The following is a 72,089-nucleotide window of genomic DNA, read 5'->3' on the forward strand; positions in this document are numbered from 1 at the left end:
TTGAGCGAGTATTTAAATCCCCTTTAAAAAGGAAGATCTTAAATATAAAAATGAGTTTTGGGATCCGCTCTGACTTTTAAAAATCATTTTGAAGACTCGAAAACACTTTAAAGAGTGTTTGGAGTAAGGCTGATTTAATGAAGTAAATCAGTCCCCAGAATATTAGAAAATATCTGAATATTATTAATTAAATAATATTCCCATAAAGAATAATCTTTATAAAAATAATTGAAGTAGAAGTATTAAAACTTATACTTGAAACGAGTATTAAATAACCAAAGATACACTTATATGAAAGTATTATCTTTATTTGAATAATCGAAAATAAGTTTGATTATTAACACCTTATTCTTTAATAAAATAAAGAATATATTTCAGCAAATAATCGGAGTCATAGATCCTCAAATGAATATTCAAATAATATTCATTAAATAAAATAAAGGAGTCATACATCCTCAAATGAATATCCAAGTAATATTCAATAATAAAATATAGGTATCGAATAAACCTTATTCGATCCATAGTTTTAAAAAAACTATAACCATATATATATATATATATAAATATATATATATATAATATACTCGGGAACATCGACTCCCGGTTTAGAAATATGTTCTCCTTTGGGTCCCTATACTAAGGGTATATGCAAGTTACCGCTATCCTCTAGCATAGGTATTATCAACTGAACCAACAGATATATATTAAAAGAATATAAAACAGGCATGCATATATATACCATAGCAGCATGCTTCAATATATTGCAACATTTGCTAATATAAACATCATGCATCTATCGCAAGATAATGCATATACATATATACATCACAACAACAGTGTATCGGATAGAATACTTGCCTGAGCGACTTGGGGGTGAGAAAGGCTCGGGACGAGTCTGATAACCTATAAACAACAAGTAAGTTGGAATTAAACCAAAATCACTTGTAAACCTATACTTTAACTAACTTAGACTCTAACGCTTGTTTTGCGCTCACCGATTCGCTTAAGTCACTCGGGTACCCTCGGCTCCACCATTTTTAATAATTTAACCTTTACGAGTTTTAAAGCGATTCCTTCGCGAATGTCTTATCAACTGCCTAACACACTTACCATAAATGTTTCATACATTAATTAACCCTTTTTGGTCTTTAACCTATGTTTCAAAGTAAGGCGAGGGAAAAAGTTTCGTTCACGAAACGCCGTTACTTGAAACGGTCGTTTCTCCTAAACCGTGCATCGGAATCGAACGAACTACATATCAAAACGAAGCTCGTAACATGAGCTATCTAAAAATGGCAGTGGTCATAATCTAGCAGGGGGTTCTCGGGTCCTAATGTTATGCACAAAAACAGTCCAAAGAAAATCGGACGTTACGACGGCTATGTTTACGCGATTACCAATGTTTAAACCATTCAAACCCATTCCAAATCAACCTCAAATCCAACCTCAAATCCATCATACAACAAACATCCATCCTTATCTCATCATAACAACCCCAACAAATCCACATTAACCATTTATACTTATTCCTCACATGAACTAAAAGCTTTACTTAGGTTCTTTAACTAATTACCAAGATTTACAACTCCAACAATGCAACAAAACCAACTAATCTCTACAAACTCAACCAAACTTCAACCATTCAAGCATCATGCTTCACATATGCTATATCAAACACATTCAATCCTAATTACTCAAAACTAAAGCTAGGGTTTGTAGTTTATACCTTCCTTGAAGTGGTGGGTGGAGCTAGGAAGCCTTAAGAAGCTTGGAGAAGTCTTAAGAATGCTTGGATCTTCAAGAAAAACAAGAAAAAGTTCAAGTTAAAAACTTGAAAACACTATTCATTGTCTTCTTCTTTGATTAAATGAAGAAGATTGAGAAGGAATTAATGGCTTAAACTCATGATATAGTCCTAACTAAGCATGAAGATGATTAGGGAATTATCTTACCAATTTAGGAAGCTTGGATCTTGGATTTTGAATTTCTCTTGCCTTTTGAATAGTGAAAAGCCGTGAGCAATGAAGAACAAGGCCTTGGTTGCTTTTGATTTTTGATGAAAATGATTTTACTTGGCTTGGTTGATTGGTTTTTGTGCTTGCTTTAGTCAATTACTTTCTTGCCCTTGAAATTGTGTGGTTACAAAGCTACCACACCTCCTTCCTTCCCATGTCATGCTTATGTCATCCTCATGATGTCATCCTCCCTTCCTTGTCCTCTTTCTATTGGTTGGATGACATCCTTCCCGCTAATCCCTTTGATTAACTTCCTAATCGTTTGCCTAATGACCGCTGATCTGTTATACGGTTCGCTTAACTTTCGTTCTCGTTTATCGTTTGAAGGATCACACCCGGGATCTTATTACTTAGGTTCCCTTAACCTTTCTCAATACATTATATTCCTTTTTTATGATCCTCTATTATAATCCTTTTTATCCTGTTACCTTATACTCAATTCTCTCCGTATCTTGTGGATTTCCGGGAAAAACCAAAGTGTTCGGAATTGGATTCTGACGATCTTTACATACACTTATATACTTCATAGAGTACTAATAATATCCCAGAATATCCATAACAGAACCCCTACATAGTGTGGCATGAAAAGTTTTCTCATTCAGCAAAAACACTATTCATAAGGGTTTCAAAATTTTCCAAAAATTGGGGTTATTACATACGGTAACTATTCACTGACAGGTTCTTGATATTCTAAGCAGTGAATTCATATTATCCGGATAGTCGCGATATGTTGAGAAGCATCACTCACGATGTAGAATAAATGTGATTAATTAATTAATCATATTTAATAAATTAGAGAATTTATATAAATAATGATAAAATAGTTTTATTATTATTTATTTCTACTACCGGCTTAATATTGAACCTACAGGGTCACACCATAAAAAGAGAATGATTTTATGGTGGAGGAATTAATTAATAATGGCTAATAATTATTTATTTGTGAAATAAATAATTAATTGGCAAATTTAATAATTGATTAAATGAGATTTAATTGATTATAAATTAATTAAGAAAAGTTCTTAATATTATTAATTAAGGATTTAATTTTTGGAAATTAAATCAAGAGAGAGAATTATTTCTAAAGTGTTTAGAAAAAGGATTAATAATTAAAAGGTGTTTTAATTATTAATGAGAATAATAAATGGGATAATAATAATATTATTTATGGGAAAATTTCAGCTGAAAATTTTGCCTATAAATACACTATTATAGACCCTATTTTATTCGAACCCACATCAAACCCCAGAAACCCAAAAGTTTTAGAAACCAAATTCTCTCCACCTCCTCCTCCTCCTAAAAGTTGTTTTCTTGGTGGATACCGGTGGAGTGCTTCACACTTGAGGAGCAACTGCTAAGGATCTCTGATCGTTGTCTCCGAATTAATTTTAAAAGGTTAGATTCGATCCCTCGAATTTTTATTCACGATTTATATGCTTTTATTTGGATTTTGTATGTGTAAAAGTGTTTTGCCATGCCCCCGCTGCGTTAAAAATCCAACATGTCTACAGCAACAAAGTTGGATGAAGATAAAAAGGGCAAGAGTGTAGATATTTTAAGCTATAGAGGAATGATTGGATTATTGCTTTACTTAACTGCAAGTAGACCAGACATCATGTTTGTAACATGTCTGTGTGCAAGATTTCAAGTCAATCCAAAAGAATCACATTTGATGGCTGTGAAGAGGTTCAGATACTTGAAGGGGATTCCAAACTTGGGATTATGGTATCCTAAGGGAACTGGTTTTGAAGCTGTTGGATACACAGATGCAGATTTTGCTGGATACAGGATTGACAGAAAGAGTACTAGTGGAAGCCGTCAGTTTCTTGGACAAAGACTTGTATCCGGGTATAGCAAGAAACAATAATCTGTGTTAACTTCCACAACTGAAGCTGAATACATAGTTGCTGGAAGTTGTTGTGCTCAAGTGCTTTGGATTAGAAAGTAGCTAATGGATTATGGCCTAGTGTTACACAAAATTCTAATTATGTGTGACAATACTAATGCTATATCTATTATGTCTAATCCAGTTAATCACTCTAGGACAAAGCACATTGATGTAAGGTACCATTTTATTAGAGGACATGATATAAATGGTACCATTGTCCTCATTTTTATTCCAACAGAAAACAATTAGCTGACATTTTTACTAAACCTTTGGATGAAGAAACTTTCACTAGACTTGTAGGTGAAATTGGAATGCTTAATTCTTCATCCTAAGGCAAAAACTCAGCTAATGTGTTGCAGCAGATTAATTTCTAGTAAATCAAAATTAATTTGATTTAATTGGAAATTAACTGAAATATAAATTATAAATATTTCAAAAATCTCTACATATTTATTTTTCAAAAATAAAATTCAGCTTGGAATTTTTCAAATTCTAAGTAAACTGTCTGGATGCTGATTTACATTTTCTATATGTCAAATTTGCAAGGTAGAATCAAAGTAATCAAAAGTATATAGAGAACTGAGTTCTGGATAAGGCTAATTGACTTATCGACAAGTCATTTTAAGACTTCTCGAGTGAGTTCTCGATAAGTCAATTTCCTGACTTCTCGAGTGACTTCTCGATAAGCTTTATTATGACTTATCGATAAGTCATTGTAGAGTTCTCTATAAGTGTTAATTCACTGAGTTCTCTACAAGTTTAATTTTAGACTTATAAATAACTCAGAACTAAAATAATTTAATCCAATAAATTATTTTGGTAAAATACTTTCGACAAAATCATTCTGATTTTATTTTGATTTATTCAAATAAAAATTAGAATCAACTCAGTCCACTTTGGATAAGCTGGGTATTTATTTGACATCTCGATAAGCTTATGTTTTAGTTCTCTACAAGAATAAAACAAAATGACTTATCGATATGCATTTCACTTCTTAAAATGATTTCTCGATAGACAAACTCCAAACGTCTATTTTTGAGTTCTCGACAAGTCATTTACTTTTACTATAAATACCCAGACATCTTGATACACATATACTTACGCCTTCGAGAACTCTAAGTGACCTAGCTTTTTCAATTCAAAACTGATTTCTCTTTCAATTCAAATCTTTTCTCACTAATTCTTCTTACCCATTCACTTTTACTCAACAACAATGGCACTCAATATTGTTAGAGCTAAAATCCCAAAACAAGGAACCAACTATCTTGCTTTCACTGATGTTAAACCAGTCCTATACTTGCTCAATTGGAGGCCAACAAATAGAGTTCAATAAGCAAGATGTGAATGCAGCTTTAGATCTTCCAACTGGAAATCTAGTGGATGTGCACAGGATGAACTAGCTGAGTTCATGGATTTCATCAACTATGGTGGAAGAATCAACCTGGAAAGTTTGAACAGAACAAACCTAAGGAAGGAGTGGTCCTTTGTGTTTGATTCTATAGTAAGGGCCTTCACATGCAGGAAGATAGGATATGACAACATCTCAAGTGTGGTACAGAAGTTGGTGTTCTCAATAGCCCACAACAGACAGATGAATATTGGTCTATTGATCCTGGAAGAACTTGCAGTCAGGCACACTATACCTCAATCTGCTAGAGGTAAGCAAATTTTCTTTCCTAGATTTATTATGTCTACTTTACATCATAAAGTATCAGATATACACTTGATGAATGGTATAGACAACACTAAAATAGGCAATTGTAAGCCATTGTCCAAAATCATATTTGGCTCACTTACTACAAAGAACAAGGTAACTGTAAGTCTGAAAATCACTTCATTCATGATGGAGAGGTTTAAGACTTACCCTTACCCTATGTCTGACATGAGATCAAATGCTCAATCTAGTACAGCTATGGTCCCTGAACCTGTAGAAGTACAAATACAGGAAAACCAACATGAGCCTTCCCAAGCTGAGACCAATTCTTCAAAACCAATAGCAGCTAGGAAACCAACCACTTCATCCTCTCAAAAGGATGAAGTGAGTAAAAAGAAGAGAAAGAAGATAACCCTTACTGTAATGAATAAGAGTAGTGAGGAACAAATACCAACTGAGTCACTCTTGGTCAGAAAGTTAAAGAATGTTAAACAAACTAAGTTGACCACTATAGACACCTCTGCATCCTCTCAAAAGAATGCAGTTCTACAAATGGGGCCAAAATAGATTCTATAGACTTTCTCTCAACAGGGTGTTTCTATTGAAAAGATCATTCTCCTCAATACATCTTGTAATGAGTCTTCACCTGCACTAGATCAAATTCTAGTGTATGAAAGAAGAAATAAGGATGGCACACACAGTGAGAGCACATTTATTGAAGCTCCCTCATTCACTCAGGGGGAGCTGCCAACACTCACTCATGATCAAACTTTACTTATCTCTCAAATTTATTCTTGTCACACTGTACTTGAATCTAATACTCAAGTACAACCCCATTCAAGTGACTTGGTTCAAGAAACCTTGCTCACCACCCAGACACCTCATTTAGATGGTGAAAGGCTACTAGCTGGGGCAGACCTTGATGAAATCATCAAAACCATGGGGGATTCATCAGTTTTTACTGAAGACCCCATGGAGGTCACAAATGCACCTTCATATGCAAATCAGTCTTCACAGACTCCAAGGTTTGAGGGTAATATTCCTGAGGGGGAGCTATCCAAATCCTCTCCAATTCAATTGGAGGTTCGTGTTCCAGGAACAACTCCCCTCAAAACTCTAGCAAAAATTGCATTAGCAATTGATGCTAGGATTACAATTGCCAATGATCCTATCATGGAGGAGGCAAGTATAGCACCTTTAAGTGACAGTGTGGTGCAAGTCACACAAGGGTTTGAGGCTGTTGCAAATGACAGTAGCACAGTCAAATCCCCTCCAATTCAAATAGAAGTTCCCACAACTGGTGAGGAACAACATACTGTCATAACCACAGAGCAATCTGTGAGTCAAACTATGACTCCTTTCACAGGTGGTTCTGACCCTACACTTCAACCCTCAACCTCTCAATCTCAACAACCACACCTCATCTCCTAATGGTTGCATACAACTGAAGCTCAACCAACAACTGTGGATGATCTTCTAGTGGATCAGTTGTCTGGACTTGCTCAAATCTCCCAACAGCTGCTAACCTCAGATATGTCTAACCAGGATTACCAAGACATAATGCTCTTATATCAAACAGATGTCCAAAAACAACAAGATAAAATTGTTAATAAAGCTGAACATGATGGAAATTATGATGCTTGGCTAAACAAGGACTACAGTCTGGAGATGGAGGATGTTTTGGCTAAATTCAGGGAAGATTATCTAACTATTTTGGGAAGCAATGCTAAAGCTTTAACTCCTAGAGAGGTTTATGATGCAATCAATGATGTCTCCAAAGCACAACTCAAAGCTTTCCATCTCTTTGGAAAAGCTCTAGAAATCAAGTTGACTGGTTATGAAGACAAGATAAGAAAGCTGGTGAAGGAGAAGATGGATAAAATCATACCTTCCCAAGTCAAGATCACCTCAAAGTTTCAACATTTTGCTGACCAAATGGAAAGGCTTGATCTGACTTCTGTGGACAAAGATGTCAAAAATCTCAGACAATCTTTCATTTCTCTTCATGAAGTGGTTCAACAGCAAATCACCAATTCAAATGACACAAAGATCAAGTTGGACCAGCTTACCAAAGCAGATATGAGCCTTCTGCACTGCTCATGGATGGTATCAAACAAGTTGTGGAAGCAACTTTTGGCTCTTCAGTATCTACAAGCTCTCAACCACCTACTTCTACATCTACAATCTCAAAATTCAGGACCTTCAAAATCAAGTTTCCACCTTGCAAACGTCAAATGAAAACCTCACAGCTCAAGTGCATGATCTCACTATATTAATGCAGAGTCAACAGGCAGACATTCAGACCTTAGTGGAATCCCACAAGCACTTACAAATGTAAATGCTATAGCTTTGGGAGATATCATCGGAAAGCTTAACATACCTCTTCATGCACTTCCAGAAGCTGTGAGGCCTGAAATTCGTACTCCTCTTATCATGCCTGCCAACAAGACTAAGGGGGAGATAGAGGCTAGGCTATTAAGATCATCTACTCAAATTGTCCAAGCTGCTGACAAGAGCAAATCTCAAAATGTTGATATTGGAATGGAGAGACTTATCAGAGCAGCTAAGGTACCTAGTCTGAGAAGGGAATTTGATGAATTGCTCAAGGCTCTCAGGGCTTCTCTAAATAACAATTTCTTCACTTACAAGACGGCCTTGGACAGGAAAATAAACTCTATAAGGGTGATCTTAGTGACAAAGGACAATTTTCAGGAAAGAAGGATTGTGGTCAATATAAATGACTCAGGGGGAGACAGGTGTATACAGGTGTCCCTTAACTATCTTATCTCTAGAAGGGCATTTGAGCTGGACATTCTGATAAACAAAGTCAAAAGAGTGACTCATGAAGACACTCTCTTGCTAACTAAATTAAAGAATGCTCAAGTGGTTGCTTTTCCAGAAGCATATCTATAGCCAAGTAAGGAAGTGACATACATTTGTGCTACCACCAAACATTGCAAACACTTTCAGATCCCTAAGCAATGTGTCATGGCAACAAAAAGCTCATCATGATTCTGGAGTCTGATTTGAAAGTCAAAAAAAATAAGACTGTTGAAGATGAAGAAATGGTTAAGCTGTTGGGGAGATATCTGAGGAACCCTGAAGCCAACTTGCCTAAAATTCCAATCAATAAGGATGACTTGGATGATGATGAGCAGAAGAAAGATGATCAAAAACCTTCTGGCTCAAATCCAAGTCAATCCTCTAAGGCAGCTGGAAGTAAAGATAAGAAGAAGGAGGAGAAAAAGAGAGGTGATTAGAGAAGAAAGAAGAAGAATGAAGACAGTTCAGGACCACACCAACAATCCCTAAAAATCCAAATTAACCAAGCTCAACCCTCAATGCCAACAAACTCAAATACCAAACCACCTCAAACCTCAAATCCTAAATACTTGCACAAGTAAACTGCTAATACCTTTCTGAAAAATACCAATCACCTCAAGCCAAACATTTCTCAAGAAAATCACAAACCTACCTTCTGTCAAGCCATCACTCAAAGTTCACTACAAGTCTGTTGGGAGGAAAACTAAGAAAGCTAAGCATACTGAAAAAGTGCAAGTTACTGAGAGGGCCATCTGGAATTGTTACAAGCAAAGTGATTTTCTACCTCTAAACTGATGCAATTCAGTAAAGACTACTTTCAACAACTAGCTGAGGAAATAGTCAGAGTTTGGGTTGTAATACTAAGGGGAAGTAAGAATCTACTATGAAGATGGGTCCTTCACATTTCTTGGAAGCAACTTAATAGACACCTTTTCACCCACAGAAATTAAGAGAGTGATAAGCTTACTAAAGGACAAGGACACTGCAACCAGGGCATGGAGATCTGTTTTAGCTGAATGGTTGATAGTAAGGGAGGAAAGAAGAGCAAGAAACAAGGCTGAATATGAGAAGAGGAAGAGGAAGTATGATGAAGAAATAGAAATGTACATTAAAAGATCAGAAGAAATCAAGGCAAAAGGTATGAGCAGAATTTCCAAGGATGGAAGATTTCTAAATGTCAAAGCTAGCACATTCTCAAAATTTAGGATTAATTTACTGAGTGGCCTATACAATAAAAAGACTAAGTCAAATTGACAACCCTAAGTAAGTTATATGGTAATCTATGTTTGCATTATGTATTGTACCACTTAAGTCTGTAAAATGTAAATAGACTAGACTGGATTATTTTTCTATGAACACTCTCAAGCCTAAGAATAAGCTCTGGAAGAAGATCATGAAGATCATGCCTCAGAGAAAGTATGAAGAAGCTTGTAGTTGAATAAATCTGTTTTGTGAAAAACATTCTAAGTTAAGAAGTATACAAGTCACAGATTTTGTGTTATAGAGAAGTCTTTCGAGAACTCCAAAATGACTTATCGAGAAGTCAAGAAAAGCTACTAGAGAACCTAGAGATATCGACAAGCCAAATGGAAGACATGAAGAATGGAGATATCGACAAGTCATTTCTTCACTAGAGAACTCTGAGTTATCGATAAGTTAAAATGTCACTAGAGATCTCTGAGATATCGATAAGCCAATCTGTCACTAGAGAACTCAGAGATATCGATAAGTCAAAGTGTAGACATGGAGATGAGAGATCTCGACAAGCCAAATTATTATATAGATAACTCATAGACTTCGATAAGTCAAAATAACTATAGAGTGATGAGATATCTCAATAAGCCAATATACTTATCGAGATGTCAAGTTCTCTATATATCAAACTGGAGATCTCGAGGTAAAACTCAAAGTACAAAGTGCAGACCAGTTAAACATCCAAGATTATCAATCAACAAACAATCCAATCAGTTGGGTTGACAAGTCTACAAAAAGCAGCTTGAAGAGTACAAGATCAAAGGCCAAGATTACCTGGCAGAGTAAAGTCACAGGCGTGCAAGATTAGCAAAGATTCACTAAGCCAGAAATAGAAAGATTTGATTATCCAAAAATAGGGTTTAATACATGCTATTTCATGTTGTGTAAAAACCAGTGTTTACTGTTCTATAAAGTAAACACTGGATGCTTTGTTTAGAAGTAACAAATTAGATCAGAAATCGTGTATTCTCTCAAGGAAGAAGCTAAGCTCTTTATCAACAAAGAGCCTAGAAATTTTATAGCAAGATATTCTTAATTTTAATATAAAATTAAGTGAGTTTTGAAAGATGTGTGTTCACTATTTTTATCTGTTTAAATTTAGTACTAACACATTTCACTACAAGATTTCAATTTACTTTGTTCATCACCATAAACACTTCAAGAAAAGCTGAAAAACACAAAAACACATTGACCCCCTCTGTGTGATTTATTACCTAACATGTTCTTATATCCTTATATCAAATTATTTAGATAATTATATTCAGCCGCCCTAAACAATTATCTTGTTATTGGGTAACAGGTGGTCTAAATGTTTTTCCATCTTCACCTTTTTCCAGTATTCATTTGATAGTGTACCACACAGCTTAAATATTCTATGTAGTTGCTCAACCTAAACACAAGAATTTCATAAAATTGAATATAGCAATACATTAAATCAAACTTATATATATATTACCTCATTCCTACCAGGCATTACTAGCCTTCCCAAAAATATATTTTCCATAAGACATCTTGAAATCCAAATATCGATTTCAGGTCCGTAGTCTATTGTACCTAATAGTAATTCTGGTGTACGGTATTAAATTGTCAAAACTCAGCTTGGTAGTCGCTTCTTTTTATCAAGGTTGTATAAATTTGCTAGCCCGGAATCTGTAATTTTTAGCATCCCGTATCTATCAATTAATAAACTTTCTCCCATGATGTCGCAGTTTAATATTCCTCTCTCATGACGGAATTGCAGTCCATCCAGCAGTTGGTCCATTTAGCATTTAACGTGATATATTGCAGTGGGAAAAATTCTACATTAGAAATATAGTAATTCTTGCATTTAATTTAATATATGGAAGTTCTCGGAGTCAACTGGACAATATCTAACCTGTAGCCCATTTAATCTTTCATTGCGATAAATAATTTTTGATAAATAATCACTATAAAATCAGAAACTAAATATCTACTATACTGCATCTTAGATGTCGCAATCCTTTAAGCTTCACAGTGTCATGATGATCAAGCATCATTAAAATTCTGGTCTCTTGTGCCATAAATTTTACACTCCCGATTGATGAATCAAAGTGAACCTTATTAAGAGCAACAATCTTACTAGTGTCCCTATCTTGAGCTTTATACACATGAATATTGTTAGTCCCCTTCGCTATCTGTGAAAAAGTAAAACACTATAATTAAAATTTGGCCCCAAAGAAATCAAAACAGTTTATGTGCATTCATATTAGATATATAGTCAAATTAGTTAATAATAAGAATCTTAAGTAGCATATAGACACCAGACTCAGAAAACTACAACATGGCATGCTTTCAGGAAACACTAATCACTTTATGAGTATAAGCACGGTCAGGCCAAAATCTAATTCTCTGGGAACACATTGTGTACTGTAATGTGTCAGTCACCAACCAAATATAGAGGTTTAGACCATGATGTTGTCAATCCATCACCATCACCTGGCACACATATATACATTATAATTCATAAATGGTAAGCATGATCATTTACTGAGTATATATTCAAACTATTTTCTGGTATATACTACATTTATCTCGTGAGCCAAGTACCCATCACACATATTCTGTGGTAAACCAGACATCAATTAAGCATTGATTGAACAATATTTTGTTGATTCGTGTAAGAGTTAATAAGATCACATATTAAAACAAAATTTGTGCTCACAAATAGGTTAGGACAAAAACACAACAGATAAACCTAAAAACTGGAATTATACAAAACAGAGTATTAAAGAAATTATTACTAAATAGTGTGACTTACCATAATTTTGCATAAATCAACTTAATTTTTCTTCAGGAAATCAGACCCGGATAGTGAAGAACCAATTATAAAGCCTAAATTAGAGAACCCCAAAATCTTACACTTACAAATTGAATTGAAGTATATTCAATTAGAAGGAAAATCTTCATATAGGTTAGGCCGCTCGACACACCCTCCAGATTGCTGCCAATAAACAAAATACAGAGAATAAATATTAGGAATTTGAAATCGCAAAGAACAAATCATACCCTGAAATCGCGTGAAATTTTCATGAATTTTTTAAACCGAGACATTGACTGTGAACCTACAGATACATAGAAATTTGTTCTCGGTGGACATACAAATACAATATATTGAAGTGATTACATTTCTTACACCGACACAATGTTGCTTAACTAATTTAAATTAAAATGATTTTAGGATACTTTTACTAACATAATGCTTGAAAAAGTTCTTAATTACTACTAAAATAAATAGATAAATAATTAAAAATTGACTTAAAATATGTTTTTTTGCATAAAATATGTATAAACACTATGTAACAAGTCTCTTGGATAACGCTCACGTATAAACCGCTATGGTAGCATTTTATTTTTAATTTTTATGTATTTTAGTTTCTTTTTTATCACCTTGCTTATCGTTTATTTATAAAATGCTATATAAGTAGCATACTTACATAGCACATATGAAATAAAATCTCCCAAGTTTAAATTTTTTGTAGTGATATTAAAATAAAATCTAGCCTCATTTGTCAAGCATCACGGGAAAGAATGCAGAAGCAATTTTGGACTTGAAGACTGTGTTATGTATTGTCTAGCAAACATTATAACTTGGTGGTATATAAACCAAGTTGAAGCAGATGTATCACTTAAGAAATAGATTTACAATCTCAAGAGCGAAAGAGAAATACCCCTTCTTGAATGAAACACTATAAATTGCATCTATGAGATTACTTTGTAATCATACGAATAATTTCTTCAATATAAACATCAGGTGGCTAGTCAAAAATTAACCACCTGAAAATTTTAAAAATATTTGTTTAGTTTCTAATTCCCATATTCAAATTTTTGTGAAGATTTTACTTTTAATCAACCCCTCCCCCCGCGATCTTTCTATAAATCAACCTAAATTGATTGTTGATGAATAACACATATTTTACATGTCAACAATATACATATATTTTTTAATTAAAATAATTACGAGTGTACAAATATTTTTTTCTCACACTTTGATTACTCGGGTTTCGTTTAATTTATATCGGCTATATCATGAGTTCTATAAATCATATTTTGACAAATTTACAGACCACACGAACCTAACAAAATAATATTTAATTAAGACATGGTTTAAAAAATATTATCCAATTAAAATTTTTCAGAAACCAAAGTGAAAAGACAATTATAAATTTTGCATTACTTATTCGATTACATTTAGAATACCTTTTTTTTTGTTTAAATCATGAAAGTATAAATATTACTTTCTTTTAAATCAAACAGTTATCATCGATTTATTTCAAAATCAAACGGTACTTTAAAATAGTTAAATAAAAGAAGAATTGAATTTGAGTTGAAACAAATAAAAAGGATAAATTTTCAAGCATAATATTTTTAACATATTTAATTTTATTTTATTTAATTATTAACGTGAGTTATAGAAATCAGATTTTAGCGATTTTACATCCACACAAAACTCATGAAATAATCTTTAATATAGCGATAGTTTAAAAAGAACTATCGAATTAAAATTATCCAAAATTTAATAAAAGAGACAGTTACGAATTTCACATTTAAGATTTTATTCTATATTGGATACCTACCTTTGGTTTGGTTGAAATGATGAAAACGTAAAATATCCATTTTTTATTCAATGATTATCATCTATTTATTCGAAGATCTAGCAAGTATAATTTGCGTATCTAACTTAAAAAATAATAAAAATAACATTATCAGAATTATATAAAGGAGAAAATTGATAATTTTGAGAGGGGTTTGTTTTCTTCAAAAAACACATTTCTTGAACATCTTCTTTTTTTTTGAAAAATGGTACTCTTGAAAGTTAATGAAAAAAAATACATTTAAGTTTATTTTGAAAAATACGTTCTGCAACTTTACAACTCAAAATGTAACTTTTTTTTAATTTTCTGAATGTTGATTTGGGGTTTATTCGATTGCATTTATTGCATTCTTTTTTGAGTTGGTTTTGGTTGCATATGTTACAAACGAAATCAATTTTCAATCCGGTATCTAAGAAATCTGAATCAATAAAAATAAACTATAATTTTTCATGATGAAATTATGTCAAATTGTTGATATCTAGAGAAATAGATGAATTAACTTAACCAAAAAGCATGTTCATGATTCTTCAATTAACCAAAAAGTAAAATGAGTAGCAAACTAAACTCATTATAATTAATTGATTGTAACTTTAAAAGTAATCAATACAAATTATTGTAACATTTTGTTAACTTTTATAATTTCTTTAATAAATATATACTTCTTCATAAATAATATAGTAAAATCAAATTGTATATGATGAAGAATGATAGAGAGGCGATGGATGATGAAGAATGAGAGAACAGGCGGGGTACCTATTGTTGAAAAAAAAAAAGAGAATGTGTAAATTTTTCATAAATTTTCTAATATTAACAATATTTGTTTCTATTGTGAGTTTAGAGACGCAGATATGTAATTCAAGAAGAGTTTTCTAAGGTAGTCATTGATTTGTTTGTTTATTTTATTAAATATTTAGATATTGAATTTCTTAATTTAAAAATAAAATAAGAAGATATTAAATAAATGTAAAGATTAAGTTTTTTATACGCTTTGCTCATATTTCCATGAAAAATATTTTGAGACTAACATCTAAATATTTATCCTCTTTTAGTATTATTTTATTGAAAATACAATTAATAATTGTAGGTCGATTGTGGTTCGGTTCGTAGTACGGGTAAAAACACTAGTTATAACAGTAACTTAAATTTTTTTAGAAATATATATATATATATATATATATATATATATATACCAATTATCCAAAAAACTTACGCTAGGAACATGTTATAAAGGACCAAAGCCCTCGAGTTTTTTATTTAATATTTATTATTTGGACCTAAAATACGATATAAACACGTATTTAGATTTTCATTATTTTAATATTTCTAAAGAGTCTTATTGTTTAAAACTTAAAATAAAAAACTAAACTAAAGATAATTTTTTTATTATTGATTCGGGCTAAAATAAAATTAAAGTCTACCTAATTGGTTGTCAAATATAATGTAGGCTTAAAAATGAGTGAGATAACGAGATCTGCCCCTAATAGGCAAAATATAATTATACGCATTTTTCAATTTTTAAAATATCCATACCATTTTAGTAAAACGAAATGAAAGATTATTCGTTAGTCATGATAATAACGTCAGACTAAAATAAATCAATATATCGGGGTAACAAAATTTATACAACTGGCAGAGGATAAAGAAAAACTAAAATAATAAAAAAAATATCAACTAAAACTTCCTCAAAAAAAAGATCAACTAAAACTTAAAATTATGTACTTTTAACCGAGCTAACATAAAAAATTTTACCATTGATCCGGGCTTGAAAAAATCAAACTAAAATAAATGTAAATATAATTAGTTGGATTAGGTCGGTATAATGAGTCTTAGACTAATAAAAAGTAAGGTATACAATTTATTATCCGGACTAACACAAGACTAGAATCAAACTAAAATAATCTGTATAGTATTGATCTTCGCTAAAATTTACTTTTTAATTGAAATATAATTATTTTTAGTAAACACCACTCTAAATATCAATAAAATATTATAGACATTATTATTATTTTTAAATACCATTTCAATAATATCACTAACTTGACAAAAAATAGAGATGTTTTCAAATATATCGTATTTTTAAAAAAAATATTTTGAAAATACTGTCAGTTTAAAGCTTATTTTTGAAAATACACTTTTTCAAGTTTCATTTTAAAAAATACTACTTGTAAACTCCACCACCTATTACGCGACTTTTTTTTATTTTTCAAAGTTGATTTTAAGATTGCATAGGTTATGTTGTTCCTAAAATCAACTGTGGGCCGGATTTATGACCCATAGAGGGAAATGGGCTTTGTGGATGGCAAAGCAGGGGTATTGGACCCGAGTGTATTACTGTTGTGGGGGTATACGCAAGATGGGGATTGTCTTACTGAAGGGGTATTAGCAAAGGAGGGCTAGAAGCATACTTTGAGGATGCCTAATACCCTAGGGTTTCTGGGGTATGCCTAATACCCTAGGGTTTCTGGGGTATGCCAAGACACTAGGGTCTTCAGCGTATGCTATTTAGCTGGGACTATGCAGATGATGGTAGGAGGCCTGCAGTTGCAGTGTTGTAGTCAAAAACAGATTCTAGAATGGGACAGTAAGAAGGAAACGATTCCTAGCAACTTACAACTACCTATAAACGGATTAACTTAATACATGTATGGAATATACATATATATGGTTGATAAATACAATAATTACATGGGTAAGTAAAGGTTAGTGGTGTATTAGAAGTAGGACTCTCTTATCTTAGCTTAAACCTAGCTGGATAAGGATCAAGAACAGCCCTAGGCTTAGGCAAAAACGTGGTTGGCAGATCTGATAAGGAGTTCTACAGCAACTAGAACTATATGTGAACTTGATTCCTATAAATATAGGATATGTAGGCCATTTGTGGGGTTACACACATACACGTTTCTCTACTAATAATTGAGTAGAAGCATACAGTGATATCTCTCGAGTATGTCTATGATTGAGTAGGAATTATTCAGTCACCACATCTCGGGAACCTTGCAAATTCAGTCCAAACGCAGCCTTGCTTGCCACCAGATTCCGGCTAGTTAGGCGTATATAGCTGTCATGAATAGGCCGTCGATCAGGCCTAAATCGAGGCGTGCTTCCCGTTATTTCAGCGATTTCCTCCAAAAAGTGTTGTACCAAATTCCTCTCACAACATTTCTGGCGCTAGAATGAGGGCGTGATATCGTGCTTGAATTAATCGCGAGTCTGAGGGCTCCCCCACGCGTAGCATCAGCGTGTTTGATAGGATGGGGAAGAAGTTGAGTAACAAGGACATGCGTTATAAGCTGATGGAGACGCGAGATAGAGCTGAATGGCGAAAAAAAACAGAGAAATCAGCCTCGAAGGGGTTTCAAAGAGAAAAAACAGTCTCCCGGGCTTCTCAGAGGGAGAAATCAGGTTCTCGGTCTCATACCCAGGACCGAAGATCCCGTTCAGTAAAGACCCCGGTTGTGGAAGAGGAGGAGCACAGTGCTAGCTCTCATCATAATTCTGTGATACCCTCCAGTGGGGATTCCACTGATAACTCAGATGCTGAGGTAGTCTCTTCTCGGATGGAGAAGACAAGCAATATAAGGTGAAGGACTTGAGGGTAGCCCTGAGAAGGTTAAAGGCCGAAAAGCATGCACGCTCTAATTTGACTGTCACGTCCCCCTTCACCAGAAGAGTGAGAGACTCTCATCTTCCGCGTTCTTACAGGGGGTAGGGGACTTAAAGTTCAGTGGAATCACGGACCCCGCGGAATATTTGAGCCACTTTAACACGGAAATTGAGGTATACCAAATTAATGACTTGACTAAGTGCCCTTTACTGGCTGCTACACTAAGGGATAACGCTCACCAGTGGTTTAAGAGGCTTCCAGCTAATTCAATTAGGTCCTGGAGGCAAATGAGCGAAATGTTCCTGTCCCAATTCCGGGCATCGGTAGCATACGCCCCACCTGCCAATACGCTGGCAAATATCAAGCAAAAGGATAATGAGACTTTGAACGAGTACCTGAAGCGTTTTAACGACGAAGTATCCAAAGTAAGGAAAGCCTCGGAAGAGACTTATAAGAATTTTCTGATAGTCGGGGTTAAGCCAGGAACGGATTTCTGGAAAGAACTGCAGCAACGAGAGCCAAAGACTCTGGCAGCCTTCTATGCCAAGGCAGAGCCCCACAAGGTGGTGGAGGAAACTCTGGCTAAACTCAAAATGGACAATAACCCAGGAGGCTCGTGAAATTGGGGTAAAAATAAGAGGAACAGGTCCTATAGCCCCAAAGAAAGGGGGTATGCTCGTAGGACCTCATACGGGACGACCCCGTATAGTGGAAACCAGGCGGAGAAGTCAGAAAAGGATGATAAGAAAGCCCCAATTACGGTGAATATCGCGGGCTCTCAAAGGAGAGCGAGTTATAAATATCCCGCCAAAAGAGAGGCTGCTAGGTATACGGAGTATACCCCCTTAACTGCCCCAATAGGGCATATCCTTGAAGTTGGGAACAAAAGTGGCATTTTCTGTAAACCAGCCTGAAATGGGCCACCTGGAAGGAAGGATATGGCTCGATATTGTGCTTTCCATGATGCTAATGGACTATGAGACGGCGGAATGTCGTCACTTAAAAGACCACATAGAGGATCTGATCAGAAAAGGGTTTCTGACGAAATTTGTAGCTGAAGAAGCTAAAAGGTATAAAGATGATAAGGCGGGAAGAGAAGGGGAAAAAGGAAATCCCGAGAGAACCGTAAGGGCCAAAAGCATCCATACTATCATTGGAGGTCCTTACATTGGTGGCTCAAGCCGAAATTCCATGAAAAAATATGCTCGCGAGGCAAGGGGGACAATTCTCACTAATGTCTGCAACCTGTCAGAAAGGCCTCCCAAGTACGTTAAGGGGGAATCAGCTGACGTAACCTTCAGGGAGGCAGACGCCCGACGCGTGCATCACCCCCACAACGACGCCTTAGTCGTGAATGCTTTAATTGGAGGGATTAATGTATACAGAATGCTGGTGGATAATGGGAGTTCCGTCAACATCCTAGCCTATAGCACTTACCAGAAAATGGGGCTAGTAGACAATGAATTATTACCCTACTATAATGATGTGTACGGATTTACTGGCCCCCCGTCTTGGTGGTGGGGCGAATTAAATTGCCTGTTACCTTGGGGGAAGAGCCTCAGACAGCCACGTGAATCACCGAGTTCGTGGTGGTAAATGAAGATATCTCCTATAATGGGATTATTGGCAGACCTCTGCTAAGGGAAATGAGAATTATTACGTCTATTCATCACTTCTCTATAAAATTTCCTACCCCTAATGGAATTGGATGGGTAAAGGGCTGCCATGCAGACTCTAGGGAATGTTATAACAGAGCTCTGCATATGGCTATGTGAGCAAGTAGGCATCTGTTTAATGGGGGTTCAAGTGAAGAGTGTTACCGATACTTAGAGCCGTCTAATGAGAAAAATGGAAATACCCCTCAAGAGTGGAAAGTAAAGTCAAAAAGAGAATCTTGCAATGCAATTATGATTGTGCAACACCCCGGTGAGGAGCCATACACGGATGTTGCCTCTTTTCAGGGGGTAGGTACCCGTAAAGAAGTACTCTTGTTGGAGGCCCCGCAAATTGGGAAAATCACCGAAGTTATAGAACCCCTGGTGGAGGGGGTAGTTGAAGAGGTCAATGACAGTGATCTTGAAAACCTTGATGCCAGTGATGTTTTACCCGAGAAAGAGGAAACTAAAGAGGCTCAACCTGGGGTGGAAATAGACCTTGATCCTCGAATGCCGGAATCGAGTGAAAAGGCAGGTGTAGCTGGAGACACCGTCTCGGTTATGGTAGATGATTTTAATCCGACAAAGGAACTCAAAATTGGAAAACAGCTAAGTGCTGAATTGTAAATAGCCCTGACATCGTTCTTGAAGAAGAACCTGGATGTCTTTGCATGGAGTAATTCTGACATGATAGGGGTGGATCCTAAAGTCATGTGTCACCATCTGAATATTGACTCCGATAAGAGGGCTGTAAGTCAGAAAAGAAGGGCTATGAGTGGAGAAAGGGCTTCAGCTCTGAAAGAAGAAGTCGACCGACTATTGAAAGCCGTCCTAGTAAGGGAATCATTCTACCCCATGTGGCTGGCGAATCCTGTCTTGGTTAAGAAGCCTAATGGAAAATGGCGTACATGTGTGGACTTCACTGATTTGAATAAGACCTACCCAAAATATAGTTTTCCATTACCTCGTATTGATCAGCTAGTGGATTCAACGGTAGGTCACGCCCTTCTGAGCTTCATGGATGCGTATTCGGGGTATAATTAAATCCCTATGTATGAGCTGGATCAAGAACAAACATCGTTCATTACTGACAGAGGGCTATATTGCTATATTGGAATGCCCTTCGGCCTGGTTAATGTTGGGGCTACATATCAAAGGCTAGTCAATATGATGTTCAAGAACCAAATTGGAAAACCATGGAGGTATACGTGGACGATATGTTAGTAAAGTCAAAGGTGGCAAGAGATCATGTAATACACCTTTTAGAAATGTTTGACATATTAAGATAATTCAGGATGAAGCTAAACCCCCAAAAGTGTGTATTTGGGGTAGAGTCGGGGAAATTTTTGGGATTCATAGTGAACCACAGGGGTATTGAGGCAAACCCCGCTAAAATCAAAGTGCTATTAGAAATGAGATCCCCTCGGAATGTTCGAGAGGTGCAGAGCCTTACGGGGAGGATAGCGGCCTTAAACTGATTTGTCTCTAAGTCATCGGACAAATGCAAGGAGTTCTTCTCAGCTATCAAAAAGGGAAAGAACTTTGAGTGGACAACCGAATGTGAAGAGGCCTTCACCAAAATCAAGGAACAGCTAGGGAATCCCCCATTGTTGTCTAAGCCCTTGGAGGGAGAAACCCTACTGCTGTACTTAGCTGTCTCAAACTATTCAATCAGTGCAGTATTGGTCCGGGAAGATGAGCAGGTGCAATAACCTGTCTATTATGTGAGCAAGAGACTATTGGACGCTGAGACCCGGTACACGAATATGGAAAAATTGGCCTATGCCCTAATTTTAGCCTCAAGGAAGTTGAGACCATATTTTCAAGCACATCGGGTGGAAGTCAGAACTTCATTTCCCCTAAGGCAGGTTATGCACAAACCTAAAGCTTCGGGAAGGATGATGAAATGGGCTGTCGAGCTGGGGAAATTTTATGTGGAGTATAAGCCCAGGACTGCTATTAAGGGGCAAGATTTGGCCGATTTCTTCCTGGAATTACCCTCTTCTTGTGAAGTAAGTGGGGATAAATGTGTCACTGAATCAACACCTATGGAAATCCCCATGGAAAACTGCTCACCTTGGTGGACTTTGTATGTTGATGGGGCTGTAAATGGGAATGGAGCAGGCTCGGGTATAGTGCCGGTTAGCCCTGAAGGGCATAAACTCCAAAGTTGTATTCATTTTGGCTTCAAGGTAACCAATAATGACGCTGAATACGAGGCACTAATAACAGGATTGAAGCTGGCCCTCGAGATGAAAGTTGAGAACCTATATGTGTTTAGTGATTCGATGCTAGTGGTTGGACATATTAAAGGAGGCTTTCAGGCTAGAGGCCCCCGTACCGACCTATACATGAGGCATGCAGAAGAGCTGATGGGTAAATTTAAGGAAGTTAACCTGGAACAAATTCCCCGCACACAAAATGCGGATGCAGATGCCTTGGCTAAACTAGGATCTCAAAGAAAGGCTACACTGTTGGGGGTAATACCCCTGGAGATCCAAAAGCAGCCTAGTATCTTTCAGGATGAGGTCATGGGGGAAGAAGCCCAAAGGGAAGAGTCATGGGTCACTCCCATTTTGGACTATATCACAAAAGGAACACTCCCTATTGACAAAGATGAGGCTAGGAGGATTAAGTACAAGGCAGCGAGGTATGTTATCTACAATGAAAATCTGTACAAAAGGGGTTTTAACAGGCCTCTTTTAAGGTGTATAGCCGGAGACGAATCTGACTACATTATGCGGGAGGTACATGAGGGTATTTGCGGGAACCATGTCGGAGGAACTTCTCTTGCCCATAAGATATTGAGACAGGGATATTACTGGCCAACTCTACAGAAAGACGCCCATGAGTTTGCCCGCGCGTGTGATCGATGCCAAAGGTTTGCTAACCTAAATAGTAACCTTGTTGTACCTTTGAAGCCCCTAACTAGCCCGTGGCCCTTTGCTGTCTGGGGGATAGACCTGATTGGGGAATTACCTAAAGGAAAAGGTGGGGTAAAGTACGTTGTAGTAGTCATTGATTATTTTACCAAGTGGGCAGAGGCTGAGCCATTGGCTACCATTACTGCAGCCAAGTTGAAGGAATTCGTTTTTCGGGCCATTGTGTGCAGATTCGGGGTCCCTTATAAGTTGATCTCGGACAATGGGAAGTAATTCGACAGTAAGGAAATATGAAAGCTTTGTGATGACTTAAAGATCCAGAAGGGTTTCTCTGCAGTCTGTCACCCTCAAAGCAATGGGCAAACTGAAGCGGTGAATAAGATAATCAAGCCTGAAGAACTGCCCATGGTGTTATGGTCTTATAATACTACGCCCAGGACGACCACTGGATAATCCCCATTCACTTTGGCTTATGGATTTGAGGCTATGGTCCCAGTAGAGATAGGCTCTGGGTCATTCAGGCGTGATAATTATAACCCCATGAATAATGAGATTAATCATCGGCTATATTTGGACCTTGTGGAAGAGGTACGGGCAACCTCCCAGCTGAAGCTAGCTGCCTACCAGCAAAGGACCCGTAAGTACTTTGACAAGAAGGTTAGAGCCTGACCGTTGCAGGTTGGGGACCTCGTTCTAAGGAAGGTATTGCCCAATATGAGGGTTCCAGGACATGGAGCCTTTGGGGCAAATTGGGAAGGCCCGTATAAGATAAAAACTGTCTTGTGGGAAGGCACATATCATCTGGAAAATTTGGACTGGAAGTTGCTTCCGCGGGCGTGGAACGCTGAACTCTTGAAGAAGTACTATCTGTAAACCAATCAAGGTAATTCTCTCATAGGCCTCTTTCAGGCTATACGATAAATAAAGATAGCCTATTAGTTAGGGCTATTATGTTTTAGGAATTATTCGTTTAGCTTATTAACCTGTTACGATGGACAGCCAGGAGGTAGTGCTTGTACACCTTCGGGGGAAACACGTTCTGGCAATTTGCCTTAATAAATCATGACTTGTTTTTACTTTATCTACTTCTGGCATATCGACTATTGTTTTTGTTTTTGCATAATTATCGCAGTTAAGCCCATATGTTTAAAACAAATATAGCATGATTACTTAGAATATGATTGCTCTAAGGAATATGAATGTTTCTTGATATGATAATTCCTGCTTTAGTTCTTCACCATAAAAATTATTGATGCTAAATAACTCGGGGGTAGTAGCATACATATAAATGGGCACATACGTTTATCTTTTCTAGCCTTGAAATGGGATAATTTTAAGCAAAATTAATAACTTAAAATAAAAGTGTATAGGCATATACACCTATTTTGAATAGCCTTGGAATAGGATGGCTGTAAGGAAAATTAAAAATTCGATGTTTTATTGAAAATGGAATATTATGAATGGATAAAAATGAATTTAACATGGATTATGTCAGAATGGATTCGGAAAACCTGGGGACACTAGGGCTATACTAATTTCGGATAATGGCTAAGGGCTGCATATGGCTTGGGAAAGTCGGGAATGCGTAAGACTCAAAATAAAGTAAGGATACTTCAAAACCTGTCTCTAACATGAAGTGGAATAACTTCAGGACCTGTTAATCAGGAAACCCAGGGGCTAGTGGGAAAGCCCAAGGGGTATATGGGTACCTTGGAATTCTATAAAACAAATATAGATATATTGGTCACCCGGAAAACGGATAAGTGTGGAATACACTAAAGATGGACATTGGAATATTGTAATAATACATGTTATGTGAAATCTAGTGAGACAGGTCATATACATGTTTAAGGCTCGGGAGGTACGCAAGATGGAAAAAAGATTGCACAATATTACCCCCAAAAGTTGAGCTTATTTGTGGAGAATTATCCACATGAAGGGTAAGAAATTTACTCATGGAAAGGTAAGGAATTTACCCATGAAAAGGTAAGGAATTTACCCACAGAAAGGTAAGGAATTTACCTACGGAAAGGTAAGGAAATTACCTCAAAATATACTACAAGAAATCATAACTTAATAATAATTTGGAGTGGTATCATATAGTGATAATCAAATCCTAACTATGGTCTACGGGCATAAGGTGCGGCTTAGGCTCGCTATGATAAGTGGAAGATATATTCCTAAGACAATATATCTAAGGGGTATATGGAAATAAACACGGGTTATTAGCCCAGGATAATATAGCTAGGGTATGTATAAAATCCTAATAGGCTGGCTATTTTGAGACTGCCCTAAAGGCGTCTACCGCAAGTTGATATTAGCTCGCTAGAGTATACCCTAGGGTATGTATGGGAACACTTAAAGAACTGACACATAATCTAATTAGAGAAGCGACATAGAGTGGATCAAGTCATTAAAAATTACAACCTGCGAGGCATTCAGAGGTGCCCGCACCCTCATCCAGATGAAACCAAGTCTTGGCACAAAGGCCCGAGATAATGAAAATTAAGGAAACAGTAAAATCCACCCCACATTGGGGTATTAAAGTTCATGGTCTAGCCAAGGAAAATATTAAAACATTCTAACCCTGTTAGGAATGTATGTGCATTAGTTTGATGATATGTTTAACAAAATACTTAAGTAGAAATTTAGTGTCTGTAGCCTCAACGGATAAGACCACTTTGGCTATCCGTTGATGGTGTAGCTTTACTTAGAAATAAGTCTAGTGTTGTAGCATATTTCAGTCTCTGTATTTAAAATGTAATTCTTAGAAGTTGAGAGAAACTATGAGTCATGTTGACTACTAGATGATATGCAGATAGGAAGGCCAATTGTAAATACTTCATGCCTTGTAATTTTGTATAAGTGAAGTGGTATCAACGGATGACTTAAAGACCTTCAACGGATGAGAAGCTAAGCTTCAACGGATGTCTCTAAAGCTTCAACGGATAAAGTCATCAACGGATAACATCCTTCAACGGATGAATGCATCAACGGATGAAAGCTTCAACGGATGTTCTGATGATTAGCCGTTGATAAGTGGTAGTTGTACCTACAAACAGAGGCACATGGGTTGATAGAGACAACTGAGATGTGGAAGCCGAATTTCAGGAACAACAGAAAAAGCAGCCGTTCTTCTTTAGTACAAAGATGCAATAGTCAACAAAGTACTGGAGTGAACAGGATAAGAAGCAAGTGAAGAACTTATTTTATTACTGTATTTCAAGTTGGTCCTCACTTGTACACTTGGTAATATATAAACCAAGTAGAAGCTAGTAATTAGAATATAGATTTTCCAGAGCTGTTTAGAAAAATATTGAGAGAAAATTCATCTAGTTTGTACTAGGGTGCAGCTGTGATCAACATTGTTGAATCACAGATTTTCTAAAACACCATCTCTGGTGGAACAACAAATCCACCAGAAAAGTTTTTAAGGTCTGTTGTGTTCTTTACATTTGTGCTTGAATATATATCTGTCTGTATTAGCTTAAAGCAATTCACACACTTGTTCATCTTGAACACACAACTTTCATAAACTGCTCAAAACTTGAAAAAGTTTTGAGATTTACATTCAACCCCCCTTCTGTAAATCTCATTGTTAGTCCACTTAGGAATAACAATTGGTATCAGAGCAGGCTCTTGACATATAAAGAGTTTAAAGATCTTGGAATCTAACAAAGATGAGTAAGAAGGATATTGGAGTAAAGATCCCAGTTCTTGACAAAGACAGTTATCACCATTGGAAGGTGAAAATGCACCTTCATCTACTCTCCCAAGATGAAGGTTATGTAAACTGCATTGAGAATGGTCCTCACATTCCCCACAAAGTAGCCACAGTTGCTACAGCCACAGTTGTTGTTGGTCAATCCATTCCAAAACCTAGAGCAGAATGGACAATGGAAGACACAGAAGAAGTCCACAAGGATAAGAAGGCTATGAACATTTTGTTTAATGGTCTTAACATGGATATGTTTGATAATGTGATAAATTGCACAACTGCCAAAGAGGTTTGGGACACAGTTCAACTACTGTGTGAAGGTACAGAACAAGTGAAAGAAAACAAAATGCAGCTTCTCATTCAACAGTATGAATACTTTCATTTTGAAGAAAATGAATCTTTAAATGAAACATTCAATAGGTTCCAAAAGCTGTTGAATGGACTGAAGCTGTATGGAAGAGTGTACCAAGTGAAAGATTCAAATCTTAAATTTTTAAGATCCTTGCCAAAGGAATGGAAACCCATGACTGTCTCCTTAAGAAATTCTCAAGATTATAAGGACTTCACTCTTGAAAGATTGTATGGAATCTTGAAGACTTATGAACTAGAGCTGGAACAGGATGAGGTATTGGAGAAGGGGAGAAAGAAAGGAAGTTCAGTTGCATTGGTAGCTGAAGATGAGAGGAAATGCAGACAAGAAACTGTAAGATCTACATCAAACTCCAAAGATGGTATAAGAAATCAGGAATCAAGCAAGGGGAAAGAGCAAGTTGCTGAAAATGAAGACAACTCCAGCCAAGATGACTCAGATGGTATTGATGAGCATCTTGCATTTCTGTCCAGAAGATTTGCAAAGATGAAATTCAAAAAAAACACTAGAGCCACTAAACCTCACAAGAACACTGTGGACAAATCCAAGTTCAAGTGTTTCAATTGTGGTATAAGTGGACACTTTGCAGGTGAGTGCAGAAAGCCAACTTCTGAAAAGAAGAAATTTGAACAAGCAGATTACAAAAAGAAATATTTTGATCTGCTCAAGCAAAAGGAGAGGGCTTTCATTACTCAAGAAAAGGACTGGGCAGCTGATGGAGATGAAGAGGATGAAGATGTGGAGTATGTCAACCTTGCTCTCATGGCTGATTCTGAAGAAAATGAAGTTAGTTCATCAAGCAATCAGGTAATCACTACTGACTTAACACAGCTTACTAAAGAAGAGTGCAATGATGCTTTTAATGACATGTCTACTGAATTGTATCATTTGCGTGTGTCTCTTAAATCTCTTGCTAAAGAAAATAGTAGGATTAAAGAGAACAATCTGTTTTTAAGTAATAGAAATGCTATGTTAGAAGATAAGTTGATTGACCTAGAGAAAACCAAGTTGCATTGTATATCTGTTGAAAATGAACTAGCTGAATCTGTTAAGAAAGTAGAAATACTTTCCAATCAATTAGAGAAAGAGCAAGAGGTGATTAAAGCCTGGAAGACATCTAGGGATGTAAGTGCTCAAATTGCTAAGGTCCAAGGAATTGAATCATTCTGTGAAACTGCCTGGGGCATAAATAAAAAGAAACTGGAATTAATTGATGGGTTGTCAACGGATGTGGAATCAACGGATGATGAAAGTTATCCGTTGAAGGAAGAAAAGGAGCATCCATTGAAGGTTCCTCAATCAAAACAGGCAGATGTTTCTAAAAGAGAGAATCTAAAGAAACTCAACAAAAAGTTTGGTTCAACTTCAAAGAACTTTGTCAAAGAAGAAGCAAGCACATCCAAAGATGTCAGTAAGGTGAATGTAGGGCACATGACCTTAGAACAGTTAAATAATAGGCTCAAGATGGTTGAGGATAAAAAGGAATCTAAAAGAAAATCCAACAGAAATGGGAAGGTAGGAGTTAATAAACACAACAATTACACACCTGATAGGTATGCTCCTAGAAAAAGTTGTGTGCATTGTAGTAGTGTTAATCATCTATCTGATAATTGCAAATCCATTAAGAAGACTCCCATAACTGTACCCTCTTCTATGCCTAATATGTCTGCATCACCTCTGCATGCTATGCCTGTTATGTCTCAACAAAATCCTTATGCACATTTTGCAAACATGCCATATTTTAACAATCCTTATCTTGCTGCATTTAGTATGCCTCAAATGCCATACAATATGCCCATGTGGAATAACATGTTTGCACAATCCATGCCTAATAATTTTACAAATGTGCTAAATGATTCTGTGACTAACCCTACACCTCAACCAACTACATCTAAGACCAAGGTTGACTCAAACTTACCTAAGTCTAAAGATGAAGGAGGAATGAAGTCTAGGAGAAAGGCTAACAAGAATGGACCCAAGGAAACTTGGGTACCAAAATCAAATTGATTGATTTTATGGTGTGCAGGGAAATGGAAGAAATCTATGGTACTTGGACAGTGGTTGTTCAAGACACATGACAGGAGATTTCTCCCTGCTCACAGAGTTCAAGGAGAGAGCTGGCCCTAGCATAACCTTTGGAGATGACAGCAAAGGGTTTACTATGGGATATGGCTTGATTTCAACAAGGAATGTCATCATTAATGAAGTTGCATTAGTTGATGGTCTCAAGCACAATTTACTGAGCATCAGTCAACTATGTGATAGAGGGAATACAGTTTCCTTCAATTCTGAAGCCTGTGTTGTCACCAGTAAGAAAGACAACAAAGTGGTTCTAACTGGAGTTAGAAAAGGAAATGTGTACATAGCTGACTTCAACTCTACAGATGCAGAATCCATTACTTGTCTCTTCAGCAAAGCAAGCACAGTTGAAAGTTGGCTATGGCACAAGAAGCTATCCCACTTGAATTTCAAGACAATGAATGATCTAGTCAAAAAGGACTTAGTTAGAGGAATCCCTCTAGTTGAATTCTCAAGGGATGGTTTGTGTGATGCTTGTCAGAAAGGCAAACAAAGGAAAGCATCATTCAAAAAGAAGCTTGAAACAACAATTGATGAATCATTACAGCTGCTACATATGGATTTGTTTGGACCAGTCAATGTATTGTCTATTGCAAGAAAAAGATATTGCTTAGTGATTGTAGATGATTTCTCAAAGTTCTCATGGGTCTATTTTCTTGGATCAAAGGATGAAACAAGTGAAATCATTATCAATCACATCAGGCAAGTCAACAATCATCCTGACTTGAAAGTTAAAAATATCAGGAGTGACAATGGAACTGAGTTCAAGAATTTGACATTAAGGCTGTTCTGTGAAAAAAATGGAATCATGCATGAGTTCTCAGCTCCAAGAACACCTCAGCAAAATGGGGTTGTTGAAAGGAAGAACAGATCTTTAATTGAAGCTGCCAGAACAATGCTTGAAGAATCGAAGTTACCAACATATTTCTGGGCTGAAGCTGTTAATTGTGCCTGCTTCACTCAGAATATTTCTTTGATCAATCAAGCTAAAGGCATGACTCCTTATCAGTTGTTCAAGAGAAGAAAACCAACTCTAAACTTTCTTCATGTCTTTGGATGTAAATGCTTTATACTGAGGAATCAATCTGACCATAAAGGGAAGTTTGATGCAAAGGCTGATGAAGGGATATTTGTTGGTTATTCAGCTGGAAAATCTTATAGGGTCTACAATCTAAGAACCAACATTGTTATGGAATCTGTGCATGTTGTGTTTGATGATAAAAAGATTGATGGACTAACAGATGAGGGACATAATGAGAGACTCAAATTTGACAACATTGAGATATATTGTGATGATAGTGAAGAGGAGACTGATGGAGATGACACTTTAAAAGGGATTCAAAACATGCCCTTGGATAATGCACAAAATACTGCATCCGTTGATAGAGGCAATGCAGTATCCGTTGAAAGACATAGTGCATCATCCGTTGAAGTACAAAATGAAGCATCCGTTGATCAGAGTTCATCAACGGATAATCGATTTACATCATCAGTTGATAGAACTCCAAGTTCCCTGCAAAGGACCAATAACTCAGGGGGAGTTTCAACTAGTCAACACTCTGTCTCACATCATGACAATACTGAGGCCACCACAAAGGAAATGGACCAAGAATCATCCCTTTGAACTGATCATTGGTGATGCATCATCTAAAGTGCAAACAAGAAAAGCTACTCAAGATGAATGTCTGTATAGTAGTTTTCTGTCTCAGGAGGAACCTAAGAAAGTGGAAGAAGCTCTATTGGATCCAGATTGGATATTAGCTATGCAGGAAGAGCTGAACCAATTTGAGAGAAACCAAGTATGGAAGCTGGTACCCAAACCAAAGAACAAGAGTCCTATTGACACAAAGTGGGTATTCAGAAACAAGATGGATGAAAATGGCATTATCATAAGGAATAAAGCCAGATTGGTTGCTAAAGGCTATTCTCAGCAAGAGGGAATAGATTTTGATGAAACATATGCTCCTGTTGCAAGACTTGAAGCCATCAGAATCTTTCTAGCCCATGCAGCCCATGCCAATTTCAAAGTCTATCAAATGGATGTCAAGAGTGCATTTCTAAATGGGAAATTAGAGGAAGAAGTCTATGTAAGTCAACCTCCAGGATTTGAAGATTCAAATTTTCCAGACTATGTGTATTATCTGTTGAAAGCACTCTATGGACTAAAGCAAGCACCTAGAGCCTGGTATGAAACCTTATCAAAATTTCTTTTGGAGAATCACTTCACTAGAGGTACTGTTGATAAAACTCTCTTCTTTAGGGATGTTAATGGCTCTAGTATACTTGTTCAAATTTATGTAGATGACATAATATTTGGTTCTATAGATGATAAACTTTGCAAAAAGTTTGCTAAGCTAATGCAAAGTAATTATGAAATGAGCCTAATGGGAGAACTAACCTATTTTCTTGGTTTACAAGTTAAACAAGTTAGTGATGGAATTTTCATTAGTCAAACTAAATATATTTATGATCTTTTAAAGAAGTTTGACTTAATGGAATGTTCATCTGCAAAAACTCCCATGGCCACTGCCACCAAACTTGAATTAAATAAGACTGAAAGGTCTGTGGATATTACAAGTTATAGAGGCATGGTTGGTTCACTTTTATATTTAACTGCTAGCAGACCAGATATAATGTTTGCTACATGTCTATGTGCTAGATTTCAAGCTGATCCTAGGGAGTCTCACTTAATTGCTATCAAAAGGATTTTCAGATATCTCAAGGGTACACCAAATTTAGGTATTTGGTATCCTAGAGAATCTGGCTTTGATCTAATTGGTTATTCAGATGCAGACTATGCAGGTTGCAAAATAGACAGGAAAAGTACAACAGGCTCCTGCCAATTCCTGGGAAACAAGCTTGTATCATGGTTTAGCAAAAAGCAAAATTCAGTCTCTACTTCTACAGCTGAGGCTGAATACATTGCTGCTGGAAGTTGCTGTTCTCAAGTGTTATGGATAAGGAATCAACTCCTTGACTATGGACTTCATGTTGATAGAATTCCTATCTTTTGTGACAACACAAGTGCCATAGCCATAACAGAGAATCCTGTGCAGCACTCAAGGACCAAGCACATTGATATCAAGTACCACTTCATTAGGGAACATGTCATGAATGGTACAGTGGAACTACATTTTGTTCCAAGTGAACAACAAATTGCTGACATATTTACCAAGCCACTTGATGAATCAACATTCACAAGATTGGTAAGTGAGCTAGGTATGCTTAATTACTCTTAAAATTCATGTCTTTATTGCAATTTGAATTGAAGCCTGAAATATATTAGTTGCTAGAACAAATTTGACTTTTAACATAGTTTATTCCATCAACGGATGTTCCCTATCCGTTGAAAGTCAAAATTGCTCTATCAACGGATAGTCATTATCCGTTGAAAGACAAATACATTTCTGGAATTTTTATCCGTCAACGGATAAAACTGAAGTACCTTTCAACGGATGACAATTTGCCTTATCCGTTGAAATGTCACATCAGTCGATTCAGGTGTTTAACAGCCGTTGATTCTATTCTCTTAACCGTTGATACTCATACATACATCTGTATGTATTGGTTTTAAAGGTAGTTTTTAGAATACTTACAGTTTATTCTTAAACGGCTGAAATTCACTAACGCATATTTATTGATAAATCTTTCATTTATATTTTTGTTTATTAATTTGAGAAAGCATATAAGTCCTTCTGATTGTTCATTTTTACTTTACGCTTTCTTAAAATTTCAAGCATTTACCATTTTCTCTCTGCAAAAACTTCAAGTTATTCTCTGCAATTTCTACTCACAACAATGGCACCAGTCGTGAAGATTATGTCTCAATCTGGGTTCATCTATGAAAAGAACAATTTCATAGCTTTGGTAGAAAAGAATGAAGCCCACTCAGACTATCACAAAATGATGGACTTCATCAAAAACTGTAAACTTAGCTATGCAATGCTGGAAGCCCCAACGATTTTCTGTGAAGTAGTTGAGGAGATTTGGACAACTGCTGAGTTCAACTCCATGGATATGACTATCTCCTTCACTCTCAAAGGTAAAAATCACTGTATTAACTGTGATGATTTACAAGCATGTTTTAAATTGCCTGAGAACAATGCCATGACACCACACACTGATAGTGATGTATCCAGCATGTTAGATTCCATAGGTTATTCTCTTAACTCTGCTAATTTAGGGAGTATTAGAAGAAAAGGCCTTAGGAAAGAATGGAGTTTCCTTGGGGATGCCTTTATAAAGGTTTTCTCTGGGAAAATTAGTAATTTTGATGCCATAACTTCATCTCTTGTTAATATGCTCTATATGCTTGTTTCTGATAGGTATTTTAACTTTAGCAACTATGTGATGCTAGAATTAGGTACTAGATTAGGTAACAAAGCTAATAGACCTAATAACATCTATTATGCTAGATTCTTTATGTTATTAGCTAACCATGTTGCTGAAGGGTTGGTCATAATCAATGAGAATAATAAACTCAAGTGCTGGGCACAAGAGAAAAGAGTTCTTGCAAATTTGTTGAGAATGGATCTCAACAGCAGTGTGCCATTGGTATATTTACCAATCATGAATGCACCCCAGGTAGGTGAGGTAATTGCTTCTACAACTCCTACTTCTTCCAACCCCTCTATTTCTTTATCTTCTAGTGTGGCCATGAAATCTGTGACAATGCCCCAATAGATTTCTACCAAGGTCACCAAAACTAAACTTTCAAAATCAAAGACAAAGAAATCCACCTCTGTTGTTTCTCAAAAGACAACAGTTGTAACACCAACTATTAACCCTGAGGTGAGTGAACAGGGTGTGAGTGGTGAGGGGAGGGGTGAACATCAAAGAAACCCCCAGGATAAGGAAGGAAAGTTGAGTGATTCCCAAGCTAGCCAAGCCACAGTTTCTCAAAAAGCTGTGGTGGTTGAAAAGGTATCTAGCACATCCCTAGTAGCATCCTCCCAAAAGGATGTTACTATTGAAAATAGTTCCCAACCAGGAACACAGAACAAACGAGGGAGGGACACTAAAGCCAAACACTCACCAACAAAAGCCTTTATTAGAAGAAAGAAGGCTAGAACCCAATCTTATACACAGGGTGCACACACTGCACAGATACATCCATCTGTATCTATGCCTTCTCAAACTCAGTTTGATGTGACTCCAATAAATATGGAGTCACAGCCCCATTCTCTCACAATAATCACACATCAATCACCAAACACTTCATCACCATCTCTGGATGTGGATATGTTATTCCCATCAATTCCTGATTCTCCCTCTTTACAACTCAGGGAGAAGCCCCACTCAAATACAGGTGATCATCATCTCTTAGATGATTTGTTGGATCACCCGCAAATTCTTTCAGATATAATTGAAGGATCTGTGTCACCACATCTCAAATCAATCTACACAGATTCAACAGTTATATCACTTTCAATTTCAACTTCTTTTCCTTCTTCAACGGATATCACTCATCCGTTGACAAGTGGTTGTTCTTCAACGGATAAGCTTAACAGCAGTTATCCGTTGATAACATCAGTTTCACCTTCAACGGATATTCCACATCCGTTGACAGTCTCTACACAAATAACTGACTCAATTCCAAGTGTAGAAGACATGAATACTGTGCAATCACTCTTAGGATTGAGGGAAGGGAGTGACAATTTGAGTGAGAGGCTGGGTTGCTCCCATGCAAAAGGAGAGATTGAGAGCTCAAAAATGCATGCTATTTCTTCCAGCATGGCAAAAGTAAGTGAGTGGAGTACCACCTTAGTAGGTGAAGGTGAGGGAGTGAGTTGTGTGAGCCAGGGGGAGCCCCTGATGCAAGAAAATAGAGAAAAAGAGAGAAAAGCAGGTACAGTAGATACAAGGGTGGAACCAGCCATTGCTAATGAGTCAATGATTGTGGATGATGCTGAAAAGGAAAGACAATTTTAGCAACATTACAAAGCTGTAATTGATAACATTTCCTTGGATGCTGACACTTTTACTCATCCTGTGACAGCCTATCAAATGTTGGCTGCTCAGGGCAATGAGGAGGCAGAAAGGACACTACATCTAGTGCACACAACAGAATCTCTTCAAAGGGATAAAGCTGCCATTAACAAAATGCCTTCTACAGCTGGTGAGCCATCTGAGGAATTTGGAGTAAATTCTGATGATGATGACTCTATTTCTTTTGATGGAAGCATGAACTTAGGGGGAGATGAAGGCCCTAGTTCAATTCCAAATCTACCTGAATGGGCCTTGACTAAGGAGTATAGATCAGGGGAATTCAATGTCTCTTTAGTCAAACAAATCAACACTATTCAACAGGCCATTCAGAATACTTCGCATGCAAGTATCAAGGCTATCCTTCAAGCTCACCTGGACTCACTGCATCTCATGAAGCTGCAGCAAGTGAAGCAGAATCTGAGTATGGATGATCTCAGGAAGGATATTGCTGACTTGAAAACCTACACTTCAGAAAAATTGGATTCAGTCATGCCCTATGGTACATTGCAGGACTTGGTTTTGAGATTGAAGAAAGAATCTGTTACTGAAAAACGGTTGGCCAAGTTAGAAGACAGAGTTCAAGTTATTGAAGATTCTGTGGCCACCATTCTTCACAATCAACAATCTCAAACCAGTCTCCTAATGCAGCTGGCAAAAGCACAAGGCTTGACCCCTCTCCTTGATGATAACAAAAAGGGGGAGAGTAAAAGGGAAGGGGAAGGAGAGCCATCTACAAAAGTCAACATATCTAAAGTGCTAGTTCCTGCCATCACTACTTCTCCAATCATTCAAATCAAGGGCAAGCCTGATGGAATTGATTTGATTCAGCTAGCAGCAGCTGAAATTCAAGTGAAAGAGCAAAGGAGGAGAATTGATGAAAGGTTGCAACTGTTGTTTGGTTCTACACAAGATAAATCAACATCTGTGAAATACAGCACAAAGATTGAACCAATCAACATGGAGCTCAAGCCAGTAGGGAGTCATAAGGATGGAGAAGCTTCTTCCAAAGAACTACAAGCTATAATTCTCAAGCCCAATGAAAGATCCAATAAGGACTCAACAAAGAATCCTTTAAAAGAAGTGGACTTTCCTCCTCCAAAAGCTGATGAGAACAAGATTTTAGGCAGGAGTATTGCTTATCTCAAAAAGACCATGGATGAGGCTGTAAGGAGAAATAGAGCTATTATCATTAGAGAGGGAAAGAGCATATGTGTGATGCAAGGACATCCCAAATTCTCAATAGCCAAGAAGGAAGAAGCCAAGCAATTAAAGGCTGACAAAAGAGCACAAGCAAAGCTTGAACAACAGCTAAAGTCAAGTCTAGTTGAAAAAGAAAAAGGGATTGAAGTCAGGGGTGAAGACAAGACTACAAACCTAGATGAGGTTTTAGGGAGTATATTTGGTGAGAGTATGGAAGAAAGAGAGGAATGGCAGAAGGGAAACAGAAGAAAGGCCAAGGCACATAGAAGGAGTGAAGATAACACTGAAGTAACCAAATCTATATCTAAACCACTACCTTCCATACCTGAACCCCTTGTTGCTGATCCCACAATAAACATCCATGGTGAACCAATCATTCCAAAAGAGGAACCTATTGATTGGGACACTATCAAATTGCCTACCTTTCTAACCACTCTTCCACTACCAAAGAAACAGAAAAGAAAACCAAAATCTACACCTCCCATAACCTCTAAGAAATTCACTCAAAAACAAAAACCTAAGCCTAAGTCACCCATTTCTAAAGATGATTATGTTCACATCTGTGACATAAAAGAAATTTCAGACATTGAACTCTATCTGGATGAGCTGGAGGATGTAAGGGGAATAGCTGCCTACAGACAGCTACCAGAGAGATTAGTGTTCAGATATAAAGGAGCTGGGGAAAGAACATGGCTTCTCCACAGGATTCTGGATGAAGGCTACTCTACCTTGATTAGAGTCTTTTCAGCTATACAAAAGGATTCTGGCTTTACCAGAACTGCCAAGACTGAAATTCTCAACAAGATAGCCAATATAAGGAAAACTTGGAGGGAGCCCAATGCTTTACCCAGGATTTTACTCATTCAAGAAAGGGAAATGAAAATTCACAAATCACCTCATTGGTTGATGGAATTTAGAGATGATAAAGGAGTCAGAAGATTTTTCAGACTTGAAGACCAACTCAAGATTGCCAGCAATGAAACTCTCAAAGAAATGCAATCTAAGTTGGATGTCAGTGTTGAAGATGAAGCTGAATTCTTCAGACAACTCCAACTCCAAATTGAGGAAAATGACAAAGGGCTAGGAAAGAAAACCAGGGAACAAAGAAGAAAAAGATGATTTGCTCAGACTAAAGGAGTGTCCTTGGAAACACTGTAAATCTTCAATTACCTCCTAGTACATACACTTTTGCAGCATTTTTAAATTTCTACTTAGTTTCAATTCATATATCTGTTAAGTGTTTTGTTATCATCAAGTTAACCCTGAATTTATGCCTACAATTCTTATAGACATAAATAGGGGGAGATTGTTAGGAATGTATGTGCATTAGTTTGATGATATGTTTAACAAAATACTTAAGTAGAAATTTAGTGTCTGTAGCCTCAACGGATAAGACCACTTTGGCTATCCGTTGATGGTGTAGCTTTACTTAGAAATAAGTCTAGTGTTGTAGCATATTTCAGTCTCTGTATTTAAAATGTAATTCTTAGAAGTTGAGAGAAACTATGAGTCATGTTGACTACTAGATGATATGCAGATAGGAAGGCCAATTGTAAATACTTCATGCCTTGTAATTTTGTATAAGTGAAGTGGTATCAACGGATGACTTAAAGACCTTCAACGGATGAGAAGCTAAGCTTCAACGGATGTCTCTAAAGCTTCAACGGATAAAGTCATCAACGGATAACATCCTTCAACGGATGAATGCATCAACGGATGAAAGCTTCAACGGATGTTCTGATGATTAGCCGTTGATAAGTGGTAGTTGTACCTACAAACAGAGGCACATGGGTTGATAGAGACAACTGAGATGTGGAAGCCGAATTTCAGGAACAACAGAAAAAGCAGCCGTTCTTCTTTAGTACAAAGATGCAATAGTCAACAAAGTACTGGAGTGAACAGGATAAGAAGCAAGTGAAGAACTTATTTTATTACTGTATTTCAAGTTGGTCCTCACTTGTACACTTGGTAATATATAAACCAAGTAGAAGCTAGTAATTAGAATATAGATTTTCCAGAGCTGTTTAGAAAAATATTGAGAGAAAATTCATCTAGTTTGTACTAGGGTGCAGCTGTGATCAACATTGTTGAATCACAGATTTTCTAAAACACCATCTCTGGTGGAACAACAAATCCACCAGAAAAGTTTTTAAGGTCTGTTGTGTTCTTTACATTTGTGCTTGAATATATATATGTCTGTATTAGCTTAAAGCAATTCACACACTTGTTCATCTTGAACACACAACTTTCATAAACTGCTCAAAACTTGAAAAAGTTTTGAGATTTACATTCAACCCCCCTTCTGTAAATCTCATTGTTAGTCCACTTAGGAATAACAAACCCTCATGGGTGGGAGTAGATCCAGACGCGTTAGCAGCGGGGGAAGGCTCTTTTTCCTCGACGTCCTTCTCTGGAGATTCAACAGCTGGGGGGCAATGACGAAAGGTTTCACGCTAAGGGTTTGCTCCATGATCTGGGTGTCTGAGGCTTCTTCACTAGCAGCCTTGATCACACCCCCGATGGGGTCAACCTTTCAAACATACCCCTATTTGGCCTTCTGAGCCTTCACCTCTTCCAGAAATTCTGCGGCCTCTGGCACAAGGGTGTATATGAGAATCAAAAATAGGGAGATGAAGGGTTTATATCTTTCAAACGGAGAGGATGGAGAGCTTGGTTAGGATCTTCAAGCTTGGAACGGAGACCGACCTTCTTGCTACGGAATGGAGATCGGATGAGTTTAGGAAAAAAAACCATGTCTCTGCACTATTCTCTCTCTTTCTCTTGTGTTGTTTTGTGTTTGTGAAAGAAAAGGAGGAAGGAGAAGTATGTGTTTATATATATATGAGAAGGTGGAGAGTTTAACAAGAATAGGGGAAATAGTCACTTAAATAAATTAATGGATTACGAAAATCTAGATGGGTTTTTAATTTTTAATTTAGCTATTTCCTAGGAAAAAGAGTGGGATTAGGAGTAAGTTAGAGTGATTTTGAATTTTGAAAAATCAAGGACTCTACATTAAAAAGGATTATGGATCGACATGGATCGAAATTCAAACTTTGTGATGAAGCCGGTGGTATAATATAGGATTATCAGCTCTATGGCATACGATCAACAGGAGATTCAGGGCATAGGGAGAAAAGGGGGACTATCCCAAAGTATCATAACCCCGAGGTGTTTGCAATGATACGCAGAATACCCTAAGGCCTACAGCATAATAGGGAATCAGGAAAGGGTCAAGTAACAATGATTTATGTTTTCTACCAGGAATATTGCCATGAACCCGTGAAGTTGGATATGGTGAATCCCAAGGGGGTCTAACGAGGAAAGGAACTAGGTAATGAGAAGTGTTTTGGTTCCCCAAAGCATATAATGACTATGGGAAACCGGGGGATAGTTATTGTGCCTAAAATCAACCGTGGGCCGAATTTATGGCCCATAGAGGAAAATGGGCTTTGTGGATGGCAAAGCAGGGGGTATTGGACCCGAGTGTATTACTGGTGTGGTGGTATACGCAAGATGGGGATTGCCTTACTGAAGGGGTATTAGCAAAGGAGGGCTAGAAGCATACTTAGAGGATGCCTAATACCCTAGGATTTCTGGGGGTATGCCTAATACCCTAGGGTTTCTGGGGTATGCCAAGACACTAGGGTCTTCAGGGTATGCTATTTAGCTGGGACTATGCAGATGACGGTAGGAGGCCTGCAGTGGCAGTGTTATAGTAAAAAACGGACTCTACAATGGGACAGTAAGAAGGAAACGATTCCTAGCAACTTACAACTACCTATAAACAGATTAACTTAATGCATGTATGGAATATACATATATACGGTTGATAAATACAATAATTACATGGATAAGTAAAGGTTAGTGGTGTATTAGAAGTATGACTCTCTTATCTTAGCTTAAACCTAGCCGGATAAGGATCAAGAACAGCCCTAGGCTTGGGCAAAAACGTGGTTGGCAGATGTGATAAGGAGTCCTACAGCAACTAGTACTACATGTGGACTTGATTCCTATAAATATAGGATATGTATGTCATTTGCGGGGTTACACACATACGTTTCTCTACTAATAATTGAGTAGAAGCATTCAGTGAGATCTCTCGAGTACGTCTATGATTGAGTAGGAATTATTCAGTCACCACATCTCGGGAACCTTGCAAATTCAGTTCAAACGCAGCCTTGCTTGTCACCGGATTCCGACGAGTTAGGCATATACAGCTGTCACGAATAGGCTGTCGATCAGGCCTAAATCGAAGCGTGCTTCCCGTTATTTTAGCGATTTCCTCCAAAAAGTGTTGTACTAAATTACTCTCACAACAGGTTATAAACTTGAAACCCAACAAATGCAACCTTGAAATCAATCTTTTCAAAATTGTAAATTAAGTTGCATAAAAAATTTCAGAGTTTGCAAACTGTAATTTTTGAAAATGAAACTTAAAAAAATTATACTTTGAAAATAAATTTAAAAATGTTGGTATTTTTGTAAATAAGTTTAAAAATATAGTATTTTTAATAAGTTTAAAAACATAGTATATTTTAAAAAAATTCAAAAAAATATCACTAACTTATACACGTATATGTATGTTTATGATTATTATCAAATTATATATATATATATATATAATTTTAAATAAAAAAATTATATCTTAAAAATTTCACTTCGAATTAATTCAGAAAACTATATATTATTAAAAACAATCCAACAAATAAAAAATAAAAAATTATTAAAAAAAACTATTCTACATTCTATCATATGACAAACACATGTTAAATGCATGCGTACAAACATAAATGACATAGTGTCCCCTGGCTAAACTTAAACTCATTTCTAATTAGAAATTTTAAAAAAAACAAATAAACGCAAGGACAACTTCATCATTTAACATGAATAAATTGTATATCACTAATGTTTACTCATGTTGTGCCATTGAGTCATAGATGTCATTAAATTTAAAAAATAATAAAAATTTGGCATTGCTAATTCTTTTTCTTTTAATGAAATTGTAATTTTGAATGATGTAACTCTTGGTCCTAAAACGGTCTGGGTATAACTAGAGGCCCAGGTGATGCAAAGCCCATCTACAATGCTTATAAATACAGGCTCTAGGGGTGGGGAAGTTGGTTTTTTCGACCTCTTGGTCTCCTTAAAATTGAACAACCGAATAATTAATCAAATTGGATTGGTGTTGGGAATCTCTAAACGCTGAATCTTGTCGACATGGATCATAATTCTTTATCTATTAATTGGAGTAAAGTCGAAAATTTTAACACCACCAGTATTGATTCCTTTAATCGGTAAAATTTTATATTAATCACTTTGTTATTTCAATTCATTGTTACATTTGCTCAGATGGAGTGATGATTTGAGTGTTTTGAGATAGGTTGGTGAAATTGACAGCTAGGGCTTTTTATGATGATATTACTACTAGAGGTGATAATCAGCCCAAGTCCGGCAGGACTGATAATAAAGGCCTTGCTGTTGTTGTACTTGATGCCCTCACCAGGTATTCAATTTTTACGACATTATACCATATGCAAGCACTTGTGGATACCGGAATGTTAGTTATTGGAAATCATAAACTCTGTTGATACTGTTTCGGATAGGAATTTGGAAATGTAGTTTCCTTACAAATTATGATAAATGACAAGGTTTCTGATAGAAAGTTAGGAACGTATCTTTTATTTGATGAATCTACTGAACTTGTGGACTCGTACTTTTCGGTTTGGAATGTATTATATGTCATGTATTCTGTTTTTGTGTAAGTGGCACTGATTTATTATGGAATTAACTTTTACTTGGATTTGTGTTAAGTGGTAATGAAGGAGCCACAAAGTATTGATGAGTTTCTCCCTTTGTATGCGTTTTTAGATTATTATACACATAAAGGAGAGCAATTACTACAGTGGATTTTGTACCTAGTCGAGATATCTTATTCCAAATTTAGTCCTACGAGAAAATTAAAAGCAGCTTATGTGATGGACCAGCAATGAGAAATAGAGGGAGAGTAAATAAATGGGAGATAAGTACAGAATACGAGTCTACAATTCATACTTTGTACTAACAGATAACAGAGGGGGGCGTGGGGTAGGGGCCTTTTATCTTCAAAGATAATTACTATGTCTGATGCCATGATTAGTTTGTGCATGAATAACCACCTCATATAATCTAGTGTTAGTTATCTAATTATTAATAGATTTCTAACTATCGTTCACTTTCTGATTATAGCTTGTTGTCTTATGTCAGTTAACGACATTTTTCTGTCATTATCGTTCTTGACATCAAGCTATATAATTGCTTTGTTGTTTATATAAGGCGTCAATGGGTAAGAGAAGAAGATTTAGCAAAGGACTTAAAGCTGCACACAAAGCAACTTCGACGAATATTAAGGTTTTTTGAAGAAGAGAAACTCGTGACGCGAGATCACAGGAAAGAGGTCGGTTGTTGCATGTTCTGTCTAGCTTGGTGTATTGTTTATTTGTCTGTCCTATATGTCAAAAAGATTTTTGCTCAATCTTGGCAATTTGTATATGTCATTCCGCCTATATACTGTAGTACATCACATCTTAGCTACATATATAAGTCGCAGACATTGTTTTGTTTAAGTTAGCATCACTCAGTAGTTAAAAAAAGAAAGGAACGAAAATCAAGAAGGGCAGTAAAAATACTATATCGCCATAATGTACATCTTGTATGCATGCATTTAAGTAAATACTACAATGGTAAGTTCAAAGGTGTTTTGCTACATGGCTCTCACTGAAAAGAGTTGTATTTACTTAACTTTATTTGTGAAATAGTGTTTGCTGTTATACCAGTGTCTTGTGGGTGTGGACTTGTTTGTTGGGTGTAAGGCCTCTGAGCAACTTGTTTTTATGCTGCCCGGATATACTGGTAATAGGCGATTTTATGAATATGTAACCAAAAACACAAGAAAAAAACAGGCTCCATACACTTGCATCATGGGTCCCCGTACCAGCATCCGATTTTAGATTAGATGTAAAACAAATTCAAATATTTCTACAAACGGGTATCTAACGCTGAAGATCTGAACCCGGTCTGATTATTGCACACCCGAATATGGTAACATAGGTACTTTGATCTATTATCAAATAGGGCTTTCTTTTTTCCTAAAATATCTAGATATTGCCATTAGTGAAAAACTGTTCATACTATACTATATACCTTAATAACTGCACTTTGATGTTTAAGAATATTAGAATTGACTAATTAATTATAAATATTTCTATATCCTGATTTTGGTACATTATACATTTTTCAATAATTATAGCTTTTAGTACACGGGGATGGGAGAGTGATTGTTATTCGGATCATGACCTTGTCATGAGTTGAAGAGCCTTTCCTATAGGATATCCGGACTCCTGTCTACGAGACTACCAGTTCCTTTTCAAATATTTTCTCTTCATGGAACTTTATTGAAAATGACCACAAATCGTTCTCCAATAAGAGATTTCTACTGAAGAGGGTACAAAATACTCTTGTTAGATCCTCCAAAATTAGCAAATAAAGTTTTAAGCTCTACTTTTTAGACAAATAAATAACTGAAACATGTGCAACATTGCTAGCAGTAGGTATATACATCAGGTTTTGATTGTAGCAAAAAAAAAAATCACATTATTTGTGGTATATAAACTTACTGAAAATTTATGTTGTTACAGACTGCAAAAGGTGCAAAAATATATAGTGCTGCTGTTGCTGCCACTGCAGATGGGCATCAAATTGGAAGAGAGGGAGAGGGGAAGATAAAGTTGCATACTCACTCTTATTGTTGTCTGGATTATGCACAGGTTCTTTTAGTTAATTTGTTCATTGATATTCATATTTAATCTTATTTGCAGGGATGGCAAAATAATTCGATCCGACGCATACCCGATCCGAAACCCGAAATTTTGGATTTACCGAACCCGGTTTTTTGGATTTGGATTTGGATATTAGGTATACCGATCCGAAACCCGATCCGAAATCCGAAACTCTATCCGAACCTAAAATCCAAAAAAACCTGAATTATATATGTATATATATATTAATTATATATATATATAATATTAGAATTTTATATCTTACACGTTATAATATTATATATATATATTATATAATATACATTATACATATTATTTTATAAATTTTAGAACATATATTTGTATATTTATGTTAAAAATTATTTAATTATAAAGTTTAATGAATTATAATTACTCAATCATTTAAACGGATGATAAGGTTTATAAGGTTAACAAAACATCTTTTAGTGATAAATCTAAAAAATTGGATATCAATTGAGTTGATTTTTTACATATAATAACAAAATTAATGATGTGGTGAAGTGGTTGAAGATGACACGTTAAAACTCTTTCTATGCAAGTCGCGTGTTCGATCCCAAGCACTAGCAATATCAATAATTATCCAATTTTTCAGATTTCGGGTTCGGGTATGAATATCCAATTCAAAAAAAAAATTGGGTTTCGGGTATACCCGAATCTGATCCGAAATCCGATGGATCGGGTTCGGGTATTCATTTTCGGGTATTTTTCGGGTTCGGCTCGGGTATGGATAAAATTTTCGGGTTTGGATATGGATTCTGCAATACCCTTTGCAATTTATTTAACGTATTTTTCGTAGTATGTTTCTCTTTCATGATTTTACTAAAGAATTTAAAAGATGAAATATCTACAAATCCTGAAAATTGGGAACACATTCACCAGAACAATTCGGACCAAATCTTGGAGCACCACCTGCTTTCATGCAAACTCCTAACGAAGCTTTCTTAGATATTCTCTTTGGTAATATTTAAAATATTAAAAAGATAATTTAGAGCATAAATAGAAATCTGTGTACATTAGTCATGTTTATAAGTACCGTGAACTGTTAAAGTTCGGATCTAAATGATTATTTAAGTATAGTCGGTATGTTGAATTCTTGGAGGAAATTTATCAATAAGCATTGGTCAAGTTAATCAGAGTTTGGAGTTTAAGATTTGTAGGTTAAGTAAAACTCACCGAGGACATTTTTAAAAGTCAGCAAATGTTAACTTTAGCATCAAAGAGCTGAAATATAGCGCAAAGTTGCAAACTAACAGTTTAAGTAAATTCTTTAATTTACTTGGATTATTAACAATAATATTAAAGAAATGATCTCTTAACCAGACTGCGGCTTGCAGAAACTGCTTTGACTCCTCGAGGCAGATATGTCTGCCTAGAAACCTAGACTGATTGTTAAGATTTGAGCAGATTGAAGCGGTGAACGATAAATTTGATTGAAGTTGTAACTGTTTTGTGTGTTGGACATTATAATTTTATTTTTGGAATTTGTTTGTGTGAATGTTGATGCCTTAACTGATATATTTCAGCATCAACCAATAAACATGTCATATCCTTGACTCTTTCCTTGTTATGTTCAAACCAGTGTTCTTTTGCTTATTCTAACGTTGTTAGTAAAGATGCTGCTGGCTTAAAACTGTTTTAAATTGTAATTGCTTAAGAAAGTATTTTATTGCAGATATACGATGTCGTGAGATACCGGATGCACCGCATGAAGAAGAAGATAAAAGATGAACTGGAGGATAGGAATACAATTCAGGAGTATATATGCCCAAATTGCAAGAGAAGGTGTGAGATCTCTGCTGTAATATATTATTATATATTTTAACAGGCTTGTGGTGGTAAAGTATTTCCCTTTTTATCAGATATACTGCTTTAGATGCACTACAACTTGTTTCTTTTGAGGATGAATATTTTCACTGCGAACATTGCAACGGAGAATTAGTGGTTGAGAGTGATAAGTTAGCAGCTGAAGAAATGGGAGATGGAGATGAAAATGCAAGAAGAAGGCGTCGTGAAAAATTTAAAGACATGCTTCAAAAGTTTGAGGTTTTGTTTAGCATTTAATTTACAAGTTACAACTTGTATTGGTATATTATTTATGCTGAGGTAAATATGTATAGACAGTATGCAATTCTAATTTTGTAGTAAAGTTTCTAATATTTTACTGCACACTCTTTGCATATGTATCGTGTATATATAATATGATCTTCTCATATATGAAATTCTAAGATGTGTGAACCTCTTTATGTAGTAGTTTAGCGTCAGTCTGAAATTTATAATACACATGGTATGACTTTAGGATGCAACTAGCTAAGATAAAGGAAATTAGAGTTTCGCTATGCATATAAACCTTAAAGACTTTCTAGATTTAAACTTCTGACAGATCTAAAGCTCATGAAGTACTCAAAAGTGAAACTCTGGACTAGGGTCAAACAGTACCTTTTTCAACCCACGAGGACTGTAATCAGTTGGTAGCTAGAACAATCGGATCTTACCTATTCATGCGTCAAGCTTAAAAAAGGTGAAAACCTGAAAAGAATCCCAATCTCAGCCATAGTAGCAGCATTTGGATTACTATGTAGCAGACTTTACTTTGATAAAAACTTTAAAATGATTCATTTAAGAAATGTTTTGATATCTTCTATGTTTCTGTGCAATCTTCAGTAAGTGCAGCTTTAAGAATTTCTTGATATTGTTGCAGGGGAAGCTTAAGCCATTAATGGATCAACTCAACAGAGTCAAAGACTTGCCTGTTCCTGAATTTAAAACCCTCCAAGACTGGGAAGTTCAAGCATATGCTGCTGCACGTTCATATGGTAATGCCAATGACAATGATCCATCTAAATCTTCACAATCTTATAATGGAACTCCGATGCCATCTCTTGGGGATACAAAGGTACACAGCATACCGAAAATGCCCTTCACAATCTTTTTGATGGTGGATTCAAATTCGTTTAGTTCTGCTCAAATGCTCATAATTCTTTCGATTGAAGCATAGTAATAAAAAATTAGCATGAAATTTTATTACAGTGTCCTTCTGATTGATGTGTTGCTGCATGTGTAGTATCTTCATTTTCCTAGTTTTCCCATTCATATAAATAGTTGCACATTGGTTTAGTTTTTCTTGTTAACAGCTAGTAAGATAGAAATACATTTTTTCCTTAGCTTTGGGCATTTATGTCATACAGCGATCGTTTTCTTTATTGATTTAAGATAATGGCACACAAGTCTTGGTAAATATAAACTGTGGCTTGTTTCTTGCAGGTTGAAGTTGCCTTCTCTGATGTTGGAGAAAAAGGAGCAAATGCCAGATCTGAAAATACGAGTATACAAACGAAAGTTTTGCCTCCATGGATGATTAAGAAAGGGATGGTTCTTACTGATGAGCAGCGTGGTGAAGTTAAGGGAGAGTCAAATATGGAGGGTGCTTCAGCTGCTGCAGAACTATCTGATGACAAGAAGTCTATAGATGAAAAGAATTTACAGGTGAGTTTGGTGTGATCTTCTTTGCCTTATCTTTCATATACAAAATTTCACTTGGTTCCTCTAACTGTTGATCTTACAGGATGCATATTTGGAAGCATATTATGCTGCTCTATTTCAAAGGCAACAAGAACAAGAGGAGTCTAATAAGAGAAAACAGGAGCCTTTTAACAGTACTGATGATACAACTTTGCGTCAAGTCGGTATGAAATCCAAGCGTGGATACAATGATGATGATGACGGAGATGAAAATGTTGAATGGAAAGAAGCTCCAACAGCTGGTATATATTAAGCCTTGACACTTTCTACTGATGATTGTTGGTTTGTATGTTTAACATCATAAAACAATTTTGCAATTGAATCTTCAAACAATTACCTAAAATTATAAAAATAAAGACAGAACAAAATAGAAATTTTCCTAGCAACATACTTCTGCTGCATAAAGTGATGGTGATAGTCTCTTTGGGACATCCAATAGAGTAGTGATGATAGTCCCTTGAGGAACATCCGATAGGGTAATTAGATGAAGGTGTATAAACATAAAAACAATGTAAACTAGTATTGCACTCGGAGTTGAGGCTTGGCTAGTAAAATTTTACATAGTTTAATCTTATGATGATTCATTCATGTTACTTTTACTGTCTTGTCTGGGCAATGATTTTGGTATTATTGGTCATGGAAATTGACTGTAGCTTCCCTTTACCCTGTACAGGAAATACAGGTGGAACATTGGACTTAAATGTTGAAGCTGATGCTTTAGGAGATGAAGAAGATGACATTGACTGGGAGGAGGGCTAAATCCAATCAGAAAATGGGCGCAATCGCCAAATTTGTAGTGTCCTTTAGTCGTGGGGTAGAGCATCTAGTCACTTCTAGTCCTCTACAATTAAATCCTATAGCATCAGGCATCGAGATGCCTATAGTTCAGTATTAAAGTCATCAGACCTTAAACTCCAACAAAGGTGGTTGCCATAGAGATGCCTATAGTTCAGTATTAATGTATCAATTGCAAATTATAACAGATCAGTTAGTTGCTAATGCGCTCAAAAGCATTATCCCATTCATTTGTGTCGACCAACGTTATCAAAACTCTACCAGAAATTGATAAGTCTTTCATCAGATTTACTTGGTGTTAGTTTTGTAATTATCTTAAACTTAAGGTTTGTAAACTTGTATAAATACAACAGGAAAACACTGTTGTAAAGAGTAACAAAAGTATCACAGTATCATTAATATTTCAGCTTCTCTTTCTTTAATCTATTAAATTATACTTGCATGTCGCACAGCTGGAGCTGGGGATTTTGGGACGAGGGGGGAGGATGCCACTATAAAGCAACTAATGGTAGATATACACATACCATGACCCCGGTGATTGAGTCATGTATGGTTCAGCCAGCTCAGAGGCTTCAAGATTGCAACAAACATGTATAAATTCCATGTTCTATGTGTTGTATATGTGGGAGATTGTTTGGTTTAATTTTGTCAAGATTTAAAGCAAAATAGGCTAATTGGATATATCTGTTTTAGTTTATGTTTTATTTTATGTAAAATATAATGAATGATCGAGAGATTATGTATACATATATTGAACTAGTGATATAGAAAATACAGTTAGCAGTTAGGTACTTAGGTAGCTACCCATTTTATACATTTGCAGATTTGCTACTCTTTTCTCCTTTCTTCGGTATTTCCATTTTCCACTTGAAATTTAGGGTAAATTAAAAATGTATGATTTTCTGCTGTTGTAGACTTTCATCTACAAACCTTTAGCAACATTAGGTAATATTTTACCTACAAAATGCGGCAGAAGAAGGTTTCTGGGTCTATGAAATGGAAGCAGAGCATTCGGCTAGTCATGCAGTATACGGAACAGAGATTATTTCGAGTTCTCGGAAAGGAAAATTGTCATTTCATTTAGATAACTAGTAACTACCATATGTGACAAGGAAGGTACTTCTCTGTTATATATCCATTCAAGGAAATGGAAGGTTGCCTAACTTGGTATTATCTCCGGTTGGTTGTGGATTTTCATTTACGGAGATTGGATATATAAGATATTTTTTACGTACAAGGCTAGGGTTGTTCACGAACCGAGTTGTTCGTGAACAAGCTCGAGCTCGGCTCGTTAAGAGCTCGTTCGGCTCGGCTCGTTAACGAACTCGAGCTCGAACAGAAAAATATGTTTGTTAAGCAAATCGAACTCGAGCCGAGCTTTGGGTTGTTCGGATCGAGCTCGGCTCGGCTCGAGCTCGGCTCGGCTCGAACTCGTTCGTTAAAATTCAAAAAAATTCTAATATATCCTAAATATTTTTATATAGGTATGGTTTTTTTTTAAATCCGACTTCACTGTATTTTTTTTTATCTTCCAACGATCATTTTGCATATCATATGTGATATATTTTGACGTGATTTAGAAATTTTATATTTTAGTTTCTAATTTTAAAATGTAGCTTCATAATTATATTTTAGTTAAGATTTCTTTTAAAATATTTTTCATCGATCCAACCGTATGGATATCATAAAATATATATTTTAATGATATAACGAATGTTTCACATCAAAAACAATTTTATTTGATTTTCTATTTTATGGTCAAACATTAGTTTGACTATTAACGCTAACTAGTGTTTAATCTGGATTTGTTGTTTCGATTATTTTAAAAATACTTTATATCGATCCAACCGTATGGATGTCATAAAATATATATTTTATTGATATAACCAAAGTTTTAGATCAAAATAATTTTATATGGTTTGCTATTTTAATAGTCAAACATTAGTTTGACTAGTCTTGGTAACTAATGTTTAGTCTTGTATTGGTGTCTCGATTTATTTAAAATTATTTCTAATTGATCCAACCGTATGGATGTCATAAAAAATATATTTTATTGATATAACCAAATTTTCAGACCAAAATAATTTTATTTGATTTGTTATTTTAACAGTCAAGTATTAGTTTGACTATTACCGTTAACTAGTGGTTAGTCCTGACTTGTTGTTTTTATTATTTTAAAAATATTTTATATTGATTCAACCGTATGGATGTCATAATACATACATTTTATTGATATAACCAAAGTTACAAATCAAAATAATTTTATTTGGTTTGCTATTTTAACAGTCAAATATTAGTTTGACTAGTACTAGTAACTAGTGTTTAGTCCTGTATTAGTATCTCGACTTGTTTAAAATTATTTTTAATTCATCCAACCGTATGGATGTCAAAATAAATATATTTTAATGATATAACCAAATTTTCAGACCAAAATAATTTTATTTGGTTTGTTATTTTAACAGTCAAATAGTAGTTTGACTATTACCACTAACTAGTGTTTAGTCATTAATTAGTGTTTCGATTTTTTTAAAAATATTTGTCCTCGATCCAACCGTATGGATGTCAAGATATATATATATATATTAGTGATATAACCAAATTTTTTAAAAAAAATAATTTTATTTGATAAGTTATTTTCACAGTCAAACATCGGTTGACCATAATTTTTTTTGGCTCGGCTCGGCTCGTTTATGTTCGCGAACAAGCTCGTGTTCGGCTTGTTATTTAACGAGCTCGAGCTCGAACACGATTTTTGTTCGATAAGAAAGCTCGGCTCGGCTCGGTTCGTCAGAAAAAAAATTAAAACTCGGCTCTGTTTGATCAAAACTCGGCTTGGCTCGGTTCCTGAACAGCCTTATACAAGGCTGTGCAGCTCCAACATTAAAGCAAATTTCGGGAAATCAAGATATAGCGTTTATTGCGGGCACATTAAAGAGACCGATTATGAAATATCAAATATGGTTTGCAGTTAAGGGACCAAATTAATATATCGTATCACTCGTGCATCATGCCTTGGATTTCCACTGTGTTTAAGTGGTATATATGTGTGTTTTTACATATGCTTGACCTTGCATGCGTGGAGAAGATGATGCATTCAAGTGGCATGAATAGACATCATTTAAAATGCTAACACAGCATGCACATTGAACTTGTAGTGTACCCGTCCCTAGTTTTTACCAAGGGTCAGAGGAACAAAATGATAAATCTGAGACTGATACAACAGAGAAGAGTTTTTAATTTATAATTAAACTGAAATTTTATTAGAATTTAAAAGAATAACAGCTGAAGATAGTAACTTCTAAATAGGTAATGATCGCATTCTTGACATTTCTTGATATTCTATTCACCACTCTCTCTGGTAGGGTACTTTTGGTCAAAAATAATACAAAAGATAATATTAAATTTTAGAAAAGGTACAGAAACTTTAACACTTATCTCTTCAAGAAGAACATAGGGATAATATTAGTGAGATTAAAAAGTCTTGTTAAAAACACTAAATTATCCCTATTTTTAATTTTTATATAAAAAATGTATTTTGTGAAAATCGAACTCTAATTATCCCTATTTTTAATTTTTATATAAAAGATGTATTTTGTGAAAATCGGACTTGAGATATTTTATTCACCAATACAACCGCATACCACTACACCATATGTTTTTTATCATACACATGTAACTATGCTAAATAAACATTTTATTTTACTTTAAAGATAGTTATTTTACTTCCAAAAAAAATAGTTACTTGAATATTTGTACAATTAATTTTAAAAAATTGAATTTCAGATATAAAGTAAGGTATAGTGGATTATTATCTTATTTATTATTATTTTTTAGTTTGAAAATAAATCTCATATATTTTTAACATATTTTTTTATAATAAAAAGTAATTAAAATATATATAAATAATCAAGATTGGTATTAAATATTTAGATAAATTCGAAATATAATAAGTCAATAAATTTTAGTTTATATTAAATTTGAAATCAAAACTTGGCCCATTATTCAAAAAATACTCGAAATTTGACTACATGAGTGACCGAAAAACATTGTCAAATTCTATGTTTAGTAAATTTAAATTACAAGTTCGGCGAGAATATCTTACCAATAATGTGATTTTTTTTAATATTTTTTGTTAATATAAATTAATATGTTTGATGTCTTTATAGGATCAAGTCAATTGATTATTTGTATTCAAATTACTAACTTCAGTGGTAGCGCATTAGTGTTTTGGGACTTTTCGCGATTTTAAAAATATTTGAAATTTGATATGAGATCTCACCTAAAACTACAATGATATATTAAATCAATTTATTTTTCATTTTTCACTTTAAAAATACTAACATTTTAAAAAGAATTATTTTATATAAATAATATCCATTGATCAAGATAATATTGTACAAATATTTTAAATTATTTTAATATTTTAAATTATTCAATCAAAAGTTATATCTATATTATATTGTAGCATTTGATTCAATACATTTTATATTATTTAAAGAAAAAATATATATTGTTCAATAATTTGAAGGAATTAACCAGTTCAACTGATATTTATAAAATTTTATTGAATTGAAAAATATTTAATTTTAGGAGAATAATATACAATATTATCAAATTATTATATAAAGAAATATTAGATTTATAATGAAAGAAACTTAAAAATAGTTTAAATAACAATATAATTACAATTTTTTCTTCGAATTCTTGAAAAAAATCACGAATATCAATAATAAGTCATACAATATATAATTTATTTTTATGTTACAAACATGATTGATACTCGGTTACGTAAAAAATATATATTGATTGTTTGTTAGTGATAATGTGAATACCATATATAGATTATTGCAATTTATTTATTACATAATTTTTATCTTTGAATAATTATAAATACATGTTATTTAAGTAATCAATTGTATCCCTATATTTTAATAATGATTATACATTTATAAATCAGATATTTAGCTAACTTAATTTTTTTTTTGTTAATAGTAGTGTAAAAAAATTAACATTTTTTTCATACATACATCCATTGAATTTTAAAAAGTAACATTTTTCATTTAAATCAATTTTTATATTAACAAAAGTGTAAATTTTACATTATTGTATATTATGATTGCAAGTAATTTTGAATTTAATTATTCATTTTTTATCTTTTTAAATTGAGTAAATTAATTGTAAATTAGTAGTGAACTTAGTAATAAATATAGACCAATACATATAGTTTATTTAAATAAAATTTAAAGATTTTTGTCAACTCTCTATTCAACATATATGTTAATTTTTAGTTTTTTCTTTATAAACATACCAACAACATTTTACATATTAAATTTAATTGTTTCGTTTATATTCATTCATTAAATATAATTTATACAACACAAAATATATATATAAATATATATATTTTTTTGCTTAATGAGTTATATTAGAAACTTGTGTAAGTTGGTAATATATTGTACAAATATTGATAAATAATCAACTTGTATTTCGTTAAACATTATACAATATTTAAAAATAAGAAAAAAATTAAAAATATTATAATTATATGCATAAAAAAACTTTAGAAAATGGCATGGTTATTATACTAGTTTTAGATTATAAGATAAAGTAATGCAAAATATGATGAAACTACCACATGCACTGCATTAAAAAAGTTGTCTCGACTCTAATTCAATTTAGAGTATATTTTTTTTGTGAAGTTTTATTTTCAAATTTATTTACTATTTATTGTGTCTTGACCTTGAATATGATTTTATCTTATTTTTACTGTTATGTACTTTATTATTTACTTTATATTATTTTTATTTATATATTATCTATATTAAGAATTTATGATAATTTAAAATAGCATAATTATACTTATTAAGAACTTGCAAATATTTAAATAAATAGCCTAATATAAATATATGTTAAATAACATGATACTATAAAATAATAAATTTTACCATTATGCATTATATTAAAAGAGCCTAACAAAATTGATTAAAATGAATCATTTTATGATATAATTTTTTTAAAAGTGTTAAATCATAAAAATAGTGATTAATAGTGATTAGTAACAGGTACTCCCTCTGTTTCATTTAATTGTCTTTTCTGCACATATGCATTGACGCGTAATAAAAAATATTATTTTTAAAAACATTGTAAATAAAAATTCAAGTTATATATTTTTATTCAGAAATTTGTTTCTATAAATTATTTAACTACGCCGTCAAAACACTTAAAAATGAGTGCAAAAAAGTTAAGTGAAACAAGTGACAAGTATTATATTTGTATAAATATGGTAAGTAAATTGTGTTATATATTATTATACTAAAATATTAAATCTATATTTAAATATACAAATTAAATAATTTAAAATTATAAAAAAGGTATTTTAGAGTAAAAAAAGTTATAATCAATTAAATAATCATACTAAAGTAGAAGAAGTAAAAAGAATTTTTACCAAATTGGTTCTCAAATTCTTATAATCTTACTAAAATAAGGAAAAAAAATAAATATTATATGAATTTAAGGGAAAAGGGTGAGAGTAAAAGAAAAATAAAATAAATTAGAGTGGAATATTAAAAGATAGGTCAATAATGTATTTAATGTAGGCGACAGGTGAGTGCCACCTCATTTTGTACATATCTTGCATAAGTAATTGTGTATACTTAGGTTACTCTATAAAATATATTTAAAAAAAAAAACTTAAAATCGATAAATGAAGAAATATTCAAATTAGAAATCTATGATTAACTCCTTGCTCACATTTTTTTTCAAAAAGGAAGGAATTTTAAAAATGAAGGAAAATAAGTTCAGCCGTAAATAAAGTAACTGATTATGAATATAAATTTGATAATTTTTTATTATAAAATTTTACTTCAAAAATATGATGCAAGTAATTTATCTTCTTTTACTTATTTTTTTTCATTTTATAATTCAAGAGCTGATTTAATAATGATACCCACTTTTATGATGAATATTGAAAGTTACCTTACACAACAGCTACAACTTCTTAAAAGGTCATATTCATATAAGTAACTGATTATGAATATAAATTTAATAAATTTTTATTATAAAATTTCATTCCAAAAATGATGTAAATAATTTATTTTCTTTTACTTTTTTTTCATTTTAAAATTCAAGAGCTGATTTAATAATGATACCCACTTTTATGATGAATATTGAAAATAAATTTAATATGCAATCTTATTAGTTAAAATAAATCCCGCAGTTAATTTTTCTTTAGAAAATAAATAACATTATTTCATCCTTTGACTAAGAAAAGGCCGAGTTGACTCGGTCTTAACGATACATTCATTCCGACCCCGAAGTGCAAAACACGTGGATCAATAGTGATCTCTGCTTTTATCTTTCACTTTTATTTTTGTTTACTGGTATAGAACTATCCTTTGTTGCCCCTACATTTTTACAACTATTTTTATGTATCAATAGTTTACAACGTCCCAAAACATCTCATCTCTCCATGGTTGAACAAGCAAAGATGCATCTTAACCACCCATTTCAAATAGTGTAGTTTGATGGCTGTAAATTAGTTGATGAATTTAAATTAAATCTTCTACTGATTAATTAAGTAATAGAAAGGATTGATTTACATCATATAAATAAAATTAAATACAATACTCCTGTTGAAGATTATAAATTATTTTTTATATAAAAAATCTCAGTAGTTAATATATGGAGATGATTCCACGATGACAGGAGAAGTTTGGAATTTTGATGGTCATTATAAAAGATATTATATCATTAATATTCATAAAGAACCCCATTCAATCTGATTATTATTATTATTATTATTATTATTATTATAATTATTATTATTATATGAGTAAGATATTACTAGAATTGATTATCGAGATTACAAAAATAATAGGAAATAAAATATCTAATTCAACATTTAGATTATCTCGATTTCATACCACCATAAATTTATATAATCATGAAAAAAGTGAATAAATGAATGTAACATATTTTGATTACAGACAACAATAAATTTAGAATATCTATTAAAATATATGATGTGAAATGGTTAATATCTAATTTACGGATATAAATAAAATCTTGAATATATCGTAAATGTCACATAATCTAATATTATTATTACTCTTTTTCTGGTAACACTGGTTCATCATTTTTAAACCAAAAAAAGAAAATAATCATTTTTAACAAATTTGTCCCAAAATTAAGAACTTTATCATCAAAATGTTGTATTTTCAATTTTTATGACTCAGTCTAACACATTTGACTTAAAATATAAAAGAGGGAATAACTATTTTCTTGATCACATGTTCGAATCACACAGAGGAGAATTTATAATTATGTCTCTGAGTCAGAGCCTGTCACTTAAATGCGATTTATTTGGTTCATGTGATTTGCAGGCTATTACGTGAGCCCGTAGAGTTTATCCAGTGCACCCTCGAAGGATAGCGGCCACAGATTATCTATGATTAAAAAAAATAATGTGAGTGATGGGCAATTTCATCTGCCGCAGCCCTGCTACACATGCACATATTGCGATACGTATTTAAAAGGAGAGTATTAACACCTAATACGCATCAGAGACATATGTATCACCTTCTTTTCTTAAAAATATCACATGTAGATAATTTCACATATTGGTTCCCCCAAAAATTGGTATCAGAGCCAGTAATAGGCGAAAAATGAACAGTAAAACACTGTAGCAAAAGTAGCCGTGAATAGTAACTAATGAATAGTAGAAGGTACATGAATAGTAAAAATGAAATAAAATTTGAAGGTTAAATGAGACCTCCGACAAGAATAAATAGAGAAAGGAATAAAAGATATAAATCTAAAATAATAACAACTCTATTAATTTTATTTATAGTAGAAAACAAAGTAACACAACAGATGTGTAAGAAAATTTTATACAGACAATTAATCTGACTTATGGAAGATTTAAGGATACGATCAATTCAGTATATAGCTGATAAAGAACCAACATATAATAGGCTAATAAATCAACATATTGAAAGTTGTAAAATAAGCATGCAAATAATAAATGAAAAATTAGATATTATAGCTATATTACAAACAATGTTGGAAGAAAGAGATGAAAAAATTAGGAGACTAGAGGAAGAAAAGTTTTTATTAAAACGAGAAAAATTTATTAAAGAAACTAATTTAGAAATCGAAATAAAAGATTTAAAAGAAGTATTAACTGAACAATATAGACTAATAGACGATTTAAGACAAAAAATTAAAAAATGAATTGGAGAGATCCAAATGCAATAACTAGAAATAATAGAAAACTAAAGCAATTAATAAAAAATCAAGAAAAATTAGAAATAGATCTGGAAAAATTACTAGAAAGAAAAAATAAAATAACATGGACAAGAGAGAATAACGAAGAAATTATGAGAATTTACCAACAACTTGGAAATATGATAATAACATTTAGAAATGATAAACTAAGAATACAAGGACTTAAAAGAATAATTTTAACAAATAATATAACTGGATAAAATATAGATGGATAAAATGTCATTAGAAGAAATAAGTGAAAAATAAGATATATATTATCAAATGGATGAATACGAAGGAGGAACATCACAAACCCTAAGTTTTAAACCAAATATATATAATCAAATTCAAAGTGAAACAGAAGAATTAACAATAAAAAAGATATTCAAGACATCATATTTTGAAAGAAATAAGGAAGTTAGGTATATAGCCCAAAAATATGAGAATGTAATAGATATAGATACAATAAATGGAAAAACAAGAATAAATTTAATAACAGATGGATTAATAAAAAGAGAATTATCCAAATTAAAATAAAAGGAAGCAAATAAACTAAACAATATATATTTTGGAGCAATAGAATTTACAATAAAAACATATTTTCAGAAAAATATCGATACTCCTATACAGATATATGTATTGGATGATAGAATAATAGGAAATATACAAGATTCATTAATAGCGGTAATAAAAGGAAACTTGATATATCAGAAATTAAAATTTATAATACAACCCGATTTCAGTATATCACTAAGGGATGAAAATAAAGAAAGATCTTTAACATTATACTATAAGTTAGATGGAATAAAAATGCAAAAAGGAAGTAAAGTTATTAGTATAGAAACCAAAATGGTTTATGCTATGACTGGAAACCATCACGTAAAGAAACAAACGGAATTAGGAATAATAGTACCAAAGTTATATAATGATATATTAGAAAAAATTGAACATAAAGAAGAATCTCAAATAACAATCCCAGAAGAAATCACAATAGATTTTAGTAATAGACAAATGATTTTAAGACAAAGAATTAAACCAATATTAGAAGGATCTAGATTAAATTTTAGAAAAGAACAAAATCCTATAAGATTAATTAGATCAATGAGTATGACGAGTAGAAAGATAGATTTAATAAAAATAGATACTGATAGTTTGAAAATAAAAATAATAATATTTGACGAAACAATAACAAGAGACTGTATAGCAGAAATTAATACCGGAGCTACCAAAAGTTTTATTCATATTAGTAAGGTAAATGAAGAAAATTGTAAATGGATAGAACCTCAGACTTACAGATATGCAGAAAATGATAGACAAATATTTATTACTAAATGTACTAATTTAAAGTTTAAAATATTAGACTTGGAATACAATATAAATATAGGAGTAATAGAATATGATAGTTCGAGTGAATTATTATTAGGAAGCGATTTCTTAAAAATGATAAATTATAAAATTAATAATAATGGAATAAAGATAGTAGATCAAGGAAAAGAAAGATTTATAGAAAACCTATGAATATACAAGAAAAATTAAAGAATAAGAAAGAAAAGTTAAAGAAAATACAGAGTATGTTAGAAAGCGAAATAGATTCACAAATAAAATACTTAGAATATAAGGAAAGACAAACAAAGTTAGAAAATGATATTAAGAAATTAGAAGAACAGAGTAAAAATACTAGTAAATATTGGATAGATGTTGGAAATGGTTGGAAGAAGCGAATCAACAAATAATAAAATGTCAGACTCAGAATTTATAAAAAATTTATGGGAAGAAATAATAGTTAAGGAAAAACTAAATGCAATAATGAGATTGGTAGAAAAACAAGATAATCAAGAAAATTTGAGACAAATAATAAGAGAAGAATTAACAAGCTTATGGAATAATTCTGAAATACCTACTTTAAAAATGATACTAGACAAGTTAATAAAATTAGAAGAAGGAAAACAAAAAATTATACCAGAAAAAGAAATTACAAATAAGACAGAACTAAAAGCCATAAATGCATGGAGAAGAGTTAATGAGCCAATGATGATAGATATAAGTAAAATGAAACCTAATATATCTGAACCAATAGGAAATGTATTAGATAATTTGGGACAACTTAGTAAAAAAGGAAAGTTCTAATGGAAACTAAAGAACAAAAAGAATATAACGTGATAACAATTTTAAAGAATCATGGAAAAGAAATTTTAGAAAGAGAAAAATATAAGTATGAACCATTAAAAAAGGAAACAACTAGTGAAAACAAAGCTGAGTTTAAGATTGATACAACTGTGATAGAATATTTAAAGTCAAAATTAGAACAACAAAAGGAAGTAGAAGAAATAAGGACGGAGAATAAAAAACTACGATTAAATACTAATGAAGAATGGTTAGAAAAATATAAAAAATATAAAAATAAATATAAAGAAACTAAAAAGGAACTAAAAGAGGTAAAAAGAGATTTAAGACAAACAAAAAAGGAATTAAATGAAAAAACAGAAGAAAATAAAAAAGAAATAGAAATATTGAAAAGGCAATTAAATAAGTTAAAAGATAAAAAAAAGGATACAAGTGAAGTTTCTAGTACTGTATCTACAAATAATAATACAAGCACTAGTGAATCAGAACAAGATAATTTAGGAAAAATGGTGAATATAACAGAAGAATATAACAGTAGTTATGAGGAAAATTCTGAAATGGAAATAGAAAATAAAAATATAATAGAAGCTTTAGAAAGAATGAAAAATGTAAATGCAGTAATAAAACAAGAATCGAATAGTGACCAAGAAGATAAAAATAATTATACTGATATAGAAACTGAAGGAATAAAAAATGAGGAGATGGATAACTATCCAGAAGAAGAAGTAACCGACCATAATATGGAAGTTATAACAAGATATAGGAACACGATACCAAAACACATACCAATAGGACAACATAATGAATTTAAAGAATTCATAGGATTAATGTCACAAGGCGTAAACTTAAATGGATACTTTTTAGACTTAGATAATGTATATGAAGAACAAGAAATTAGCAGGAGAATAACTGATTGGAATTTAGGAATGTATATAGCATTAATGAATTCCACTCATACAAATGAGTTAGAATATCTTTATAACTTGATCTCAAAAACGTTAATTGGAAAGGTAGCATATTGGATAGAATCCATAGAATATCAGTTAAAAACTGAAGTACTAAGGTATGCAACGGATTGGAAATCAATGTTACAAATATTTGATATGATATTAAAAAGAGAATTCTTAGGAGAACCTTGGATAGTAGCTAGAGACCAAGTTCTAATAGAAAGAAAAATAGAAATAATAATGAATCTAAATAACATGAAATGCTGTAAAATTAACAAATTACCAGAATATACTATAAGTTTTACTAAATTCTTTTATGAAGCTAGATTCTTACCCGAAGAAGGACATATATACCAACAATTATATTATGATCATTTACCAGAACCTTATAATACTGAGATAACTAAGGAATATAATAAGTTAGAACCCCGTGAGAACACTCTGGGTGAAAGAATAAGAGTACTAAGAGGATATCTAATGAGAAAATGTGAAGAATATAGGGTACAACAGAAGGTTAAAAAGGATAAAAAACTAGGATTAAGAGAAATATGTGGATTCACTGAAAGAAGACTAATATTTGGATGTGAAGATAAAAAACCCTATAGGAACTATAAGAAGAGGTATAATAAGAAAAAATCATATGATAAGTACAGAAGCAAACAAAATAGAAATAATTATCCCTATAAATACAACAGATATAAGAGAAAAAGATTTAGGAAATTTAGAAATACACCAGAAAATAGGAGAAGATATAAAAATAAGAGAAAGTTTAGAAGAAAATCTTTTAAAAAGAAAGATATAAGTGAACGTAAATGTTGGAATTGTAATGAAAAAGGACATTATGCTAATAAATGTCCTAAACTGAAAGAAAAGAAAGTAAAATATATAAATACATCACAATTCATAATGGAAATAGAACAAATTAAAGAAGATGACAATAGATGGTATGCATATGAAGAGTTTTATATTAGTGAAACGGATAATGAAATAAACTTTATAAATTATGAATCATCTAGTGAAAGCAATTGGGAGGAATGGTAGCAATATACATAGAAGCAGATGTAGAATATAAAAAATATAAATTCCTAAAACAAAAAATATTTATAGATAGTGGAGCAGATCTATGTCTAGTAAAAAAGGAAGTTTTAGCTTCATATAGATGGGAAAAATCTAATGCACATAGAACTAGGGTATCAGGATTTAATGAACAAAAGAAGGAATTAGATGTAATAGCAAAAAACATGAGAATAAAGCTAAATAAAACATTATTCAGTCTACCAATTGTATATCAGAATAAGATGAAGCAATCTATATTATTAGGAAATAACTTCTTAGATTATTTTAAAACACATATAGTAACTTCAAATACCCTATCATTACAAACTCCGTGTAATAAGTGGATAGTATTAAAAAGAATTATGCCAATAAGTACTATAAATACTATAAGAATAAACAATCTAAGAATAGAAAGAAATAATAATCTACAAGAATTAACTGAAAAATATAATAATTTATTAAAATCCAACTTCGGAGAAAATCCTATGAGTTTATGGGATAAGGAAAAGATATATGCTGAAATAAAATTATTAAACCCTAATGATATAATAAGATCTAAACCTATAAGGTATAACCCTTCAGACCAAAAAGAATTTGATAATCAAACCAATGAATTATTAAAACTAAAATTAATACAAGAAAGTAAAAGTCCACATAGCAGCCCGGCTTTCCTTGTAAGAAAACATAATGAACAGAAAAGGGGAAAAGCCCGTATGGTAATAGACTATAGAGAATTAAATAAGAAAACTATATTTGATGGATATTTCTTACCATATAAAAGAAATCTTATAAATAGACTAGGAAATAAGAAATGATTTAGTAAATTCGATTGTAAAAGTGGATTTTGGCAAATAAAATTAACCAAAGAATCAAGACCTTTAACAGCCTTTAGTGCTCCGCAAGGACATTATGAATGGATAGTATTACCCTTTGGATTAAAAAATGCGCCACAAATATTTCAAAGAAGAATGAACCAAATCTTTAGAAAATTAAAAGATTTCTGCATAGTATATGTAGACGATATATTAATATATAGTGAAACTCTAGAAGAGCATATAAAACATTTAGAGCAATTTATAAAAACAATAAACCAGCATGGAATATTATTGTCTGAAAAGAAATCTGAAATCTTTAAGAATAAGATAGAATATTTAGGATACAAAATAGATAAAGAAGGTATACAATTACAAGATCATATAGTAACAAAGATTGTAAATTTTAAGGATAAATTAGAAAACAAAAAAGAGGTACAACAGTTTTTAGGAATAGTAAATTATGCCTCAGATCATATTAAAGACTTACCTAAATTAAGAAAACCATTATAGGAACTAACAAAAAATAAACCTTTTGAATGGACAAAAGAACATGAAAATTGTATAAAAATTCTTAAGAAAAAGGTGAAAGATTTACCAAAATATAGAATACCCATAGAAACAGATCATTTAGAATTATATACTGATGCTATCGATATAGGATGGGGAGCAGTCCTAATAGCATATGAGAAGGATGACATAGATAAAGAAAAGCCACATATATGTGGATATGCAGGAGGAACTTGGAAACCTAATGAATCAAACTACCACATAAATGAAAAAGAACTATTAGCTGTAAAATATGTGATTAAGAAGTTTCATTATCATTTATTGCCTGTTAAATTTGTAGTAAGAACAGATAATACTCAAGTAAAAGCCTTTATTACTAATAACATAGAATTATTACCAGAATTAAATAAAAGAAGAAAATGGCAATCTTTTTTCTGTTGTTATGATTTTGTAATAAAAAATATATCAGGAACAAAAAATGTGTTAGCTGACTATCTTAGTAGAGAAAATAAACAATGAAAATAGAATATACTAGCAGACAAGCTCAACCATGGAAAATAATATCGGGATCTTTAATAATATGGACTACTACTTTAGAAGCTGTAGAATTCATAAAAAATTTTGCTCTCGAAGGATTAGATGAAAATAATACAGAAAAACTAGAAGAAGCATATAAAGGATTTATAGAAATAGAAAAACACATTAATTATTATTTCACTCCTAATAGAAGGTATATTGATGATTTATTAATATCAATTATTAGAAAATTAAATGCCATTGAATGTCATGCATTTTGTTTTTATAAAGGGAAAATTTAATTGTTTGTTGTTCTTAGCAGGATATGGAAAATTTTGAGAAATATATCACTGATGTCACTTCTCATGTATCAACCAATAATGAAAAAATCACCAAACTCCAAAAGGAGATAGAAACCCTGGTTCAGGAGAACCAACATTTTCTGAAATAAATTATGGAAGCTATAAAAGACAAAACAACTCTACAAGCTTCAGTTGCAATCCCTACAATAAAACCTATGACATTTTCATCAAAGCTTGCAACCATGCCATCACCTTCAACCAATATATCAACTACTCTGTCAAATTTATCAATGAGTGATAGGCTGAAACACTCACCTGAGATAGTGAAAACATATGAGCAAATGATTAAATATTATGATTATAAATCTAACCCTGATGTTTGCAGACTGACAAAATCTACAAAATATCCCAGATATATTTGTTGTGAAAATGCAAAACCTGACATAGTCTATAACCTGTTTATACATGGTTTTGTTGACAAGATCTTAACAAATGAAACCATGTATTGTATATCAAAACTACCAAGTATAATTTTCAAATCCATGGAAGCTATGGTACGGGAAATGGGAGCAGGCTCATACGGAATACAAGTTTTTGATGCATCAACTGATCTGGTTGGAAAACCCATAGTAATATGCCAACTATTCAAATTAGGAAGGAATATGGCAGATATTGTGGGAGAAACCAAAAGCTTGAAATTGCCAAATCCCTGTGATATTAACAAATTCCAAGAATGGTTATGTGAAAAACGAGCCATTGGTCTAGCTACCCTCAGGTCCAAAATACAAGATATACTACGAGCTCGGAAAGTTATAATCATTTCTGAAAGCCATGGTGGAGGTTTCACCGAAAGCATAATAACCTTATATTATGATAATACTATACAAAATTCAGGTACTATGACATTAGAGATAATGCTTGATAAAATAGAAAACCTGAAATATAATCATGCAAAACATACTACTGAATATTATCAAAGAATAACAGGTCCTAGAAGGAGACCTATTATCAGTCTAAAAGATAATGATAAAGGGAATTCTGATCCCTTTGCATGATACAAAAATGGTGTGATACACCAAAACACTGTAAATTGAATGGTGAAAACCAAAAAATATGAAAGAGCTATATTACCAGAAGATAAAAGATTCCTTTCAACAAGAAAATATCAAGGCAAAATGACAAAAATGGAAAAAGAAGAAAAGGAAAAGCAGATTCCCTGGAAAAGATGACAGATCCTGCAAAATATCATGGCAGACACAGAAGATAAAGATGAAGAAAATATGAAGAGATGACAAAAGAAGAAATGGCAGACAAAGAAATGGCAGACAAAGAAAATAAAAGATTCGTGGAAAAAACCTGCAAAAGAGAATTATTAGTAATTATGTAAAAGAAACCGGCTATCCCGGTAATCTGTAACCATATAGAAGGACTACTATAAATAAGTCCATACATAAAATGTAAAGGATATCAATTTTTTTTTTCTGAAGTTCAATTCTCTCTTTGAATATGTCTGGCTAAACTTCTTCACTCTCTATAAACTCTACTAAGAATACATCATAATAATAGAAAAGATTATTTTATATGTATCATATACAATCAGTATTAATTCAGGAAAATAATACCTTGGGAAATAGCAATATGGAAGAGACCGTGTGAGGACTCCTGCATCCAGCCAAGAATATCCAAAGGAGCTTGGAGAGCGTTGAGGATAATAGGGCAAGGGTGAGTTGAGACTTCCGGTGACCAGAAAGCTATTGTAAGAGGTAAAAATTCTGATTTAAATCTTATTGTGTATGATAGTATTATAAAATAATGTTCTCTAAGATTATGATGTTTAATTAGTATGAGGTTATAGGGATGATTTCATTTAAAATAATGAATTCGTTTTTGTCTACTGCTTACTACATGCAAATATTAATCGATATGAATATGTATTTTAATGCGCCTTCCCTCTTTAGGGTTCTGTGATATATAAAAAGCTGATTTCCTTAAAAACATAAAAAATAATAAAATGCATTTATAAAAACATTTCATTAAAATTCAACAATAAATTATTGAGCAGGATTTCAAAAGTCAATCTTCAAAAAGGAGAAGACAATAAAAGACAATTTATTACAAATGAACCTGTTACCTGCTATACCGGTCACTTCCACTTCTCGACTCACCTATAAATATCTCTCCTCTTCACTCACAATTCCAGCCAACAAAAAAAACACATACAAACTTTATAATAACTGAAAACAAAATGTTGCGAACAACACCCCAGCATCGCCGTGGCGGCGCCGTCGTACCGGAAAACCGATTAGCCATCGTCGTCCGTGGCTCCGTGACATCTCTCTGGTCCTTGCTAACAAAACACGTTTCTCGAACTTCTCGAAAGTTCTCCACCGGACACTCATCACCGAAAAAGTTGATGTCGACGATCAGCAACAAGGCGATCAATTTCCGGCGAAAGAAGCGAGTGTCCGGCGAAGAAGTCGACGGCGGGGTGTGGCGGAGGACGATCCTGATGGGAGATAAATGTCAGCCGTTGGATTTCTCGGGAGTGATATACTATGATAACGATGGAAATAGAGTGAGCGAGTTGCCGAGTCGGTCGCCGAGAGCGAGTCCGTTGCCGAGTTTTGCTTATAAGACGGAGGGTGATGAAAAGAGGAGACTTGGATGGTGATTACCGCAGTTAATGGTGGATATGTGAGTTAAAAGTGTGGAGTTTTTGGTATTGTGAAAGATTTCATGCCAAATATATATTTCTCCCCTATTTTAAGTGTTGCAGCATAAAGCAATATTTGTTTTTTGACGTATGAATTTTGTCATGTTATATATAAAATGGTTGTAAACTTCAATCTTTTTATTAGAATTGTTGTTATCTATATATCTTTCTCTTTGTTTCCTATTTAACACAACATAGTTTTATATTATTATGTCGTATTCGTATCATTCCGATTAATTTTTTAAAAAATGTTGGTAGTAAATAATTGATATTTTTTTTCATTTATAAATTATGAAAAACTTTCCAAAAAAGTAAAAGTATTTATTAAAATGGCAGTGCGCCAATTTTGTATGTTTACTACTATTAAAAAAACTACTAAATGTATGTCCTTTTATTTGATATTCACTACCTATGGTTTTTCAAAATCTGAATATTCTATATTTAGAAGATTAATTATTTTAGCCATTTTAACCACATACGATAAGGTTTAAAAAAAACATTAATTAAAACAATCAATTTTTTGGTGACAAACTTTAAATAAAGAATTACATTTTGCCGAACAAACATCTTATTTTTTGTAGAATAAATCAAAAATGGATACATAACGTAAAGAAAATTTGATTCGTACATGCAGCTGAACTGCTGAATAATGTATAAACGGATTGATAGACAAGTTTTTTAGCCATTCCACCTGTCTCTCCCAAAATTTGGGGTTGGACCAGATAAGAACGACTTGGATTGAAAAAATTCTGATTTTATGTCAATTTTGTTTGTTGATTTTTAATTATTTTCCTAGATGACGCATAATCTTTTATTTAATGAATCAAAGTTTTAAAAAAGATAGATAATGTACCCTTCAAATGATCTTAAAATCTTAAAATGTCTGTTTGTCTGATTTTTTATGTTAAATTCCGAATTTGGACTGAAAATTATTCTTGTGATAGTGGAATAATGAAATTACTTTCTAAGAATATATAATTAGTCCACTTTACAATTTACCCCCCCTCTCAATTAGAGATTGGGTGGGCTAATAATTTAAGATAAAATAGACGTATGCGTAATTAAATATATATGAGAATGGTTTTTGGTTCATGTCATGTGTTGGAGTATATATCTCATCTAGTTAGATGTCACCAAAAATTGTCAAATGGAAGGTATAGTTGAAAATTGAGTTGCGGCTCTAAACTTATTAAAAGATGTAGCTATCGTGTTGAGGTGATGGGGGGGTTTGAAGTTACATAAAATATATATGACTTTTTGGACACAACATCTCACCGGTGCCAAGAGCCGGATAAATTTAAAATAAAATGAACGTTCCTGGAATGCTCAGGCTTGAGGCTCATATCCTAAGCTGCTGAAAACTTTTGATTTATTTAGGGTTGGGGTGTTTAGGGCTTGAACTGAAAAGTCAATTACTAAAATTATATAAACATATTTTATATAAATAAGTAGATTATATATTAATATTTGAATGAGGATTATTATTATTATTATTATTATTATTATTATTATTATTATTAGACACATATACAATATATAATAGATCATATATATACGTTATTTCTGTAGATAAAAGGCAAAAGTGAAGTGTGCGAAAATCTGAGAAGGGAGATTGATTTGGGAAAAAGATAGAAATCCGATAACATCAACTCTCTGGCTCTCTCCCATATATACTTACATATGTTCATTGATTTTCTCGGTGAATCGATATGTTGGTCGTTGTAGAGCCTTTTCGTATTTGTGAACGGATCGTCCTGAGCTCTTTTATTCTGCAAGTGATATTGCGGCAAACTATCACAAGGTAAGTGGTACAATAATCTCTTTAAAATAGTCAAGTCTTCTTGAGGGCTTGGCGACTCAGCTGATTCTCTAATTCTGATAAAACTTCTGTTGTGCAAGACATGTCTGTACATAACAAGACTAAGCCACATTGACAACCCTAAGAATAAGTTATATAATGATCTCATTGTATTCTGTATTTGTATTTCTTGAGTCTGCAAATATGCTAAGTAGATTAGATTGGAAGATTTTTTAATTAACAACCATCAAGCTAATGAATAAACTCTGGAAGAAGATAAATCTTGATCATTCCTCAGAGAGAAGTGTAGAAGTTTGGAGTTGAATAATGTTGTTTTAGAAAAAATGTTCTAGTCATATATCGACAAGTCACAGATTAAAGAATATAGAGATGTATGTCGAGAAGTCAAAAATGGCTTGTAGAGAAGTCCTAAGAGATATCGACAAGCCAATCTGCATGTAAAGAACCGGAGATATCGACAAGTCAAAAAGTCCATATCGAGAACTGGAGATATCGGCAAGTCAAAAGTTTATGTAGAGAATTAGAGATATCAACAAGTCATTCGACTTGTAGAGAACTAGAGATATCGACAAGTCAGAAACTTATGTAGAGAACTAGAGATATCGACAAGTCATTCTACTTGTAGAGAATTGGAGATATCGACAAGTCAAAAGCTTATGTAGAGAACTAGAGATATCGACAAGTCATTATACTAATAGAGAGCTGGAGACCTCGACAAGTCATAACACTTATCAAGAAGTGGAGATATCTATAAGTTATTTTAATAATCGATATGTGACATCTCTACACAATAAAAGAGATCTCGACCTTCAGAATTCAGAATACAAAAAAACTTGAAGCTCCAAGATTATCAGTCAACAAACTATTCCATCATTGAATTGGAAAACCTACAAATGTAGCTTAAAGAATATTGCAAGATTAAGGGCTAAGATGAACAAGACAAAGGAGGATCACAGACCTAGTAGATTATACACATATATGTTGCACTAGAAATAGAATCAGACAAATGAGCTTTAGAAAATATGCTGGTCTATTTTAGTGCAAGTTCTGTAAACCGTGCATGTTGATCACTACAACATGTCACGGGCCCTTAGTCTAGTGATAAAAAACAGATCTAGAATATCGTGTATTCTCTCAAGAGAAGTAGCCGAGTTCTTATTTTTGAGAACACGGATTTGTAGCACAAACAAATTTGATTTAATACAAATCAAGTGAGTTTTGATAAAATACTCGTGTCTTTACATTTAGTCTTTTACCACTGCAAATTCATCTAGCTGTTAAGTTCAAAGAGCCATAAACACACATAATTAATCAAATAAAATGAGAAAATACATTCACCCCCTCTGTGTTGCACTTCATACCTAACAAGAGGTATTAGAGTAGAATCTGAAAATAAACATATTAGATCTTGGAAGTATGAGTGCACAGAAGTTTAGCAATATCAAGATCCCTGTCTTTGACATAGTGAACTACACCTTATGAAAGACGAAGATGATGATGTTCATCAGGATGGTCAATCCAATATACATAGAAATTCTCAAGCATGGACTCTTCATTCATATGGTAAGGGTGCCTGAAGCAACAGATGGTGATATGGTCATTCCTGGTCACTTTACCCCTAAAGATCCATCCATAGAAAAGAAGAAAGTTTCACTTGACAGTAACTTGCAACTCATTCTTATTGAATCTCTTGATAATGTTATGTATAACAATTATCAACTGTGAGTCAGCCCAACAGATATGAAAAAAGATAGAGATTCTGTGTGAAGATACTGAAGAAGTGAGGTCAAACCAAAGAAAGATTTTAGTCTCACAATATGAGGGTTTCATGGCTAAACCTAAAGAAGGCATTATAGAAGTCTTTGAAAGATTTAAAAAGTTGATTAATGACTTGCAGCTTCATAAAAAATACTATGAAGCTGAGGAAGTTAACCTAAAATTCCTGCTCACTCCCCTTGACCATCTAGAATAAAAGATCTCTGCAATAAGTGAAGGGAGATATCCATGGAGAATAACTTTGGAGGTTTTGTATGGAATTCTCAAAACTTATGAGCTGGAAATGATGCAGAGAAAGTCATTGAAAGTAAGTCAATGACATGTTGTGGATGTGTCAAGTGCCTTGATAGCAAATGACAAGAAACTAACTAAAGGTGACACTGAATCCCAAACTCAAGTTATTCAAGTTGTTGAGCAGAAGAACAAGGAAGCTAAAAACCAAGTCATTTTGGAGTTGGAAGAGGATGAGTACCATACTCTTGATGAGTTGGATGAAATGGACCAGTCTATCTCTTATCTAGCAAGAAATTTTTTAAACATAAGAGTCGAAGCCTAGGTATTTTAAAGGTAAAGGTCAAATGTTCTACAACAACAACTGGAAAGGAAAAACTCAGACCAATGTAACTGACAAAGGTGGCTACAAGTCAGGATCTGTGGACAGATCAGAGATTAGATGCTACAACTGTGATGAACTTCGTCACTTTGCCACGGAATGCAGGAAGCCAAAAAGGTGAAGAAGGATAAGGCTTATTTGGAGCTTCGAGCTAAATATGAAGCACTTCTGAAGAAACAACAAGGAAAAACTTATAGCGTTGAAGGTAAAAGTTGGGATGACACAGATGATAAAGATGATGTTGAAGAATATGAAAACTATGCTCTCATGGTTTTGGAGGAAGGAGAGTCATCTGCATCAAAATCTGAGGTACCTATTCTAACCACCATTAATTTAAATGCTTCATAATTTAATGAAACTGTTGAAAAAACGAGTGTAGAAATGTTTCACATTTACACAAGTATGGTGGAAACTACTATGGAAATGAGTAGACTGTTAAAAGTGAATGAGAAACTTGAGATTGAAAAATAAGAACTAGAGCTACAGCTTGTTAAAAAAGCAGTTAGATAAGAAAATGAATACCTCAAAAACAAGCTAAAATGTGTAGAGGAAGTAAAAGCCGTGCTAAGAGACAAAATTGATAAAAATGATCTTAAGCTCAAATCATTTAAAAATGCATCTCAATTGGTTGGCCAATACCATAAAAAGAATAAATCATGTGCTAACAAGCAATTGGTTTGGACTATGAGGCTAGCGCATCTCACAAGAAAAGTGATGTTGACAAGGGAAAAGAATGTGTGAAAAATGAAGTTCCTGTGGTGCTCAAAAAGGTGAATGCACCCTTGTTCAAAGCTTGTGAAATGAACTTCAGTGAAGAGGAGCCTATCATCAAGTAAGAAATTACAGATGAAGATAAAGAAAAGAAGAATGCTAAATCCACTCTTAACACTGAATGTCATAAGAAGCCTGAAGCTAGTCCAATCATCGCGATACCCGTAAATGAGATAAAAATGAAAGCACTAGAAAAAAGGGAACATAAATGGAAACATAGGTGTCAAAAAAGCAATAATAGTGCATATGTTGCAGATGCTCTGAGAAAGCAGTGTCAAAGATCTTAACCAAACTAATAATGCTGTTTTTTTTGAATGTTCAAGTTCTACTTCTGCTAACTCTGTCAATAAGAAGAAAATGCCCAACACTGCTTGGGTAGCTAAACACACTTAAACTTCATTGTGTATAAGGCAAGAAGAATAAAGTCATGTAAATCATTGATAGTGGATGCTCCATACACATGACATATGATAAAGCCCTGTTATTACAGTTTGAGGGGATGGCTGGCCCTTTGGTGACCTTTGGAGACAACAATAAGAGATTCACAATAGGACATGGCAGTTTGATTAATGGAAATATTGTCATTGAGAATGTAGCACTGGTTGCAAGTCTTAAAGTGCATCTTCTAATTGTCATTCAATTTACAGATAACGGTTTCAAGGTTATTTTTGACAAAGAAGATTGTTCAATCATAAGCTAGAAGACTGGTGAAGTTGCTCTGAAAGGAGTAAGAAAAGGAAGCCTATTTGTTGCAGATATGAACTCAGCAAAAAAGAACAGGATATGTTGCTTCTACATCAAGGAATCAAGTGAGCAAAGCAAACTCTGGAACAAGAAGCCCTCTCATCTAAACTATAAAGCAATTAACACCTTGGTAAAAGAGAACATGTGAGAGATATGTTAGGTAATGAATACAACATGGAGGGGGGTGAATGCGTTTAGGATTATTTTTAACCTTTTTGAACTGTATG

General features: G+C 33.7%; 2 protein-coding genes across 2 annotated transcripts; both read left to right on the plus strand.

The window, feature by feature from the left end:
* Window positions 1–21,272: 21,272 nt before the first annotated feature.
* LOC141718555 (uncharacterized) lies at window positions 21,273–22,661 on the plus strand. The gene has a single exon (XM_074520936.1). It carries the CDS (start codon window positions 21,273–21,275, stop codon window positions 22,659–22,661), a length of 1,389 nt encoding a protein of 462 aa, XP_074377037.1.
* Window positions 22,662–40,896: 18,235 nt separating this feature from the next.
* LOC141716742 (transcription initiation factor IIE subunit alpha-like) lies at window positions 40,897–48,263 on the plus strand. Its single transcript, XM_074518929.1, has 10 exons — window positions 40,897–41,040; window positions 41,127–41,249; window positions 42,059–42,179; window positions 43,420–43,548; window positions 45,254–45,363; window positions 45,441–45,624; window positions 46,280–46,474; window positions 46,843–47,064; window positions 47,144–47,342; window positions 47,774–48,263. Exons 1-10 carry the CDS (start codon window positions 40,964–40,966, stop codon window positions 47,857–47,859), a joined length of 1,446 nt encoding a protein of 481 aa, XP_074375030.1. The 5' UTR covers window positions 40,897–40,963; the 3' UTR covers window positions 47,860–48,263.
* Window positions 48,264–72,089: the final 23,826 nt, after the last annotated feature.

Source organism: Apium graveolens, chromosome 4 (assembly GCF_009905375.1).
Source record: "Apium graveolens cultivar Ventura chromosome 4, ASM990537v1, whole genome shotgun sequence".
NCBI lineage: Eukaryota > Viridiplantae > Streptophyta > Magnoliopsida > Apiales > Apiaceae > Apium > Apium graveolens.

Excerpts from the sequence above, each read along its gene's own strand:
- LOC141718555 (XM_074520936.1), top strand. The coding sequence starts at position 21,273 with ATGGAAAAATTGGCCTATGCCCTAATTTTAGCCTCAAGGAAGTTGAGA.
- LOC141716742 (XM_074518929.1), top strand. The coding sequence starts at position 40,964 with ATGGATCATAATTCTTTATCTATTAATTGGAGTAAAGTCGAAAATTTT. Across the intron at positions 43,549-45,253 it reads GTTGTCTGGATTATGCACAG|ATATACGATGTCGTGAGATA; the intron begins GTTCTTTTAGTT and ends ATTTTATTGCAG. Across the intron at positions 47,065-47,143 it reads TAGATGAAAAGAATTTACAG|GATGCATATTTGGAAGCATA; the intron begins GTGAGTTTGGTG and ends TTGATCTTACAG.